The sequence below is a fragment of the Myotis daubentonii genome, chromosome 2 (genome assembly GCF_963259705.1).
Source record: "Myotis daubentonii chromosome 2, mMyoDau2.1, whole genome shotgun sequence".
Taxonomy (NCBI): Eukaryota; Metazoa; Chordata; class Mammalia; order Chiroptera; family Vespertilionidae; genus Myotis; species Myotis daubentonii.
Window position 1 is genome coordinate 131,904,493 of NC_081841.1, and position 72,089 is coordinate 131,976,581.

Consider the following 72,089-nt stretch of genomic DNA (forward strand, 5'->3'; position numbering starts at 1 on the left):
GGGTTACAAAAATATCCACCCCCGACAGAGACTGAGGAAAAGAAAAACTTTTTTTTGTAGAGTGTACTCTTCCCCTCTCCTAAGAGATAGATTTTTACTCTATTTAACAGAATACTTTACATTAGTGTTGGAATCTTTTAGTTGCACACACACATAAAGGATTCCTCACATTTCAAAAGAATTATAAGCATCCTTTAAGTAGTGTTTGTCCATTTAATACCTAGCAGGATGAGTAACTAAACACTGAAATTACAAACCCCTAATGATTAAAAAAAACAACAACAGTCAAAATGTATGAAAAAGTATATCTGAATAATGAATTTTTTAAAACAGGTATTTACTGCATTTTTATACACCAAAACCTAAAATCCCACACTGCCGGGTTCAATGCAGGACACCTGTCAACACTGTTTGTCAGTGTTTCACTCAGCTTTCTGCAAAGCCAACACCCAACCCTCTTTGGCAGCCTTGGCCTGTCCTCATTTCCCCCTGGAAAACTGTTTTAAACTTAGTGCAGATAACATTCTGCCTCTATTACAATTAGCAGCTTCTCTCAATCGAGTCACCTGGTTTGGCGAGTGCTTGTGTGAGGTAACTTGGTATCTTCTTTCAAAGCCTCCAGATGTGACCTCCAGGTAGCATGTGAAAAACTGCCTGTGGGGAATTTAGGGGCTGCTATGGGCCCGGGACTTTCCTGCTAGCATCTTCTTCCGCCTCACCAGATCTCCCTAACTACTGGTGATCTGGCCTCTCCCAACCATTCTTCTTCTCAGCCCACACTGGAAGGTCAGTGAGGGCTTCTTGAATCTGTGATTCCTTTCCTTCTTTGCCCCATAATTGAACTCCTCCTTAAATACTTTTACTACCTGGGAACCTGCAAAGGCAACCTTGAATTTGAATGGCAGCTGGAAGGATTTCCTCCCAAAGTACATGCCCTGTGGTTGAGTGTCTGCTCCATGACCTGCAGTGCTCAGCTTTCTCTCTTCTGACATTTTGAAGAGACCCCGACTTCTGAAAGTGGGGTAGAGGGACCAGCATCCTCACCAGGGTAAAATGCAGAATCAGAGGCAATATCCTGAATCTGTTGAATTAGAATGAGGTTTAACAAGGTCTCCAGGTGTTTTCCATGCATCTGCAAGTCTGAGAAGCATGAGTGCTCAGGCCCCTCGCTTCCGTTGGCTAGAGACAATTCTTATAACATGTCCTGTCTAAGTAAGCTCCAGCCTAGTTCACTGTCAGTCACTTTCCAAAGGATCCTGGGCCACGGCCTTCAGACAGCCTCCTGCCTTGTTCCCTCAGCCGGCGCCTCGTCTATGAGCGCCTTTCCCTTGTAGGAGACATCCTCCCACTCCGCTGCTCAGGTGAAGCTTCTGGGCATTTCCTCAAAGGCTGCTTTTCTCTTTTCTCCTAAGGAGGGTCTGTAACACCAACCCAAGTGCTGCCTCTGCTGCATCTCTTAGAGCTCTGACCTCTCCAGTGATGACCCCTGGAAGCTGGATCCCACTGCCATTGACCCTGATCCTCAGCCGGGATCTGAGTTGCTTTTCACAGGGCCCCGGACTCCCGTTTCCCACACTAAGCCTGAAGTGGAGAGTGGATGTACTATTGTCATTCCTCTTTCCTGCCAGCCATGCCCTACAGCCCCACCCGAGGAGCAGAGTACAAGCCATGGCTGCCTTCAAATGGAGACACCCAGGGAAGCGGGGAGGCGATGCTGATTAAGAACCAGCCTGGGTGCCGAAACCGGTTTGGCTCAGTGGATAGAGCGTCGGCTTGCGGACTGAAAGGTCCCAGGTTCGATTCCGGTCAAGGGCATGTACCTGGGTTGCAGGCACATCCCCAGTAGGAGATGTGCAGGAGGCAGCTGATCGGTGTTTCTCTCTCATCGATGTTTCTAACTCTCTATCTCTCTCCCTTCCTCTCTGTAAAAAATCAATAAAATATATTTAAAAAAAAAAAAAAAAAAAAAGAACCAGCCTGGGAGAGAGGGTCATGGTTCCTCTGAAACAAGAGTGCAGGAGAGCGGGTAGTGTTAAATGTTCCAAACACCTGCTTCGTTGAAGGTTTGTGAATTTGACTTTGGGTTGCTGTTTTTACACTTTCCAAAATGAGGGGGAAAAGTCAAATAACTTTTCTGGAAGGTGGAAACCAGAGCCTCACCTGGAATCATAATGGTAGGCTTTTTGGCTCTCCATCTGGTGGTCAAGTTCATTAACCACACCTTATTTCTCATGCCTTTGTAATATATTACACAATTGATTTTCCCCAAGAGAGATATATTAAAAGCTCACTTCCAACCCTTTAAAAAGTACCCTTGAAATGTTATTCTTTTTCATTGTTAAAATAGCATCTTTCCAAATTTTTATGTATTTTATTTATTACATTATATAATCACTAGAGGCCCAGTGCATGAAATCGCGTGAGAGCCCAGACCCGCCAGGCTGCCATGGGGGCAGGATCCCAGACCCACTGTGCAGCTGCAGGTGTGGGACCCCAGACCCACCATGCCGCCTCAGGACCCGGCCTGCCGCGCCGCGAGACCCATCAATGCACCTCCTGGTGAGTCCGGTCATTGGTCATTACAGCATTATGGCCACAGGCCTTTTATAATATAGACTAGTGGCCCAGTGCATGGAATTCGTGCACGGGAGGGAGAGTGTCCCTCAGCCCGGCCTGCACCCTCTCCAATCTGGGACCCCTTGGGGGACATCCCTCTCACAATCCAGGACTGCTGGCTCCTAACCACTCACCTGCCTGCCTGCCTGATCACCCCTAACCACTCTGCCTGTCGGCCTGCTCATCCCCAACTGCCCCCCCCCCTTGCTGGACGGCTCGCCCCCAACTGCCCCCTGGACGGCCTGTTTGCCCCTAACGGCCCCCACCTGCCAGCCAGCCTGATCACCCCAACTGCCCCCCTGCCAGCCTTATTGCCCCATCTGCCCCCCCCTGCTGGCCTTCTTGCCTCCAACTGCTCTCCCCGCCAGCCTGATTGCCCCCCTGCCCCCCTGACAGCCTGCAAGCCCCCAAATGCCCCCCCGCTGGCCTGCTTGCATCCAACTGCCCCCATCAGCCTGACTGCCCTACCTGCTCGCCCTGCTGCCCTGCTCACCCCCACCTGCCCCCCCTGCTGGCATGGTTGCCCCCAACTGCCCCACCCCCACCCCCCGCCAGCCTGATCGACCCTAACCACCTCTGCCTTGGCCCCACCACATGGCTTTGCCTGGAAGGATGTCCGGAAGGTCTCCCAGTCTAATTAGCAGATTACTCTTTTATTAGTATAGATTATAGTGCCTTTAATATACCAAGCACTGCTCTAACTGCGTTATAAATGTTAACTAATTGAATCCTTAAAATATTCTAATGAAACAGGTACTGTTAAGAACCTCATTTATAGATGAGGATATATAGAGAGTTTAAGTAACTTGCTCAGGGTTACATAACTAATAAGTGACAGAACTAGAATTCAAACCCAGACAGCCTGGGTGGTCCATATGTTGAACCAGTAGACTATGCTGCCTCTCTACGCTGGAAAAATAAATATATATTTTTATATATAGCATACTTATTATATATAAATATTACATGTTTTATGTATGTACATTATATACATATGTAAATATGTATGCGAGACTATGGGAGATACAAGGATTCTAGGTGCAATTTTTCCAAATGGTCATCTTTCCACATGTTTTCAACATGTGCCTAAAACCAAAGTTTGAGAAACGTGTATACTTTTCTGTAGCTATATCGTCTTGAAGAGTCCAGAGGACTGGTTTCATGAACCTTAGCTCCCTCGTCTAAGAAATGAGGCAGTTGGATTAGGTAAACTAGTTCTTCAAGTGAGTGTAAGGAGCTTTCCAACTTTGAAATTATTAAAATATCCTGAAAGACTGACCAGGTAACTTTTCTTCTTTAGCTTTGTGTCAGTCGGAGCTGTCACGGTTTAGTATTCTTTAACTAATTCTGGACTGTTTTTGTGCCTTTTGGACTAAACGTAACATGGGTTTCTTCTGTACAACTAACCGGTGATGTCCTAATGCTTGTACAGGCTTACATTTAAATTTCTAGCCTCAGGCCTTCAGGTTCACGGAAAAAGTAATGCCCAAAGTAAACAAGGTGGGGGGCGGGGGAAGAAACCAGTCCAGTCTGCTGATGCAAGCCGCCCTCTGCCGGCCCGTGAAAAAAAATCCACCCTCATTAAGGGGCCTCTTCTGTGCCGGCCCGGGGTACAGCACAAACTTTTGTCCCTCCCCTCCTCCTGCAGCATTCTGAGCAATATCTGTTTAACATGAACCCTGAGCTAAGCACAAGTGTGCTTATGGCTGGGGATCAAAAATAAAGAAAAGCATGGCAGCCTTAAAGGATCTCACAGTCCATTGGGGCACACGCTGATCAGATCATTATAGCACAGCTTGAGAGGCGTGTCGCTCACTGGAGCTGTGCCTCGTGTCCCATAAGTTTGCAACCACAAGTTGTACACAAGAGCCCAAATCAAACAATACAGCACAATGCCCTTTTGTTAGGAGAGGAGGACTATGACTCACTTTGTTCTGTGCACAGAGATGACCTGAATAGGAGCAACCTGACTAATTAGTGCTTCCCTGGAGACAGGCTACCTGGCAGTGGTCCTGACAGCCAGCACTCTAGAGTGGGCACAGAAGGGGCTGCAGAGGTAGGTCAGGATTTAACAGGGAAAGGGGGAAGATTAAGAACAGGGCCAGGAAGATGTCTTTGCATTTTTATGTTAAATTAATAAGTAATAAGTGCATTTAAAATATACAACCAAGATTTCTGATACCTTTAGTAACAACTAGCCTATATTCCTAACTAGATTTTGTTGGATCTTATTTTTTAATAGAATATTATTTGGTCATGTTTTTCAATTTTTAAAATACAAATCTTTCTGCTCTTCTTAAATCTAATCAGATTCTAGATACACCCAGCAACTAGTGTGCCTTTTAGTTAATTCTTTTTCTTTCCTTTTTAAAAAAAATTTATCTTGCACCCCGTATTCCTCCCCCAACCTGCCTTCACCGCGCTATTGTCTGTGTCCATGGGTTATGTATATATGCATATATGTTCTTTAGTTGATCTCTTGCTATCCCCTCACCTCTACTTCTGAGATCTGTCAGTCTTTGCATGCTTCTATGTCTCTGGATCTATTTTGTTCATCAGTTTAGTTTATTCATTAGATTCCACATATAAGTGAGATACTTGTCTTTCTCTGACTGGCTTGTTTTGTTTAGCATAATACTCTCCAGGTCCCTCCATGCTGTCTCAAAGGTAAGAGATCCTTCTTTTTTAACTGCTGCATACTAATGATTTCCTTTCACTTTAGAGAAAGTTTTGCTGGTAAAAAAAAAATACCAAAACTGCTATACAAGCCAGGAGGAAAAAAAACCTGAAGAAGGAGGAAGAGCACATGTTTTAGTTTCTTTTCAAAATATGTGAGGGGAGAGATATAAGAAGTGAAGAAATATGCCACTCAGTGCAGTAGTCATTCTAGACAAATTTCTTGGAACCATGGCCTAAAGGAACAGCCATCATAGCAACCAAAGGTGGATATAATTACAAGTGAGAACCTTTGACAAATCTCTAAAACAGTACCTATAGAGGGTGTAGGCTCAGAAAACTATGCAAAGGAAGAAGAAAGAAAGGAAAGACAAAACTGGAACTTCATGAAAGTAGAGAAAAAGCAAAAGCTGAGAAAGAAAGAAGTGTGGGGAAACAGAGGAAAAGAATTGAGTATGGGTTGCCATGCAGCAGCGGCAGCACCATAGTGAACATCTTATATTTAAGTTAAAATTAAGAAATGCATGTCTTAAGAAATGCAGGCGGAAGAAAGTAGAACTTCAGTGTTTTTACCCCCCTCCAAAAAATAAATATGTCAAAATTCAGGCCATATGGAAGTGCATACGGTAAATAGTGAAAGCCTCTACCCCCAGCCCCACCCTCACAAATACATACCCACTAACAAGTGAGAGAGGTGCAGGTGAGGGTGCACTTAATAGATACAACACACTTTATTTAAAATAGGATTTCCTGGGGGAGCAATAAAATCAAGAATGTCACATAATTTAGTGAACCATTAGGCATAATTACCAACCAATAAAAGTAAAACATTTCATAATGCTCTCATTTTCATTACATATTGATTCATAAGGCATTGTTCTATTGTTGGCTTTGGTTAAAACAAAGTCTTTAAAATTAATATCCCATATCTTTCAGTATGTACTAGATGGAAATCTTAATAATCATGGAATTTTATGTGCAAAAAGCTGTCTAGGTACCAGCCAGGTGTGCCGTGAGCACAAGACACGGGAGCATCATTGTGACTCAAGGGCCCTAAGAACTGGTTGACTGGGCTTGACTCAAAGGGCCCTGAAATAACATAACTAAAGGTAGAGACACAGAAGCCAAGGTCTCACCTGGTAAGACGGACCTTGCTTAGGGTCAGAGAACAAGTAAAGTCAACAGTGGGAGGACACTTTCAGTGCATTAGAACCTGAAAGTTGAAAAAATATAAAGCAAGGCTTCATGAACCCTAAATTAACTAGAACAGTTCAAAACTAAAGCTGTGGATGACAAAATGTGTCAGAATATTCTTGTGGTGAGAGAAGACATCCTTGCATTGTTCCTGATCTTATTAGGAAAGCTTCCAGTTTCTCATCATTAAGTATGATGCTAGATTTAGGATTGGAAGACTTAATATTGTTAAAATGTCCATGCTACCCAAACTAATCTACAGATTCAATACAATTCCCTTCAAAATCTGAATTCCACTTTTTTTCAGAAATAGAAAAAAAACATCCGAAAATCCATATATAGACCCTCAAAGGGTCCCAAATAGTCAAAGCAATCCTAGTAAATAAAATGAAAACTGGAGGCCTCATACTTTCTAATTTCAAAATATACTACAAAGAACACAGTATCAATAGGATGCCAAATGACATACTAGAAGAAAACATAGAGGAAAAGTGTCATTACAGTGGATTTCGCAGTACTTTACTGACTAGGACACCAAAAACACAACCACCAAAAGCAAGAATAGACAAATGGGACTATATCAAAATTGAAAACCTCTGTATAGCAAAGAAAACCATCAATAGAATGACAAGGCAACTATGGAGTATGAGAAAATATTTGCAAACCATATACCTGACAAGGGGTTAATATCCTGAGTATATAAAGAACTCCCACAACGTAACAAAAACAAAACCCAATTAAAATATGGGCAAAGGACTTGGACAGTTCTCTGAAGAAAATATACAAATGGCCAACAAACATATGAAAAGATACTTAACATCACTAATCATGAGGGGATTGCAAATTAAACAACGAGATATCGACTTAGATCCATTAAAATGACCACTATCAAAGACAGAAAATAGCAAGTGCTGGTGAGGATGCAGAAAAATTGGAAAACTTGTGCATTGTTAGTGGAATGTAAAAGGGTGCAGCTACTATAGAAAACAATATGGAGATGCCTCAAAAAAATTAAAAATAGTATTGCCATATGATCCAGCAATCCCACTTCTGGGTATATATCCAAAATAACTAAAGCAGGATCTCAAAGAGATATTTGCACATTCATGTTCCTTAAAGCATTATTCACAACAGCCAAGAGGTAAAAGCAACCTAAATGTCCATCAATAGATGAATGGATAAAAAAAAAAATGTGGTGTGTGTGTGTGTGTGTGTGTGTAGGAATATATTCAGCCTAAAAAAGGAAGGAAATCCTGTCATATTCTACAACATGGATGAACCTTGAAGAAATTACACTAAATGAAATAAACCAGTCACAAAAAGACAAATAATACATCCACTTATATGAGGTATCTAAAGCAGTCACACTCTTGGAAACAGAAAGTGGAATGGTGATTGTCAGAGGCTGGGGGAGGGGAAAAGGGAAGGTGTTGTTCAATGGATATAGAGTTTCAGTTGTGCGTGATGAAAAAGTTTCAGAGATGTGTTGCAAAGTGCAGTTAACACTAAGCTGTACATTTAAGAATGTTTAAGATGATAAATTTTCCATTATGTGTTTTTACATATGGTGGTACCTAGGAACTGGGTTTGGACAGAAGTGGTTACTTGGAGGATGCTTAAGGTACAAATTTATCAAAACATATTTTGTACGAATTTCATGCACTGGAGTGGGGGGTGGTCCCTCAGCCCGGCCTGCACCCTCTTGCAATCTGGGATCCCTCACAATCTGGGACTGCTGGCTCCTAACTGCTCACCTGCCTGACTGCCCCTAATCACTCGCCTGCCTGCCTGATCACCCCTAACCACTTGCCTACCTGCCTCATCGCCCCTAACCGCCTCTGCCTGCCCCTGCCTGCCCCTGCCTGCCTCATCACCCCAAAACACTCAACTGCCTGCCTGCCTCGCCCCTAACAGCCTCTGCCTCAGTCCCTGTTGCGGAGGACATCCGGAATGACATCCGGCAGGTTGTTCGGCTGTCTGGTCTAATTAGCATATTATGCTTTTATTATTATAGATAAACAGATGAAGTCACTAGGCAAAAGTGTTTTAACCTGAAAGCCTTATGACTAAGAGAAGACTCCTGAAGAGTACTGCTATGAAGCAGTTGTCATAATTCCTCACTCAATATCCCAAAAGCATAGTATTTCTACCATGACTCAGTGCATCTTTGGGGACTGTAAAACAAATGATCTCTCACATGTATATGAGAAATGAGAGGCACTGAGATGAGGTTCTGGGAGCTACAAGCCTGCCACTTCCACTCTCTAGCTGTTTGACCTTAGACAGCCACTGAAATCCATCTGTAAATGGAGATACTGGTATCTCCCTTTACAGAATTGGTGGGAAAAGGGGGACAAGGCCTATGGAGCCCTCAGCACTGTGCTTAGCAGTCCTCAAAAAAAAAAAAATGGTGATAGTGATTTGCCTCTTCAATCTCCAGGCCACTTGCAACACACTCAATCTTGTATATGACTTGAACAGCTTAGTCCAACTGGTTTGGGATAGAGAATTTTTCTTTCCTAATTCCATTACATTACTTAGGCATCAGGAGCCTCCATTCCCAGCCTCCATTGAATGAATTAATTTGTGCACTAAAACAACCTGATGAATAAAGTGGAGCAAGATGACTCTCCTTTTATTTCTTTCAGGAAGTGTCCCTGTTTTCCCATGAGAGATTGTTAAAATAATGAGACGACAAATGGCACCAAGTTAATAAAAAGTAGGTAGAATGAACCGTGACCTATTTTCACTCCATTGTGCTTGAGGAACGCAGAGGTTAGCTGCCAACAAACCAAATAAATAAGTAAACAATCATATGCTTCTCCTGAAGCCCAAGAGGTTTTGGTTAAACCACATGGTGATCGAGACTGTAACTACGTGGCGACACTGCCTGTGTGGCCTAACCAAGGAAATGGGGATCCCAACCAAGTTGGACAACAAATCTCAAAGCGGAGTGACCCGTGCTCCTCAGGTTATATTTTGTATGTGGGAAAGTGTGGGCCACGCAGTCTCTCTTTGTTGGGGATGGGGTTGCTTTATGGCCCAACGATTGCACTCTGTAGATCAGCATGTTAGTCTGAACTCCCTTGTGTGGGTCTTAGTGGATTATAGCTTTGTTTTGGACCTTATCTTGGCGGTCTGAAATTAGATCTATGGAACCCCTTTGGGACTTATTCATAGATAGCTGAGTCTGTGCCCTTGGCAAGGAGGGGTATGATTGAGGTAGATTGCAAGGTGACCTCATCCTGCTGCTTGGAGTCCAGTTGATACTAGATTTGATTAAATGCTAATGAGACTAATTAAATGAATTTTCTCCCAGTCTCTGTAGTCAGATTAATCAGAGTGGCTAATCAGAGTGGCGTACTCCTATAAAAACCCAAGTTCAGCCAAGAATGTGTTATTGTGGGCTGAGGGACGGATTGTTGAGAGAGGCAGTCTGCCATGGGTGCTGAGTGTGCCTGCATGTTCCTTCTGGGTATGCCATGAATGCAAAGCTCTGGCCATTCTTTACCGGGGCCATTTCTCAGGGCTGCGTTTGTAGCAAGCAATCTTGAAGAATGGGGTAATGTCTCCCCCAGACAAAGGGCGGGCTGGCTTTCACTTACTATACAAACAATGAATCTCTCAAGTCCGTGTTTCTTTCATTTAGTGCAGCCCACTGCATCCCCAGGTATCCATCATGGACCCTTTGTGTCACCTTCAGGGGGTTTGTGAGGTATGGGGAGCCAACACAAAGGAACATGAAGCTCTGAACGCTACTTTCTGTGAGCAATAAAGTCCTTTGTCTCTGACTCAGAAATGTGGTGTCTTCTGCCAGTATCCACAAAAAGGAACAGGCTAACTTACTAGCTTGTAAGCAGGGTGAAATGCCAGGCTTTGCACAGACCTTGACAACCCTACATCTGGATTTGGCTGATTGTGCTCTAATTAAATAATTTCACTTGTTCTCTGTGTCTTTATTTTCTATAAACTGGAAACCTAACCTAGAAGTTTCATCAGATTCAGGTTTGGCTTTTAAGGTGGAAAGACTTTGCATTGGTCCTGTGTTCTTCCTATTGCATAATGTCAGGCCTCCCAGTTTTAGTGATACTAAGTTTATTCAGTGCATTCAGTTGGTTTCAGTAATTATAAAGTTCCCATCAACATTTTACCTAATAGGTTTAGCATTCATTGATGATCATTGCCTAGATCTCTTATTTCATTAATGGTTTTCTTAAAGGGACAATTTCAAAATCATGCATTTATCTACTGCAATTCTTTGGTAAAGGAGAACTTTCTATCATCAACTATTTGTTTGCCCTAAAATCAGTTTAACCTTTGACCCAGACAGCAATGGCTTCTTCTCTGGGCCTCTTGTTTCAGGGGCCCCCACATTTAAGAGTGCCTTCTCCAAAATTTTCTAAGTCTGTCTCTGGCACTTGAAACCAGGCAGGGTAGCAGGGCTCCAAGCCCAGGATAAAGTTAAACTTCATATATGCAAATTTGGGTTCATTTGTTTCAGTTTTATGTTTGGCTTTATTTTGTTTTAGGGCAGTGATGGCAAACCTTTTGAGCTTGGCATGTCAAAATTTTGAAAAACCCTAACTTAACTCTGGTGCCGTATCACATATAGAAATAGTCATAATTTTTTTTTTATATTTGCAACCATAGTAAAAAAAAGATTTATATTTTTGATATTTATTTTATATATTTAAATGCCATTTAACAAAGAAAAATCAACCAAAAAATACGTATAAAATGAACAAAAACAGAAAAACAATGTACATTTAGGAAAAAATAATAATAAAAACAATGATAATCAAATGGTAAGAAAACTAGAAATTAGTGACTTTTTTGGTGCTGAAGTTTGTCTGCTAATTCTTTGATTGCAGGTTCATACTTGGTGCACTTCAAGGCCAAGCAAGCGCCACTAACTTCATCTGTTAGCCGGTTTCTCTTGTTCGTTTTAATATTATTTAATGCTGAGAACAAAGTCTCACAAAAATATGTTGATGAAAGAATTGTTAGCAAAGCCATCGCTAGATTTTTTATGTCGCTAAAAGTGTCAGGTACTCTGTTCCAAGCACTCAAAATTTCTTGTTCATAGTTGCACTCTTCATTATTCAAACGATTTCGTTCCAGATTTTCAAGTTTTGACCTTAAGTTGACAAACACATGAGTCCAAATGCTACCTTGAAAATCTGCAAGTTGCATCTCTAAATCGTCAATTTGCATGCATTAGAAATCCTTTAATTCCAAAGTACTGTAAACAACTACATCCAGATATTTGATTATTTTAATGGTCTGTTCTAGGCTTCTAAATTGGTTGAATCTTTCGTTGAACTGTTCAAATAACAAGTTTACTATATTCTGGTACATAAGTGTGGACTCCATTACACTCGTTGTAGTGGCCTTCTCGAAATACTTTATCATCCGAGGAAAATACTTATAAGTTTTAGTTTCAATATCTCGCTTGAAAATTTTAAGTTTACTTTCAAAAGATTTGATGTATCCAAACATAACGTCAATAGTTTTGCCAAAACCTTGTAATTTTAAGTTCAGTTCATTCATATGAACAGAAAGACCTGTAAAAAACATCAAATTGCTGACCCACTTTTGATCATTGATCTGAGGAAAGTTTGCCCGATCCTTATTCTCAATAAATACCATAATTTCTTCAAAGCACTCCATAAATCGCTCAAGTACTTTACCTAGACTCAGCCATCTCACATTATTGAACATCAGTAGTCCACTGTAGGTTGAATCAACTTCCTGTAAAAGTGCAGAAAATTCTCGCTTGTGAAGGGGTCGAGAAGCTATAAAATTCACAATTTTTGTTACAACTGATATTAAATCATTCAATTCTGAGAATCCCGATTTGGCACACAACACCTCCTGATGGATAATGCAATGAAAAGGTACAAGTGGATGTCTGATAGCTTCCATAAACAATTTCAGGAATCCCACATTTTTCCCCACCATATTTGGTGCCCCTCTATCATGAATGACACAATTTTAGAGATATCAATGTTTAGGTCACTGAATGTTTTTACAACAACCTTACATATTTTGTTTCCTGATGTACTTATTGGCACTGATTCTAACTTTATCAACTCTTCTCTCATTGTGAGACCATCAGAATATCTAGCAATAATGGCCAACCAAGCATTTGATGTGACATCAGTAGTTTCATCAAGAGAAATCGAAAAATATTTACAACTATTTAAGTCTTTTTTTTAATTGATGTTGTACATTTTTGTTAAGATCTATTATTCTGTCTTTGATAGTATTTCTACTGAGTGGTAACTCAGAAATTCTTTTAATAATATCATCTTTATTTTTCATATCGTGAAATAGAGCTGGTGCACATCTTAGAAATGTTTCCTTAATAAATTCTCCGTCACTGAGGGCTTTTCCATGCTGAGCTATGGAGTGAGCAATACAGTAACTTGCTGGTGTTAAATTTGTAGAGCATCTTACAAATTTAATGATGGAATTTGATTGACTTTTATAGAGATGTAGCTGCCTAAAAATGTATTCCTTCCTTTCATCGATACTTTTTTTCTTTCAAGAGCTGACAATGATTAGTTTCAAAATGTCTCTTTACATTCCACGTTCTGCTTACTACTGTTTCATTACACAGTATGCACAATGATCTGTTGTTTCTGTCGACAATCCCGTACATCTCGGTCCATATGTCTTGAAAGGGTCGGCTACTGCAACTTCCACTTCCTTTATCATTCAATCTTGTCTTTTAATATTTTTGATTCTCCATCACAAGGCTGCAAAAATAAATAAATATAAATCACGGCGTTTTTTATAAAAGGTTGATAGGTTTCTTACCTATTAACTTTTTGCAGTGTTGTTGCACTGACTCCTGGTGAAAAACAATTCAAAGATAGTATGTATAACCAACAAATACATGGTGCTGTAATCAATTATCCGACACGCAGAATGTCTCGTCAAGCACTGTTGCACTGTATATCTTTTCCTTCTAACCCTCCTGTTCCTGTCTCCTAACAATCATGGCGATAAAGTGCGTCCATTTGCTGAATGCGCCCGAACGCACGGGAAGCTTACCCGAGGCACATGTTGACAATAATGAGGCCGTTTCCAGAACTGGGCATTTTGTCACTTGAGTAAAAATAAAATCTCATGAGTAAAGATTAATCTCTTTATAGTGCAATTCTTAACCGTTTTATATTAATGTCAATATTGGAACAATGTATCTTGGATGTTTTCACTATGTATCTTTGCTACGCAACACCGATGTACATGTTTACATCCGGTTTTAGAATTGCATTATTGATCATGAGTAACGTGAGTAATAATATTACTCGAGTGATGCCCAACTCTGGCCGTTGCAAGAGACAAATATTTGAATTATGCATTTTTTTTGTCTCTGTCAATGCATGTCATCCAAAATGAGTTCCCGTGTCACCTCTGACACGCATGTCATAGGTTCGCTATCACTGACCTAAAGCAACTAATAAAAAAGGAACAAAGAAAACCCATAGCATGCAGAAGGAAGAAAATAATAAAAATTAAATTAGAGCGGGAGTAAATAAAAAGGAAACAATAGAAAAGATCAATGAAACTAAGAGATAGTTCTCTGAGAGGATAAAATTGACAAGCCTCTAGCAAGACTCATTAAGCAGAAAAGAGAGAGAACACAAGTAGAATCAGAAATGAAAGAGGAAAGGTTACAACAGACACCACAGAATTACAAGGGATCATTAAAGAATACTATGAACAATTATATGCTAACAAATTTGACAATTTAGAAGAAATGGGTAAATTTTAGAAACATACATAATTCCAAGACTAAACCAGGAAGAAACAGAGAATATGAACAGACCAATTACTAGCAATGAAATTGAAGCAGTAATGAAAAAACAAAACTCTCACCAAACAAAAGTCCAGGACCAGATGGCTTCATAGTTGAATTCCATCAAACATTTAAAGAAGAATTAGTACTATCCTCAAACTATTCAAAAAAAATTGAAAAGGAAGGAACATTTTCAATTCATTCTATGAGGCAAAACCAAACAAAGACACTTCAAAGAGGGAAAGGCCAATATCCCTGATGAACATAGATGCCAAAGTTCTCAACAAAATACTAGAATACTACATTAAAAGAATTCAACAGTACATGAAAAGAATTATACACCATGATCAAGTGGGATTTATATGAGGGATGTAAGGGTGTTCAACATCTACAAAACAATTAATGTGATCATCACATTAACAAACCAAGAATAAAAATCATATGATTATCTCAATAGATGCAGCAAAAGCATTTGACAAAATTCAATGTTCATTTAGAATAAAAACTCTCAACAAAGTGGGTATAGCGGAAACTTACTCAATTTGATAAAGGCTATCTATGACAAGCCCATAGCTAATGTCATATGGAATGGTAAAAAGCTGAAATATTTTTCTCTAAGGTCAGGAAGAAGACAAGGATGTCCACTCTCACCACTTTTATTCAACACTAGAGGTCCAGTACACGGATTTGTGCACATTGAAAGGAAATTAATTAGAAGAAATATTTTAGAGGCCAGGGAGGGGCCACTGGAGGGCTCCAGGGTGTGTCTGGCCCCTCTCACCCATTCCCGATAGGGCCAGACCCCAGCAGCAAGCTAACCTACCGGTCGGAGCGTCTGCCCCCTGGTGGTCAGTGCGCATCATAGCAACTGGTCAAATGAACAGTCGGACACTCAGCATATTAGGCTTTTATTACATAGGATAGTACTTGAAGTCCTCCTCAAAGCAATCAGATAAGAAATAAAAGGTACCCAAATTTTTAAAAAAAGTAAAGTTGTCACTATTTGCAGATGGCATACTATATTTAGAAAATCCTACATAATTCACCAAAAAATGAATCTATTTAATAAAAGAATTCAGTAAAGTAGCAGTACACAAAATTAATATACAGATATGTTGCATTCCTAAAAATAAATAACCATAAGGAGAAATGAAAAAAAAATCTCATTCACAATTGCATAAAAAAGAATAAAATACCTCAGAATAAACTTAATCCAATGAGGTTAAATACGTGTACACTGAAAACTATAATACATAGAATAAAGAAAGTGAAGAAAATACAAATAAATGATTTAAAGCATATACGGTGCTCATGGATTGGAAGGATTAATATTGTTAAAATGACCATACTACCCAGAGCAATTTATAGATTAAATGTTAATTTCTATCAAAATAGCAATGTAATTCTTTTCAGAAGTAGAACAAATAATCCTAAATCTTATATGAAATGACAAAAAATTCCAAATTGCAAAAAATTCTTGAGAAAGAAGAACAATGGAGATTTCAAAACAGTATGGTACTGGCACAAAAACAGACACACAGATCAATGGAAAAGAATAGAGAGTCCAGAAATAAACCCTCATTTATATGGTCAATGTATCGATGACAAAGGTGGTAGAAATAAGCACTGGAGTAACAACAGTTTCTTCAACAAGTGGTGTTGATAACACCGGACAGGGACATGCAAAAGAATGAAACTGGACCACTCTCTTATACCATTTACAAAAATCAACTCAAAATGGTTAAATATTTAAATTAAGGCCTGAAACCATAAAACTCCTAGAAGAAAACAAAGGAGGAAAATTACTTGACATCAGTCTGAGCAATATCTTTTTAAAAACATCCCTTGAGCAAGGGAAACAAAAGCAAAAATAAACAAATGGCACTACAGCAAACTAAAAAGCTTCTGTACAATGAGGAAAAACTTAAACAAAACCAAATGGCAACCCACTGAATGGGAGAATATAATTAACAAATGATATATCCAAAATATCTAAGGAACTCATACAACTCAATAAGAAAAAAATAACCAATCCAATCGAAAAATGGCCAGAGAACATGAAAAAATATTTCTCCAAAGAATGGATATAGATGGTCAACCAACATATGAAAAATGCTCAACATCACTAATCATCAGGGAAATGCAAATGAAAACCACAATGAGATATCACCTCATACCAGTCAGATAAAAGAATTGACAATAAAAAAAGAATGAAACCTTGCCATTTCTGAAAACATGGAGGGATGCATGTAGAGGGTATTATGCTAAGTGAAAAAAGTCAGACAGAGAAAGACAAATACCATATGATTTCACTTATATGTGGAATCTAAAAACCAAAAAAATAAAAACAGATAAGGGATGGTTACCAAAGGGATAGAGACCAAAGGGATGGTTACCCGAAGGAAAAGAGTAGGGGAGATTGGTGAAAGGGGAAGGTAATACAGTCAATAATATTGTGATAAGTTTGCACAGTGACAGATGATTACTAGAATTAGTGGGGTGATCACTAATTATTAAAGTTATTAAAATGTCAAATCACTATATTATACACCTAAAACTAATATAGCCAGTATAAGATTTTATACCAACTATACTTACATACAACAATAAATTTTTAAAAATAAATAAAGAAGAACCCATGTGGAGACTGCTAGGAGGAGGTGGAGCCTAGAAACAAGCTGGTCCCACACCCAGACATAGCATTTGAGATTCTGGATATCTCAGTGTGGAGGTCCCCACAGGGGCAAGGCATCCCAGCCCCACACCAGGCTTCCAGTGGTGGGAAGAGGAGTCCCCATAATATCTGGATGTGAAAATCAGCGGGGTTTCAGTCTGGGTGAGATGAAAGGCAGCTGGAAACCAAGGTGTCCTCTTAAAGGGTCTGTGTGCAGACTCACTCACGAACGCTCAACCGAAGCTCCAGCAAAGGGACGGCAGTTCGAAAGGTGCCAGGGACATACAGGGAGAAACGGGATTGTGTGGCTTCAGGAGTAGGGTTAGAGGGGCAGCCACTACTGTTCCTATGTTGAGCCCTCCTCCCACACAGCCTATAAACACAGGTGGGCACCAGGTCTGAATCTGCATTAATCAGGTGAACATGGCTCGCCTTATCTTGGTGACTCCCTGAGCCTCTTTCAGTAGCTGTTCCTGACAGGCAGCTGGCCTCAGCCAGTGTTGCACACTTTCCTGAAAGCTTTCACAGGACTGTGGCTGGCCTCTTGATGCTCTGTGCCTCTTGCTGAAAGGCCCAGGTCTGGCGCTAATGGCAGGCAGCCTTGGTTCACAGCGTGGCCTTTCCCACTTGTCTCGTCTAGACCAAGCACAGGCAGCTACCAAGCATGGATTGCTTTATAGCTCCTACCAGGTGACTCCGGGGCCAAGCACAGGCAGCGGCTGACCTTTGCCTGAAAAAGCCCATCCCAAGAGGCCCCAGAACCAACATACCCCATAGCCACCTTCAGACCACACCAGAGTACCACCCAAATAGCTCCATCAACAACATACCCAAAGGGTTGGAGGTATCATGCTACCAAACATCAAACTATACTATAGGCTAGAGTAATCAAAACAGCCTGAGACTGGCATAAAATCAGACACATAGATCATTGGAACAGAATAGAGAGTCCAGAAATAAAGTCACACCTATATATGGTCAATTAATAAATGACAGAGGAGGCAAGAATATACTATGGGGGGGGGGACATCCAGAAGGCCCAGAGACATATGAAAACATGCTCAAAGTCACTAATCATCCAAGAGATGCAAATCAAAACAATGAGATACCATCTCATACCTGTCAGAACGGCTATCATCAACAAACGACAAGTGCTGGCGAGGATGTGGAGAAAAAGGAACCCTCCTGCACTGCTGGTGGGAATGCAGATTGGTGCAGCTACTGTGGAAGACAGTATAGAGTTTCCTCCAAAAGTTAAAAATGGAACTCCCATTTGACTCAGTAATTCCACTTCTAGGACTATATCCCAAGAAACCAGAAACACTAATCAGAAAGGATATATGCACCTCTATGTTCATAGCAGTACAATTTAAAATACCTAAGATTTGGAAACAACCCAAGTGCCCATCAGCAGATGAGTGGATTAAAAAATGGTAGTACATCTACACAATGGAACACTATGCTGCTATAAAAAAGAAGGAACTTTTACCACTTACAACAGCATGGATGGAACTGGAGAGTATTATGCTAAGTGAAATAAGCCAGTCAGAGAAAGATAAATATCACATGATCTCACTCATATGTGGGATATAATGATCAGCATAATTTGATGAACAAGAATAGATCCAGAGACAAATGGCAGAGGAGGGGGGGTTGTAGAGAAACCAAAGGACTTGTATGCATGTATATTAGCATAACCAATGGACAGAGCCACTAGGGCGGTGGGGGCTTACTCAGGATGGGAATGGCTGGTGGCTGGGGCAGGGGACAATTGGGGAAAAGGGAGATATATGTAAAACTTTAGACAATAATAATAATAATAAAGAATATACTATGGGGTAAAGACAGTCTATTCAGTCAATGATGTTGGGAAAACTGTACAAATACATGCAAAAAACTGAAACTAGAATACTTTCTTATACCATATGCAAAAATAAACTCAAAATGGATTAAAGACTTAAATGTAAGACCAGAAACCATAAAACGCCTAAAAGAAAACACAGACAATAAACTCTTTGACACTGCTTTTAGTATAATATCCTATATAATAAAAGCCTAATATGCTAAGTGTCCAGTTGGCTAATCGGCCATTCAACCAATCAAATTGTAATATGCTAATGATATGTTAAGGCTGCTCAACTGCTTGCTATGATGTGCACTGACCATCAGAGGGCAGACACTCCAATTGGTAGGTTAGCTTCCTGCTGAGGTCTGGCCGATTGGAACTGAGCCAGATGGGCCAGACATGCCCGTGGTCCCTCCTCAGCTGGCCAACCTCCTGCATCCCTCCCCAACCCCGATCGTGCACTGGTGGGGTCCCTCAGCCTGGCCTGTGCCCTCTTGGAATCCAGGACCTCTCAGGGGATGTCAGAGAGCCGGTTTCAGCCCAATCCCACACGTCAGGCCAAGAGACCCCACTGGTGCATGAATTCGTGCACCGGGCCTCTAGTGTATATATATATAAAACAAAAGGACAACCTACCTGAATGGGAGAAGATATTCACCAATAATGCATCAATGATAAGGGGTTAATATCCAAAATATATAAAGAATCAATACAACTTAACACCAAAAAAACAATCTAATTACAAAATGAGCAGAGGACTTCTCCAAAGAGGGCATACAAATGGCCAATAGACATATGAAAAGATGCTCAACAACATCACTAATCATCAGAGAAATGCAAATTAAAACCACAATGAGACATCACCTCACACCTGTCAGAATGACTATCATTAATAAATCAACAAACAAGTATTGGTGAGGGTGTGGAGAAAAGGAAGCCACTGTGCACTGTTGGTGGAATGCAGATTAGTGCACCCACTGTGGAAAGCAGTATGAAGTTTCCCCAAAAATTAAGTTTCCTCCATACTGTTTTCCATTGTGGCTGTACCAGTTTGCATTCTCACCAGCAACAACAACATGGATGGATCTTGAGACTATCATGCTAAGTGAAATAAGTCAGACAGAAAAAGTTAAGAACCATATGACTTCACTCATGTGGGATATAAAACTGAAAGCAACAAATGAACAAACAGGACAAACAAACAAAAACTCATAGACACAGACAACAGGATGGTGGTTACCAGAGGGAAGGGGGGATAGAGAATATTAAAGGGAAAGAAAAAAAGTAATAAATAAATACAAAAAATATTGACTCAGCAATTCCACTTGTGGGTATTTATCTGAAGAAATCCAAAACACTAATATGAAAAGATATATGCATTCCTATGTTCATTGCAACATTATTTACAATAGTCAAGATACGGAAGCAATCTAAGGTTCCATCAAAGAATTACTGGATAAAGAAAAAGTGGTACATTATAAAATGGAATATTGCTCTGCTATAAAAAAGAAATCCTACCATTTGCAACAACATGAATGGATCTATATGGTAATAGTGAAATAAGTCAGATAGAGAAAGACAAATACCATATGGTTTTCACCTATATGGACTCTAAAAAGCATAATAAATGAAGAAACAAAACAGAAACAGACTCTAGATACAGAGAACAAACTGGTAGTTGCCAGTTGGGAGGGGTTTTGGGGACTAGGTGAAAAAGGTGACAGGATTAAATAGTACAAATTGGCAGTTACAAAATAGTCACCAGAATGTAAAGTAGAGCACAGGGAATATAGTTAATAATGTTATTAATAACTATGAATGGTACCAGGTGGGTATTAGACTTATCAGGTGGATCACTTTGTAAGTTATATAAATGTCTAACCACTATACTGTATACCTGAAACTAATATAATATTGAAAAATATTGTCAACTATAATTGAAAATTTTTTTTGACTTTTGTTTTCTTGTTAAATTTATTGGGGTGACATTGGTTAATAAAATTATATAGGTAAAAGTATATAGGGTACAATTCTATAATACATCATCTGTATATTGTATTGTGTGTTTATCACCCCAAGCCAAGTCTTCTGTCACCATTTATCCCCCCTTTACTTTCTCCTAACTCTCTTTCCCCACTGCCCTTTCAAAAATATATATATATATATATTTTTTTACATATTACTCTTTTATTAGCTAGTATTGTCATTGATTTTAGAAAGAGGGGGAGGGGGGAGAAAGAGAGAGAGAGTGAGAGAGACATCAATGTGAGAGAAAAACATCGATTGACTGGCTCTGCATGCACCCTGACTGGGACTTGAATTAGACACTTTCTGGTGTATGGGATGACACTCCAACCAACTGAGCCAAGCTATAGTTAAATATCACAACAGAGCTCATCATATAGATGCTCAATAAACATTTGGTAAGGAAGGCGGGGCAGCTATCAACTAGAAAGATTTTACCTGAACATTGCTTTCAAGTTTATTTTATAACTAGAGGCCCGTTGCATGAAGATTTGTTGGGGTCCAACCCCAGCAGGTCCAGCAGTTCTCAAAGGTGTGGACGGAGTTGGCGAAGAAGGAATGACACGGAGACAGCGTTCAGTTGATCAGCAGCTTAGCCAGGTTCTCTAGCCAGGATCTCCAGCCAGGTTCTGTCCAAAAATATTTTTAAATTCAAAAATAAAAATAGCCCTAGCTGATTTTGCTCAGTGGATAGAGCAGTGGTTCTCAACCTTCCTAATGCCCCAACCCTTTAATATAGTTCCTCATGTTGTGGTGACCCCCAATTTCATTGTTACAAATTGAACATAATTAAAGCATAGTGATTAATCACAAAAACAATATGCAATTATATATGTGTTTTCCGATGGTCTTAGGCGACCCCTGTGAAAGGGTCGTTCGACCCCCAAAGGGGTCGCGACCCACAGGTTGAGAACCGCTGGGATAGAGCATCAGTCTGCGGACTGAAGTGGACCGGGTTCGATTCCAGTCAAGAGCACATGCCAGGGTTGTGGGCTTGATCCCAGTAGGGGGCGTGCAGGAGGCAGCTGATCAATGATTTTCTCATCATTGATGTTTCTATCTCTCCCTCTGCCTTTCCTCTCTAAAATCAAATTTAAAAATATAAAAATAAATAAATAAAAAATAAAATCCTAACATGACGTTACACTCAACTTGGAAATACATGCTTTACATTACTGTCCCATCAGTTGTAGAGTTCCTAGCATATGTTGTTGAAGCAAATAGACTTTTAAAAAAAAAATAGTAATTCTCTGTAATTGCTTTTGACTTAGATAAACAACCTTCTAACTATTGGAAAACTTTTTGTAGGCTTTATTTGTGGTTGTCATTTAAAGTGATAACTGTAAAAGACTGTCAAAAAATCTTTAGCACTGTGCTTTTCAAAAAGAAAGGATAATTCCTTTGAAAAGAATAATGAAAGAATAATAGAATCCCACCAGATATAAGAAGCAGTAAGGTCTGCGAGTCCTGGATGGCATTCATCTGCCAAGACAGGTAAGTCCGTTTTAGGAGCTAATGGGTTTTGCTGGCTTCATATGCTGAGTACACTTGAATTGCTACAATGGGGGCAAAGTGCACTGGGCAATGCTCCAGCCGATTATTTTTCTAGCCAGGAAAGACTATGGCAATTCTGCCTGTATAGTAATGGTCAATTCACAGTCATCTAAGAGCTGGCTTTCATTGAAGATGTGACTAACTTAAATGACCTGAATGTTTATTATATATTTAATACATGTACTACTTTAAATAATATTTCTTTTTAAAAATGTATTTTTTATTGATTTCAGAGAGAAAGGGAGAGGAAGAGAGACATAGAAACATCAATGATGAAAGAGAATCATTGATCGGCTGCCTCCTGCATGCCCCCCACTGGGGAATCAAGCCCAAAACCCGGGCATGTGCCCTGACCAAGAATGGAACCATGACTCCTCGGTTCATAGGTCGATGTTCAACCACTGAGACATGCCAACTGGGCAAGAAATACTATACTTTAAAAATGGTAAATTGAACCTGGCTGGTGTGTCTCAGTGGTTGAGGGTCGACCCATGAATCAGGAAGTCACGGTTCTATTCCTGGTCAGGGAACATGCCCCAATAGGGGGCTCACAGGAGGTAGCCAATTAATGATTCTCTCTCATCATTGATGTTGCTTTTTTTCTTTTTTAAAAATTCTCTATTGTTGAAAGTATTACATATGTCCTCTTTTTCCCCCCTTTGACTCTTCCAGCCTACCCCCGCCCCCTGCCCCAGGTCCTCAGCACCCTATTTTCTGTGTCCAAAGGTTATGCATTAAATACTATTTCTGAACAAATATTGTACCTTATAAAAACTAATTTTATTTTATTGTCTATATAAGTTATGAAAGTTTGTAGCCAATATGGAGATTAATGAGCCATACAAAAATAAATTGCAAATCTTCATTTTGCTGAGAGGACATTTTTAGAGGATTGTAGCATTCATTACAAGATAAATTCAGAATTTGAGAAGCAGCATGATCTGGTGGAGCAAACACAAGCTTAGGAGTCATACTGATGTCTTTGAATCCTACCTTGTTTATTTCCTAGTCATCTGAAGCTACACAAATTATTTAATCCCTCTAAGTCTATTTCTTCATCTATAAAATGGGGGTGGGAGGAACAATATCCACCCTGAAACCTTCTAAGAATCCAATTAGATATATATGTGAAAGAGTGCTTACCTCACAGACAGGCAGAAAAAATTTCTCTACAACATTCTATATCAACTTTCCCTTCCTTCCCAGTGGAAAGAAAAGCAGAACACTAACACTTCTCCGGATAATAGTCAAGGATTTCAGTAAGAGAAACTTCCATGTGTAAAATGATTACCAAGACACTACTTTACAGCAGTGAGGGAGGTCTACTGTGAACCAGTTCAATAATCGCCTTGATTATTAATTCTATGTTTACTAAATCTCAAAGTACAAAACAGTATTTGTAGACAGCAAAGAGACCCTGAAGAAATTCTCTTATTCCGCAGAGAAATATCCTTCATAAAGAATAAGTACTCAAGTCACTAAAAATTTACATACAGGAACCCATTACATATTAAATGGGCATTTTATGTCTGGTTTTCCAAGACTTGAAGCCTGGGAAAGCCTTCAGGATGAAAACCTTATTTAGGAACAGAGGTTTGAGCTAGGTTAATTCTCGAGTTTGTCCATTTTAGACGCCAGGTGGTATCTGAAGATGTTAAATTGACCAGGGACGGATGACAAAACAGGCAAGAAGATGACAGGTGACCGCCACGTGAGCCTTTTAGTGGAAGCAGAAAGGAATAGGCAGAGAGAACCGAGGGCTTCCTTTGGGGGTCCGGCAGCTTTCAGGGTTCCCTTCCCACTCCTCGGAACCCTCAGTTCACGAAGAGGATGCACTTGGAAGCGGCAGGTCAAGAATCACCCTCCCGCCACGCCCCGATCGGTGTCTCCCCTCCCCCCCCCACCCCCCCCCCACCCCCCCCCCCACCCCCCCGCCCCGTGCACCCCTGAGTGGCCTCCAGCGCGCTCCTGACAGCAGGCATCAAGGGCCAAGAAATGCGTTATCTCTGCACCTAAAATGCAGCAGGGCCGACTCGGGTGCTCATCCAGGTGCAATTACTCTAGGGGCCTGTGCGTCTGTTCAGGATTTGAGGAAATTCTTCAGAAACCAGCCTTGGTGGGGGGACCGAGGCTCTCTATGGAGGCAAAATTCTCTCAGCCCTGGGCGCGCGGAGTGGTTACCTCCGGGCTCTCATCAACTCCCACTCCCTCAGCCTGATTTGCCTTTGTCAATTTATCTTTAAAGATAATGTCGACGTGGGAGGTGCAGTTTTAAAAGCACAGCATCGATGACTCCTCGGTGTTCAGAGGACGCAGACACTCTCGCGCACCCGAAGAACTGGTTTGCACTCGCGAGGCCGCCCCAAGGGAGAAAACCTCGTGCGCAGGCGCCAGCCGTGCCCTTCCCGCCGCCTGACGTTCACGCCCTCTGTCCCGGCCAGCCCCGCCCTCCCCGGCCAGCCCCGCCCTCCCCGCCCTCCCCGCCCTCCCCGGCCAGCCCCGCCCTCCCCGGCCAGCCCCGCCCTCTCCGGCGAGCCCCGCCCTCCCCGGCCAGCCCCGCCCTGACTCTAGCCCCGCCCTCCCCGGCCAGCACCGCCCTCCCCGGCCAGCACCGCCCTCCCCGGCCAGCACCGCCCTGACTCTAGCCCCGCCCTCCCCTGCCAGCCCCGCCCTGACTCTAGCCCCGCCCGCCCCGCCTGCATTCCTGGCTCTTCCGCCTACTAGGCCTTCACCTCAGCCTGCGCTGCGCCCTCCCAGCCAGGGGCGTCGCTGTCTGGGCCTCCGCGCTCCACACCGACACCTCCGGCTCTCGGGCGGGGCGCGAGGCAGAGAGGAGGGGTGAGGGAGGGGTCGCCGCGGTCTAAGAGCGACAAGCAGCCGAGGAGTCAGTGGTCCCTGCGTGATGGCCGCCTCGGTGTTCTGCTGCCTGCGGTGCTGCAGAGACGGCGGAACGGGGCACATTCCTCTGAAGGAGATGCCGGCCGTGCAGTTGGACACGCAGCACATGGGTAAGGACCCTCCCTTCGCCAGACCCAACGGCCCACTCGGGGTCGGGCGCCGCTGACAGGTCCGGAGCGTGCGGGGTCGGAAGGACCACCTTCGGCCCAGCCCCGCCGGGCGCCGCCCCCGCTCCTCCCCCGGCGACGTCGCCCCGACCCGGTTTGGTGTCTCGGACCTCCTCCCTCCGCAGCTCCTGTCATCGGGAGGTGGGTGCGTGGACCTACCCATTTTCACTGGGATTTCACAGGAACCTCCTGGAGCTGCCGCCTGGAGGCTCTCCGGAGGTCCCCTGGCGAGGGCGCGGAGAGCGGCGTGGGCTGCTGCAGCGCCCTGCTGCCGAGCTCCAGTCAAAACCCGGACGTTTTCAGGGTGCTCTAGGTCTCACCCCGCTCCGGCCCTGACTTCTCTTCAGCCGTCATTTATAGGTTGGAGCTTGATCTCTTGGAAGTGATTTTCCTTTCATCTAAAGTCAAAACGAGGCAAATTGCCGGAGCCTGACCGCATCTGGGGTCACACTCTGCCATTTCAGCCAACACCTCTCTTACCTGGCTCCTTAGTCACGGTTCAAGGTGGTGTAATCTCACCAGACTGGCCTGCTCCCAACAGGTCAGGCTGTTGCAAAATAAAATAGCACTTTGCTCCTTTGCATCTATGTGTTTTCCTCCCAATTTCAAATGGGCATATAACTTCTTATCTAATACTAGGGGCCTGGTGCACGAAATTCGTGCACTGGGTGTGTGTGTGTGGGGGGGGGGAGTGTCCCTCAGCCCAGCCTGCCCCCTCTCACATAATGGGAGCCCTCAGGCGTTGACCCCCATCACCCTTCAATTGCAGGATCGGCCCCTTGCCCAGGCCTGACGCCTCCGCCAGAGGTGTCAGGCTTGGACAGGGGACCCCCAAACCCCCCCCCATCACTGGCTCTGGCCCCCGCCCAGGCCTGAGGCCTCTGGCCCCCGCCCAGGCCTGAGGCCTCTGGCCCAGGAATCATGCCTGGGCAGGGGACCCCCATCTCCCTCTGATCGCTTGCTCCACCCCCGCCCAAGCCTGACGCCTCTGACCCAGGCTTCAGGCCTGGGCAAGGGGACCATCATATCCCCCCAATCCCCGGCTCCGCCCCCCGCCCAGGCCTGATGCCTCGGCCAGAGGAGTTGACCCTCATCACCCTCCGATCACCAATCACCAGGATTGGCCCCTTGACCAGGCCTGAGGCCTCCGGCAGAGGTGTCAGGCCTGGGTAGGCTGGGTAGGGGACCCCCAGCTCCCCACGGTTTCAGGCTCCGCCCCTGCCCAGGCCTAACGCCTCTGGCTGAGGCATCCGGCCCGGGCAGCGGGGACCCACAGCTGCAGCGGCCCCGCGATCGTGGGCTCCGCTTTAGGCCCAGGCAAGGGACCCCTAGCTCCTGGGACTGCCAGCTTCGACCTTGCCCAGCTCTCATCGCTGGCTCCACCCCTACTTCCTGCTATCACTGGCCAGGGCGGCAAAGGCGCCTGATTCTCTGATCATGGCTGGGGGGCAGTCCCCCAGGGCCACCTTTGCCCTGCCCCCCAGCTCTTAGCTCCCCCCTGGGTTTCCGATCACTGTCAGTGGCAGGGGGCTTCTTCCTGCTTTCCCTTTCGCCTCCCTGCATTGTGCCTACATATGCAAATTAACCGCCATCTTGTTGGCAGTTAACTGCCAATCTTAGTTGGCAGTTAATTTGCATATAGCCCTGATTAGCCAATGAAAAGGGTAGCGTCGTATGCCGATTACCATTTTTCTCTTTTATTAGTGTAGATTCTTCCTCTCCCTCCACATTATTTCTGTCCTTGGACTTTTCCCACACAGTTCATGCTTCTGGAGTTGGGTTCTAGAAGCAGGTATTTCCCACTATAATTATTTCAGAGTAGTGTCTTTTTGTGTATTATTGTATTCCAAGTGTACTTACGCACTTTCTATTTTCCCCACATCTCTCATTGGCTAAAGGACATTGCATTGACATAACAAAGGTGATTCTTAGGTGCTGGGAACACAGTAAAGGATAACCATATGTAGTTCCTGGAACTTAGGATCAATCAGCTTTAGCTCTTTTTATCTACTGCTAAACTCCTGATTTACTGCAGTTTGCTCCTGGGAGCATTCCTTTTCTCTGGTCTCTTCTCTATGAAGAGCTGGTCAGTTATACTCATTCCACTGACCTTTTCAACATCTGCCCAGCAATTTCAGTAGATTAATGTCATCCCCAAATTTTCTACCTGCATGGAGATTTTCTGTTAACCTTTCTTCCATTAGGTTCAAATTCTTCAATCACAAAAGACATTGGATTTTAGAAACTGAATAACATGAAAGAGAGGAAAGGCACGCTGTGTTAAGAGTACATTTCAAGCATAAATTCATCTTCCATTGAAAATATGAGAAGCACACTGAGCAAGTATGAGTGTATTTGGGTATGTGAAAGGTTGTATTAGATAACCTGAAGAAGATGATTGCTTTTTTTTTCTTTAACAAAATAGCCTGTATATTTCACATCCAAATGAATGTTTTCTCTTTCAAAGTTGTCACTTATTTTGGTGATATTGCATTGCTTAAAGCCATTTTGAATTCCTCTATTGGAATTTTCTGTGGCATAGTTTTTGTAAATGTTTGCATTTTTTTGCCATGTCTTTTGCATTAATTGTGAATTGACTTTTTAGTAAGAACTGTTTTCTAAGGTATCTAAGGTAGCTACTTTGAAAAAGATGCCATATATTTGAAAATGTTCCATGTTTCTTAAAACATACTCTCTTTAAAAAATCTTTATTATTGAGAATATTACAGATGTTCCCTTGTTATTCCCCTATAGCCTTCCTCCACCCAGTCCCCAACCTGCCCCAGGCTTTCACCATCCTATTGTCTGTGTTCATGTGCAATGCATATCTATACTAATAAAAGGATAATATGCTAATTAGAGCAGACGTCTTCTGGATGACCTTTTGGATGTCCTTCCAGACAAAGCTGCAGCTGCCATGAGGGCCAAGGTGAGGCTGCAAAGGGCCCAGGCTCAGGCTGGCAGTGGCAGCAGCTGCGGGGTAATGAGGTTGATGCCTTCCCCTGATCCACCAGGTCGCCTCCTGCAGAGGGAGACCAGACTGTGGCTTAGGCTGGGGGCTGAGGCAGAGGTGGTTTGGGGCGATTAGGCTGGCAGGGGGGGCAAGTTAGGGTTGGTCAGGCCGGCAGGGAGGCAAGGTAGGGGCAATCAGGCAGGCAGAGGGGTTAGGGGCGATCAGGAAGGCAGGCAGGCAGGCAGGCAGGCAAGCGGTTAGGAGCCAGCAGTCCCGGATTCTGAGAGGGATGTCCCACAGGGATCGGGCCTAAACTGGCAACAGACATTCCCCGAGGGCTCCCAGATTGGAGAAGGTACAGGCCCGGCTGAGGGACCCCCTCCTGCATGAATTTTGTGCACTGGGCCTCTAGTATGCATATAAGTTCTTTGGTTAACCTCTCCCTCCCTCCCCATTTCCTCTGAGATTTGTCAGTCTGTTCCATGTTTCCATGCCTCTGGTTCTTTTATTATTATTATTATTATTATTATTATTATTATTATTATATGTAGCTGTAGTTTTGGGGTTGTTTTTTTAAAATTAAATCTTTATTGTTCAGATTATTACAGTTGTTCCTCTATTTTCCCCTCATAGCTCTCCTCCACCCACTTCCCACCCCACCCTCCACCCTTACCCCTCCCACTGTCCTCATCCATAGGTGTACGATTTTTGTCCAGTCTCCTCCTGCACCCCCACACCCTTTTCCCCCCAAGATTTGTCAGTCCACTCCCTTTCCATGCCCCTGGTTCTATTATATTCACCAGTTTACTCTGTTCATCAGATTTTTTATTCACTTGATTTTTAGATTCACTTGTTGATAGATGTGTATTTGCTGTTCATAATTTTTATCTTTACCTTTTTCTTCTTCCTCTTCTTAAAGAATACCTTTCAGCATTTCATATAATGCTGGTTTGGTGGTGATGAACTCCTTTAGCTTTTTCTTATCTGTGAAGCTCTTTATCTGACCTTCAATTCTGAATGATAGCTTTGCTGGATAAAGTAATCTTGGTTGTAGGTTCTTGGTATTCATCACTTTGAATATTTCTTGCCACTCTCTTCTGGCCTGCATAGTTTCTGTTGAGAAATCAGCTGACAGTCGTATGGGTACTCCCTTGTAGGTAACTGACTTTTTTCTCTTGCTGCTTTTAAGATTCTCTCTTTGTCTTTTGCTCTTGACATTTTAATTATGATGTGTCTTGGAGTAGTCCTCTTTGGGTTCCTTTTGTTTGGGGTTCTCTGTGCTTCCTGGACTTGTAAGTCTATTTCTTTCACTAGGTAGGGGAAGTTTTCTGTCATTATTTCTTCAAATAGGTTTTCAATATCTTGTTCTCTCTCTTCTTCTGGCACCCCTATAATTCGGATGTTGGTACGCTTGAAGTTGTCCCAGAGGCTCCTTACACTATCTTCATACTTTTGGATTCTTTTTTCATTTTGCTTTTCCGGTTGGGTATTTTTTGTTTCTTTGTATTTCAAATCTTTGACTTGATTCTTGGGATTATCTTGTCTGCTCTTGGATCTCTGTATATTCTTTATTTCAGTCAGTGTATGCTTAATTTCTAGTTGGTCTTTTTTCACATCCTCGAGGGTCTCACTAAATTTATCAGCGGTTTCTAGAAAATTCTTGAAAAACCTTATAACCATGGTTTTGAACTCTATATCCAATCGTTTGCTTTCCTCCATTTCTGTCATTTGTGACCTGTTTCTTTGTTTCCGCATTTTTTATGCTTCCCTGTGTTGATAGAATGGCTTTCTGTGCTAGGTGTCCTATAGGGCCCAGTGGCTCAGCCTCCCCAATTACCTGAGGTGGACACTCTTGGTGCACCCCTTTGTGGGCTTTGTGCACAGTGTTGTTGTAGTTAAGCCTTGATTGTTGTAGGTATCACTGTGAGGAATTGACCTCCAGGCCAATTGCCTGTGAGAATCAGCTGTGTCTGCAGTGGGAGAACTTCTGTGCTGAAGACACCCTTCTGGGGCAAGACTTGCTTCAGTGAGGCTTTGGTGCTCACTGAGTCTGCCCCCTGAGTGTGTCCCTTATGGATCTGAGGAGTTGTAATCTGGATGGTCCCACTCTGACCACTGGGTACACTGGCTCTTGGATCTCGAAGGAGGTGCTAATTTAGCCTCTTTCTAAGGCTACTCAGCAGAGCTACAAAGAGATCTGAAGATTCCCCTTTCTTTTTGGGGGGTTTGGAGGTGCCCAGATGAGGCCCAGCTGTGAAGCAATCAGGCTGCTGTGGGGCCTTGGGCCTTCTCTTGGAAGTTCTGGGTCTCTCTGGCCCAGCTGTAATTTGTTAGGTAATTTTCAGATTGCAAAGGGCCAGGGCATTCATATGCAAAAGCCTCTGCTGCAGCCTGGGTGGGGCGGGGTCTCAGGGAATCAACAGGGCAGAGCAAGCAGCTATGGCTGATCCTCAGCCCTGCCCTAAGAGGCCCCATATCTCAGTGTCCCGGTAATTGTTGCAAGCACCTCTGAGGGAAAGCCGCCCTCAAGTTCTGAGTTCTGCCTGCTGCCAGACAGTCCAGTTTCTCCCTGTATGAGTCTGGGTCCCCAGAGACTTCCCGGAACTGGAGTTCAGAGCAGTCGGGAGCTTGTGACTCCCTCCCAATTCAAAAAGACAGCCACGTCCTCAGGTGCCAGCCCCTTTCCGCCCGCGCTCGAGCCTCCATACCTCTGCACTTTATTTCTGCAGCTCCTCTGAATCTCATTGTGCTTTTTTCTTTCCTTCTAGTTGTAGAATTTCCACTCAGCCAGCCTTCCTGTAGTTCTGGATGATGTACATTTTGTCTTTTCGTTGTATTTTTGAAGTTGTTGTGGGAGGCAGCACTTTCCGGTGTTTACCTATGCCACCATCTTGGTTTCTCCCCTCTGGTTCTATTTTATTCATCAGTTTATTTTGTTCATAACATTCCACATATAAGTGAGATCATGTGATATTTATCTTTCTCTGACTGGTTTATTTCGCTTAGCATAATAATCTACAGGTCCCTCCGTGCTGTCTTAAGGGTAATAGACCCTTCTTTTTTTATAACTGCATAGTATTCCATTGAATAAAGGTTCCACAGCTTTTTTATCCACTCATCTATTGATGGACACTTGAGCTGTTTCCAGATCTTAGTATTGTGAATAACACTGCCATGAACATAGGGGTGCATATATTCTTTCTGGTTGGTGTTTTGGGATTCTAAGGATATATTCCTAGAAGTTGAATCACTGGGTCAAATGGCAGTTCCATTTTTAATTTTGTAAGGAAACTCCACACTGTTTTCCATAGTGGCTGTACCAGTCTGCATTTCCACCAGCAGTGTTCTAGGGTTCCTTTTTCTCCATATCCTCACCAGCACTTGTTTGTTGATTTATTGATGCCTTATTCTGGCAGGTGTGAGGTGATACCTCATTGTCACTTTAATTTGTATCTCTCTGATGATTAGTGATGTTGAGCATTTTTAATAAGTCTCTTTATTAAGAACCATTTTTATGTCCTCTTTGGAGAAGTATCTATTCAGGTCCTCTACCCATTTTTAATTGGATTGTTTGCTTCCTTTTGTTGAGTTGTATGAGTATGTTATTTACTTTGGAAATTAACCCCTTATCAGATGTATCATTGGCAAATATGTTCTTATATACAGTGGGTTTCCTTTTCATTTTAATGTTGGTTTCTTTTGCTGTGCAGAAGCTTTTTAGTTTGAGTAAATTTGTTTATTTATTTTTCCTTTATTTCTCTTGTCCTCCTAGATAATGTGTCAATGAAAATTCTGTTATGTGAGATGTCTGAGAATTTGCTGCAAATTTTTGGAGTATTTGTTCTAGATCTGTGAAATATGCCTTTGGTATTTTAATAGGGATTGCATTGAATCTATGGATTGCTTTGGATAGTGTGAACATTTTAATCATGTTAATTCTACCAATACATGAACACGGTATATACTTCCACTTTTTTGTATTCCTCTATCTCTTTTTTAACATCTTGTAGTTTTCTAAGTACAGGCTTTTTATTTTACCTCCCTGGTTAAGTTTTTTTGTTGCAATAGTATTGCTGTCGATCTCTCCCTTCAGAGTTCTCCAGAAGTTTATTTTATATATTTAGGTGCTCCTATATTGGGTGCATATATGTTTACCAGGTTTATATCCTCTTGTTGGATCAATCCCTTTATTATATAGTATCCTCCTTTGTCTCTTGCTATGACCTTTGTTTTAAAGTCTATTTTGTCAGATATGAGCATTGCTACCCCTGCTTTTTTATTTACTTGTTTCTATTTGCATGGAAATTTTTTTCCTATCCCTTCACTTTCATCCTGTGTGAGTCTTTTGTTCTAGGTGGGCTCTTGTAGACAGCATATATATGGGTCATGTTTTCGTATTCATTCAGCTACCTATGTCTTTCCATTGGAGCATTTAATCCATTTACATTTAAGGTTATTCTGGATAGGTACTTATTTATTACCATTTTTATTCTTTATACCTATGTTCCTCTGTTTCTTTCTATTTCTTCTTCTTTTTCTCCCAGCAGTCCTGTTAGCATTTCTTGATGTGCTGGTGTGATGGTACTAAACTCCTTTTAGCCTTTTATTGTCTGGGAAGCTCCTGATTTCCCCTTCAATTTTGAATGATAGCCTTGCTGGATAGAGTAGTCTTGGTTTCAGATTTTTGCTTTTCATTACTTTGAAGTATTCATGTCATTTCCTTCTGGTCTATAGTGTTTCTGTTGAGAAATCAGCTGACAGTCTCATGGGAACTGCCTTTTCTGTAACTGTCTCTCTCTTGTTGCCCTTAAAATTCTTTCTTTGTCTTTAATATTTGCCATTTTAATTATGATGTGTTTTGCTGTGGTTCTCTTTGTGTTCATTTTAATTGGGATGCTCTGTGCTTCCTGAACTTGTATAACTTTTATCTTTGCCAGGTTAAGGAAGTTTTCTGTCAATATTTCTTCAAATAGGTTCTCAATCCCATGCTTACTTTCTTCTCCTTCTGATACCCTTATGATACAGATGTTCCTCCATTTCATGTTGTCCCACAGTTCCCTTACACTGTTATCATGCATTTTAAGTAATTTTTCCTTTTGCTGCTCTGTGGGTTTTTTTTTTCTACCTTGTCTTCTAATTCACTGATTTGATCCTCAGCTTCTTCTAATCTGTTGATTCTTTCCAGGGTAGTCTTTATTTTAGCTATGTCATTTTTCATTTTCAGTTGGGGTCTTATTCATGATGTCTATATCTGTTTTCATGCTCATATAGATCTCATTAAGTTGCTTGTAGTTCTCACTAAATTGTTTGAATATCTTTATAACCATTACTTTGAACTCTATCTGATAAATTGCTTGCTGCTGTTTTACTTAGCTGTTTTTATGGCAATTCCTCCTGTTCTTTTATTTGGGACCTATTTCTTTGTTTCCCCATTTTTGCCATTTCTTTGTGTGTGTTTTCTATGTATCTGATAAGAGTGCTATGTCTCCCTGTCTTGGTGGGGTGGCCTTCTTGTGGGACCCAGTGATGTACTAGGTGTACCAGTTAATAATGTGGATTTTTTTCAATAGATGGAGTTACACATATGTTGATATGTATGCAATTTGATATGTATACTATTTGGTTGTATTGACAGCAAGCTTCAAAAAACTTCATATGTCAAATTTGCTGAAGGTGTTAACATCATAGATATTTTATGCTTAAATATGTCTAATTTTGTGCCCCCCCAAAAAAAGAGCATTTGCTGGAAGTTTAAATTCATTACTTTATTTTGAAGAAAAAGTTACTGTATACTTTGGGAAGCTTTATGTGCTCCATCTCCAGATACTTGTGAATGCTGGTTTAAACGCTTTTAAAGTGATGACTTCAATGTGAAAGACAAAGAATGTCCAGGTCAACCAAAAAATTTGAAGACCAACAATTACAAGCATTATTGGATAAAGATGGGTGTCAAACTCAAAAACAACTTGCAGAAAGATTAAACGTTGTTCAGCAAACAATTTCTGATTGTTTACAAGCAATGGGAAAGATTTTAAAGGAAGGAAAATGGGTGCCACATCAACTGAACGAATGACAAATGGAAAACCGAAAAGTCAACAGTAAAATGTTGCTTCAACAGCGTGAAAGAAAGTCTTTTTTGCATCGAATTGTGACTGGTGATGAAAAGTGGATTTATTTTGAGAATCCCAAATGCACAAAATCATGGGTTGATCCAGGTCAACCATCAACATCGACTACAAGGCCAAATCCTTCAGAAAGAAGACAATGCTCTGTGTTTGGTGGGATCAGGAAAGTGTGGTGTGTTATGAGCTTCTAAAACCAGGTGAAACGGTTAATACTTATTGCTACTGACAACAAATAATCAATTTGAACCACGCTTTGATCGTGAAATGACCAGAATGTGCCAGAAGACACGGCAAAGTAATTTTGCTTCATGATGACGCACCATCACACACTTCAAAACCAGTTAAAGACACGTTAAAAGATCTTGCCTTGGAAGTATTAACCCACCCGCTATATTTACCAGACCTTGCTCCTTCAGATTACCACTTATTCTGATCGATGGCACACACACTTTCTGAGCAGCACTTCAAAACATACAAAGAAGTGGAAAATTGGGTCTCTGAATAGTTTGCCTCAAAACAAGAAAAGTTCTTTTGGGATGGTATCTCCTAAAAGATGGGGGAAATGTGTAGCTAACGATGGACATTATTTGAATAAAGCACTTTTGATGTTTCTCTTGAAATTATCGTGTTTTCTTTGATTACAAAATCTGCCATTATTAACCAGTACACCTAGTATTCTCTTTGATCTTCTGAGCTGGGTGCTCTAGGAATGACCCTTGTATGGATTATGTGGGCTATCCTGTGGAATTTGGGTCTTGATTGTTGTTGTTGTCCCATTTGTTGGTGGGCCCAGCCCTCAGGTTTGTTGACTGTAAGTCTCAACCCAGCTACATCATGCCAACTGTTATACAGGTGCTAAAACAAGACAAAACAAAAAAGACAAAACCAGAGCTAGCCAAAAACAACATGAAAACAAACAGCCCCAACAAAAAGTCTAAAAAACAAACAATAAACACACACACACACACACACACACACACACACACACACACACACACACGAAAGGATATCAGAAGACAAGACACAGGACCAAAAAAATCAGAGGAGAAACTAAAACAAAAAAGAGAATATGAAAGCAAAGAAGGAAGAGACCAGAAATAGGATAAGTAGAAACAATAAAAGATAGGAAAAAAATGAATGAAATAATAATTTTGGAAAGTAATAATACTGAACAAAATAAAATATAGACTAGGAAAAGAAAAATGGGAAAAGAAAAAACTGAATTAAAAATAAAGATTAAAAAAATAAAGAGAGTGAGAAAAATAGATTAAAATGAAAGCTAGCAATAAGAGAATATAGAAGAAGAAAAAAAAAAAGAGGAGAAAGAGAAAACCAAACCAAACAAAAACGTTTGGATCTGCTACTTGTGGAGCTTGCTGGATTTTGCTCCAATATTGTTGGATCTAATCCTTTGGTGTGTAGGTGCCAGGCCTCCAGGGCAGTTCTCTGGTGCAGGCCCATGTGAGTTGCTGTCCCAGCCTGGCCCTGAGCAACCTGCCTGGGCAGATCCCCAAATAGTCTGGTGGACAGGGCCTCTCTAACCCAGAAGTTGCTTCTGCTTTGGGACTTGGCCCTTGAATAGTACTTTCTGAGCTGCTTTTCCTTTCCCCACAGAACTGGGCTCTGTGGGGGTATCCAGTCACGGTCTGGATGGTTAGACAGATTTGCATTTGGGGCGATGCCTGTAGCTTGTAGAAGGGGCGGGCAGGTGCTTCCTCTGCTTCCAATCCCTCAGCTCTGCCTGGGTCTCCGGTGTCCCTTGTTGCCACCCCAAGCAGGAGGGAATAAAAAAAAAAACAGGAACCAGCCCTGCTTATCTCTGATCTTTCAGCATGGCTGGCTCAGTGCTCTTGCTGGGCAGGGCTTCTGCCCAGGCTTCCACCAGTCCAGATATCCAAGTCCCCTGCGCCACCAGGCCCAGCCACATGGGTGCATATTTCCAGCCCAGAGCTGTTCCACAGGTGGGGGAAGGAGCTCCTCTTTGCTGGAGGTGTGGAGGATTACACCTCTTTCCCAGAGTACTCTTACTGGCCCTTGTCCTGCTCTCTGCTGAAAGTTCTTTCAGAGAATAATCAGCCCCTCAAATTCACTGCTGAGTGATGGGCTCAGACCCCTCTGCCAGTCATAGTTCTGCTGAGTGGCCCCTTCCGTGGACACAGATTAGGGCGAGCTCTCCTGGCTGGTGGTGTAACCAAGCACTCGCTTTTTGCCTGGGACAGTGCTGTCTGAGTCCTCCCCACCCAGCCACCTCCAGGTGGATCACATCACCACTGATTCCCACTGTCGGATGCTACGTGTGCTCCCCTTCCCTTCTCTGTTGCTCTGGTTTGGGGATCCCTGTGTGGGTCTGAGACACCATGCTCCCAGTGGCCAGGAGCTGTGCTGCCACACCTTCCCTCCAGCTTCCCAGCTGTACTGCACAGCTGCACAAGTTGGCTCACCCACTCATCTTCTGTCCCCTCTCTGCACTCCCCACTCACAGTATTTCAGATCAGCTACTTTTCAGCTGGCTTTTCAAGTTGAACATTCTGCATTTTAGCTACAAGTCTGGTCCAGTGCTCAAAGCAAGCAGATGGAACTTCCTTAGACTGCAGCCTTCTTGACCTCCCTCCTTAAAACATACTCTGATTATGTTTTTACGTGCTCTGACTGTATTCAAATTGGCCTTGACTTTCTAATTAATAAAACTGTACAAATTACATAGATCCTAATCTTTGTACTAAAAGAAATGGAATACATCTAAAATATAATTCCCTAATTATTCACAACACTCCAGTGTGTTCCTTGAATATATTTATCTTTTTATATAAAATATCTCAGTACCTAGCAGAATGCCTTGGAGATAAATGATATTGAAGTTAGAGAATAATACCATGTTCAGAGTTGGTTCTGTAGTTCTGACAGTAGACTATATTGTATTGAGGGTCTTCTGATATTTCTATTAACTTAGCACCTTAGGATGATATACAAGACAGTAAGCTATCTCCTAGAGGAGCTTGATATTAGATGATTGTAGTATGTATGGGAACCACAGAGCATTGCTGGTTAAGAAAAAATGCCATTCATTCACATAATTCTTTGAAATGTGTTTTACTTAAAATGCTTTTAGTTACAAGTAGTAAAAATTATAACTCAGAGTTGTTTAAACAATCAAGGAAATTTATTGGTACATGTAACTGAAAAAAGTACAAAGGCAGCACAAGCTTCAGGAAAGACTGTTGCCAAGGACTGGGTTTCTTTTCTCCTCTTCTGGAGGGCGGCTTCCATGATAACTTGCAGCAGTTCCCTGGGCTTCCTCATTTAGGTCCAGCAAGAATGAGAGAGTGTCTTTATCCCTTTGTTTTCTGCAGAAGTCCTGAGACTATCTTTGATTTTACTGGCTTAGGTCATATAACCATTTTTCACTTAATCACTGTGGCCAAGAAATATGGAATGCATTGATTGACTTAACCTAGGTCAAAGCTGTACCCCTGAAGCCAGAGATTGAGTCAGCTTCCTTGGAACTGTTTTGAACTCCAGAGGGAAGGCTGTTAGGAAAGGGAAAACAGATGCTACATGTCCACCGCAAAGTGCTTAGCAGAGCATATTTATTCATTCATTTCTATATTAGTTATTTGCTGAGCATCTGCTAGATGCCAAGCACTAAATGGTCTCTACATCAAGGAGAAGCTGGGTCCTGGGTGCTCTCCAGTTGAAATTGCTGGTGGTATATTTTGCAGCCAGATGTAAATTATTTATAAAGTTACTCAGAATTTGGAGTTTAACATTCATGATTAGAAACAAACGGATGCTAGTGAATTTTTAATAATCATATAATAGGATCTTAGTTTTACCTAATTTAGGAGAGTGTCTGAAAATTTAGAATTGTGATTGAGGTTGAAAATTTTGCATTTCTATTACGTATTTATCTCAAATAATTTTTGTTTAAACATGAATCCAATAGTGAGTTAATGTGATCATTGCCACCCTGCTAATACCTCTTGTTACTATGCCCTAGTTTTATTTAATGCCCTTAGAAAGAGTCCTATATAATTCCAATAGTCAAATCTTCTTGGCTTTTACACTTACTACTGGCCACAGAACTTGGGAGTCACATGCCTCAGTGCTATAGTATATTTCTTACATATTAGAATTAAATTAAGTCTCTTCATGTTCTCTTATATACATTCTTAATTGAGATTTGGAAAAGAATTGGTATTGAGGTCACACTGCAGTTTTTTTCTCACCGTCTCATCTATCAAATGTTATTTGAGCTAAACTAAAAATTTCCATGAAAATAAAGTGCTTTTAATGATGTTAAAACCTTTATTACATATTTGCAATATGATTTATAGTAGCTATCTTATAAACATTTTTAAAATCCTAAAGTTAGCATTTTTCAGTGTTACCTATTTCAAGAACAAAGATGTATGTTTCTTTCCATATTCCATGTACTCTTCAGTTCTTCCTTGACTAATGCACTAGCATAGTACTTTGTACTTAGTAGATATTCAGCCAGCTGTTAGTAGATTGTTTTAATTCATCTGGATTGAATTGAAAATTATACTAATTTACCAGTTTCTAGGTGTTTATGCTTTTATTTAAATTAAGAGATTTAAGAAATCAAATTGATTTGTTGGCTAAAAATGAAAGAAAGTTAGTTTTTTTATTTTTATTTAAAGTATTTTAAATATTCAGCATAATTCAGGGTTTGGACCTGCCTAATTAAACAAGATTTGTAGCTACAAATGAATATTAAATATAAATGTTCTCTCAGGAAAAAAATAGTGAATTAAATATTTACATTATTTCCATATCTTAAAGTATATATAGTGTACTTTTTTGTTGTTGACCAAGAGCTAAAAGTGAAACAGAAATTAACCTTGATTGTTGGATAAGAAAATACAAAACTTTACACATTGTCTGCATTTTTTATTTAGGAACAGATGTTGTTATTGTAAAAAATGGAAGAAGAATATGTGGAACAGGAGGTTGTTTAGCCAGTGCACCTTTACATCAAAACAAAAGCTACTTTGAATTCAAAATCCAGTCCACAGGTTGGTATAATGGTACTTTACTAGTATAGTCCTAATTGTTTTAAATATTAGGAGTAATTTTCAATATATGAAAAAGATTAATGAGGTAGTAAAAAAGCTCTAAACTCTTACTTAGAAGACATTTTCTTCCATCTCTTCTTTGTGATTCTGGTTTAATTAGTTAATTTAGTTTAATTAGATTTAGTTTTCACCTCTATAAAATGGGATTAATGGAGCTGCCCTTCCTTTCCTTCTTTACATGAGCTAGAAAGTGTTTTTTTATTGATTTTTTAGAGAGAGAGGAAGGGAGAGGGGTAGAGAGATAGAAACATTGATGAGAGAGAAACATCATCGATTGGCTGCCTCCTGCATGCCCTCCCCCTCCCCCAGGGGATCGAGCCCACAACTCAGGCATATGCCCTGACCGGGAATCCAACCAGTGGCCTCTTGGTTCCTGGGTTAATGCTCAACCACTGAGCTACACAGGGTGGGCTATGAAAGTGTTTTAACAACAGGACATACTAGATCATTGTGAGGCACTAGCATTATTATTAATATAATTAATTATTAATTTGCAGCTAGGTGCACCATTTCCTTTGGTCAAGCATATAAGGTATAGATATAGACTCTTACTGTTTATTTTAGGATAAAATCAATCTTATGATCCTGAGTTTTTCTCTTAACTCCTATTAAGATACCCTGATTCAGTATTATCTGAAGCAATCAGATAGAGAATTCTGATAGAAGTCTAAAGTCTATGCTTTCTTTAAAAATTTATAGTTTCTTGAATTGTATAACAATTTTACATGAGTATTATAATAGTCAGCCTAAGCCCAAAAAGTTTTTAATTCACTGATTTAAGTATTGGATAACAAAATGATTTTATACTTTATGAATAATTTTCTCTCCATGATATTGACTGAGTCATATGTTATTTGTCACATATTACTATATATAGATGAAAAAATGAAAGATAGTAATTTCCTACTTCTCAGAGATAGTGCTAGAAATAGAACACCCAAGCCCTTTAAATTCAATGTGTAGCTTCTTAAAAAAATCATTTTAGAGAAGAAGAATGAAAATAGCTCATATATTTTTTAATATTTACTCTGTGCTTTACTTACACATTATTTTAGTGTGTAAGTGGGCCTAAACCAGCAGTCAGACATCCCCCGAGGGGTCCTGGATTGTGAGAGGGCGCAGGCTGAGCTGAGGGACCCCACCCCCACCCCCATGCATGAATTTCGTGCATTGGGCCTCTATTATCTTATAATACCTTTGTGAGGTAAGTACTGTTGGGATCCATAATTCACAAGTGAGTAAGCAGAGAGAGGTTAAGCAACTTACCTAAGATGACATAGCTACATCAGGATTTAAACCTAGGTACAACTCCAAGGCCCACTCTTATCTCCTAGGCTATGCTATGTCTGCAGAACCTACTATAACTTGCAAACTACTTTTAAAAGATTTTTTTTTAAATAAAGATTCAAAACAATAGTTCATTATATTTTTAGGAATATCATTATATTTTTAGGAATCTGGGGTATTGGTGTTGCAACTCAGAAAGTTAATTTGAATCAGATTCCTCTCGGCCGAGATGTGCACAGTCTGGTGATGAGAAATGATGGAGCTCTATACCACAACAACGAGGAGAAAAACAGGCTGCCAGCCAACAGCCTTCCACAGGAGGGAGACGTGGTGGTGAGTTTTCTTGAGGAGTTGTCTTCCACTGTATATTATTAAACTTGAACTGCTTTTAGTATATGTACTTTGCCTGGGAGTTTGTGGTTTGAATTCCAAAGCACAGGGATACATCTAATGAGGTGGCACATTTTCCAAAAAGAGCACTTGGTGAAGATGCTGCCGCCTTACCAAACTGTCTGCTTTCTACAGCTGTTGCTGGTGAAGGATATCAGTGAGCCCTTATTTCCATTCAGGAGAGTTAATGACTGACTGGCTGCTGATCAACATTTCCTGCTTCTCTAACATCAGAGAAATCTTGGCCCACAATTTTAAAAGTTCACTCACCTGGAGTAGGCATTTTGCAGCTGGAGATCTCAGAGAAAATTTTGACATTTATTACTTAACTAGAGGCCTGTTACACGAAGAGATTCGTGCAATAGGCCTTCCCTTCCCTTGACTGCTGGCACGGGTTTGCCTCTGGCACCCGGGACCCAGGTCTTCACTCTGGCCGTACGGCTTCGCTGCTCTGACCCCGGGGCCGTCTGGCTTCGCTCCACCGCTTGGAGCCTACGTATGCAAATTAACCACCATCTTTGTTAGGTTAATTTGCATACTCTCCTGATTGGCTGGTTAGCGTAGCAAAGGTACAGTCAATTTACATGTTTGTCTATTAGGTAAGATTTGTTATGAATTTCTGTTAAAGAATAACAACATTTTATCAGGAGTGCTGGTCTTCATTAAACTAAATCTTATTAAACTTACTTCACTTTCAGAACCTTCAAAGAAATGGGCTTGAAATCCTAAGGCTTTACTGAAGCTTCCCTATTGAAAATATTATCCAAAGATCCCTTCCTGTCTTTTTCAGATACTTCCTCTCAGATGGTGTTATCCGAGAACCTTGTACACTGAGTTCAGGCTGTTAGCTCTTGATTGAGAACAGAATTCTTAGTTCTCCTTTACCAAAAGTGCCCTTATACACAGAACTGTGAGTTCCTGGCTCTGGTACCAAGTTGAAAGGAATCTGTAAATAATTAGGGAAAGTTTCTAATAATAAAATGACACAGACAAGGTAAATTCAGGTTATTGAATTAAAGAAATACACAGTATTTTGGAGAGGATGAAGAAAGATGTGGAAAGATTTTTAATTATGGTCTGATCTCTTTTCTGCAATTCAAAAAATACAAAGAACACTTGGTTTTTAAATAGGTAAATTGGTAAAGTGTTTTCCCCTTGAGATTGACTAAAGAAAAAAGAAGATGAAAGACAAACTTTTAAAAAAAATCTGCTTTTCTCTCTTGAATAGTTGGTTCTGTATTAGTAGTCACTGCCAGGTGTTCATAATATGGAATACTGTTATTCAAATTGTTATTTCTTGAAAGAGAATCTCCAAGTCAAGTTGATGCTGCCAACCTGTTTACACTAAAAGATGAAATTCAAACATGAGAAAGGATAATCAGTAAAAAATGTTTTTCTTTGTTAATGTACTGAACTTCTGTGTGTTATTCTTGCCTTCCTATTTCATTCATTGAGATGACTGATACCACAAATTGACAGATTTAAGAATGCCATTTTTTCTGTCAGCATTATTAAAACTAGACATTGATTTTCATGCCCATTTGAGAAAAGGACTAAAAATGATGAAATATATGCAGAATCAAGAAAATAAGACATTACCCTGCCACATTAATTTTATCTTCCTAGTTCAAACTCTTGAGAACAAATTTCATCAAATTGCTCACAATGGCATAGGAAAAGTAGAATAGATTATAAGCAGGAAAAACATTCTCATATATGTAGAATTTCAGGTTATACTATTCTCTGAGGAGAAATCAAGAAAATAAGCTTTCAACATTTAACCAATGATTATATTCATGCAATAATCACACAGTAACAATAGCGTACTACAGCACTGGGAAGGCATGCCTGAAACAGTTTATGACTATTTTTTCCTTTTATAAATAGTTTTGAAAAATGTAAACTAAATTCTAAAATTGCATTTTTTAGTTTAATTTTAGAGAAGTTGGGTAAAAATTCTGTGCAATAATAAGAGCAAATACTTATCTAGCATTTATTATGAGATTGGAGCCTACGTATGCAAATTAACCACCATCTTTGTTAGATTAATTTGCATACTCTCCTGATTGGCTGGTTAGCGTAGCAAAGGTACAGTCAATTTACATGTTTGTCTATTAGGTAAGATTTGTTATGAATTTCTGTTAAAGAATAATTATGAGACAGTTACTGTTTTAAGTGCCTGTCAGGGATTAAATTGTTTAATCCTCATAATGATCCTATGAAATAGGTGGTATTGTTATCACCATTTTGCAGATTAGGAGAAGTTAAGTAACTTCTTGTACAAGGTGATTCCAAGGTTATAATACAGAAGACAGTTTAATGTGAGTCTGTTTGCTAAACCTGCAAACAATTATTGATAAATGCACCATTATGTCAAAATCAAACCTAATTTCTAGATCATGTAAAAGGACAGGTTAAGTTTGAAAATATTTGAACCAAATGCTGCTGATGAGGTGTGGGGTTCTCACTTGCTGCTTCACTTCTTTCTTTGGTATTGGTATGTATTGAGATTTTGCCCTTATGCTATAGGTTATGCTGCCACCAGGTGGTGAAGGGTGCCTGGATTACCACCTGATCTGAATTGCTAAATTTCCTGTAGTCCTCTAAATCAAGCATGTCAAACTCAAAGGCTAACACGGGCCAAATAAACAAGGTTTAAGTTTATGTGGGCCGCAAAAAAACAAAAGCTTCAATTTTCATAGACACATAGGTTTATTTCGATAGAGACATGCTGAATACAAAGGGCTGAGATAAATGAGTAATCATTAACATAAAATAATAGAACATCTTAATAAAAATTAATATTTTTTCTTAAACATTAACTTACCAGACACTGAATAACTGCACAAATAAATGTAACACAAATAAACCTATTTTTCTTGTTCTCTGAAAGTGAAATATTTCCTGTTGCGCACACCAAACAAGTCAGTCCAAGATTGATGACGTGGCAATCGGCTGCTAAAATATTCACTGCTAGTATTAGTGGAGAGAAATGGTGCACCTGTGAGTAAGGTGCATAAGAGAAATGAATGCAACACAGTTATAGTAATCAGTCATTAGCAAACATTATAGTTTCTTATTAATAATTATGTATAATAGGATTTTGTGAAAATTAAGTTATAAAATCTTTATTAAAACATTTCTTACATACTGTTATATTGGCTGGGCCACAGACATATTCCTTGTGGGCTGTATGCAGCCCATGGGCCACAAGTTTGACATGCTTGCTCTAAAGAGAGTTACTGCTTTTTATGTAATTTCTGGAGGCCCCGTGCACTAGGGTCCCTAGCGGCTGCCAGCTGCCGGCCTGGTATGCCCTCCCTCCCCCTGGCCAGCCACGCCCCCTGGTCGAACTCCCGGTCGAGGGGACAATTTGCATACTATGCTTTTATTGTATAGGATTTTTTTTAAAAAGTGAAAACAGACCTTTTCATTAAAAATGCTAATTCCAATTATCAATTTGCTTTATTATTATTATTATTATTATTATTATTATTTAAACTAGAGGCCTGGTGCACAAAAATTAGTACCCTGGGGGGAGGGGTTCCCTCAGCCCAGCCTGCACTCTCTCACAGTCCAGGACTCCTCAAGAGATGTCCACCTGCCAGCTTAGGCCTGCTCCCCAGAAGATTGGGCCTAAGCTGGCAGTCAGACATCCCTCTGGCAGCCGGGGAGCCCTCGGGGGATTTCTGACTAATGGCTTAGTGCTGCCGCAGACGTGGGAGAGGCTCCCGCCACCGCCACTGCGCTGGCCAGCCATGAGCTGGCTTCTGGCTGAGCGGCGCTCCCCCTGTGGAAGCGCACTGACCACCAGGGGGCAGCTCCTGTGTTGAGCATCTACCCCCTGGTGGGCAATGTGCGTCACAGTGACCAGTCATTCCACCATTAGGGTCAATTTCCATAATACCCTTTTATTATATAGGACTAGGGGCCCAGTGCATGAAATTCGTGCACTGGGGGGGTTGTCCTTCAGCCCAGCCTGCCCCCTCTCACATACTGGGAGCCCTCAGCAGATGTCCTAGTGATGGCTTAGGCCAGCTCCCTGCTCCCCTTGGGGAGCGGCCCTAAGCCGCAGTCTGGCCTCCCTTTGTGGGAGGCAACTGGGCTGATCAGGGGAAGGCACCAGCCCCATCACCCCGCTGCTGCAGCCACTGCCAGTCACCGCAGCCACCAAGGTTTTTTCATCAACATGGACTCCAGTCATTTCACCATGAAAAAATGACAACTTTCTTTAGGCATTTTCAAGATGTGTCTTTCATAGGATATGACATTTCTTTATTACTTTTTTTTTATCCTCACCTGAGGATATGTTTCCATTGATTTTTAGAGAATGTGGAAGAGAAAGGGAAAGACAGAGAGAAACATCAAAGTGAGAGGAACACTTTGATTGGTTGCCTCCTGCATGAGCCCTGACCTGGGCCCCGGCCAGGGAGAAGCCTGCAACCTAGGTACATGCCCTTGATCAGAATTGAACCCAGGCCCTGCAGTAGGCAGGCCAAGGCATTATCCACTGAGCCAAACTGGCTAGGGCAGGATATGACATTTCTTAGTCCTCCAGCAGCAGACCTTCGTTTTTTTTGCCAGGAGTGTGGTGAAAAACCCTAGATCACCTTTTTGGATTCTTATTACCCAAGTTACTAAGAATATTACCAGTGGCGTACAGGGAGCTTAGCCAATGAGCGATCAGAAAATGTGTTTCCCCTGTAGTTCACACCAATCTCCGGCTTGGCCCCCCACCCAGGCCTGACGCCTCAGCCAGAGGCATCGACCCCCATCACCCTCTGATCGCCAGATCGGCCCCTTGCCCAGGACTGACATCTCCACTAGAGGTGTCAGGCCTGGGCAGAGGACCCCCATCTTCCCCAGATCACCGGCTCCACCCCCAGCCCAGGCCTGATGCCTGGGTAGGGGACCTCCAGACCCCTCCAATTGCCGACTCTGCCCCCCGCCCAGGCCTGATGTCTCTGGCCCAGGCGTCAGGCCTGGGAAGGGGACCCCCAGACCCGTCTGATTGTTGGCTCTGCCCCCTGCCCAGGCCTGATGCCTCGGCCAGGGGTGCCAGGCCTGGGCAGGGGACCCCCATCTCCCCTGATCACCGGCTTCTGGGGCTTCTGGGGCCGGCCTGAGGCCAGGGATGGCGGCTTGCGCTGGCGGCTGCTCTGTCCCGCCCTGCCTGCAGTATGCAAATTAGCCGCCATCTATGTTGGTTAATTTGCATATCACGCTGATTAGCCAATGGGAGGCGTAGTGAAGGTACGGTCAATTACATGTTTGTCTATTATTAGATAGGATACCTAAACTGGAATGAAACAAAGGTAGCTTGTTTATCTTTCTCAATATTCCTTAACTTTTAATAAATCATTGTTTAACCTTGGTTTTGCGAAGATTTGAAGAAAATATTTCATAGCCTTTAACACCATGACTTATCTGAGCCTTTGCTGTCTTAACTGGAAAGTGAGGGAGTAAAGACTACATCATCTATGAGATCTTTTTCTACCTCTAAGAAGCTTTTAAATTGGTACAATTTATCCACAGTCAGAAGTGGTTGCTTCTTGGTCTGTAATGATTTCTCTGTTGAAGAATCTCTGCTGTCTATTCTTAATTCTTCCAAAGAAAGCTCTTTCTGTCATCAGTCAGTAACTACTGTGCAAAGTTTTAAAGAGTGTTTTAAAAGTTTAAATTATATGCACATTAAAAATAAGTAATGCAAAACCATTCTGCATAGGTTTAAATCTCATCTCTTCTACTTTCCAGCTGTGCAGCCTTAGGTAAATTATTTAAACTTGGTGTGCTTTAGCTACTTCATCTGTAACATGGAGATGATAATAATACCTATCTTGTTGTGAGAATTAAATGAGTAAATATGAAGTGCCTAGAATAGTGCTTGGTATCTAAGTGTTTTCCAGCATTTTAATAATAATTGTTAATAATTGTGATTTATATTTTTACCATTTTTAATATTTTCTTTTGTTCCTAGGGTATTACATATGACCATGTAGAATTAAATGTATATTTGAATGGAAAAAACATGCATTGTCCAGCATCAGGTATACGAGGGACAGTGTATCCAGTTGTTTATGGTAAGCTAAAATATTTCTAAATATTATTAGATATATGTTAACTTTTGCTAAGGGCTTTTTATAGGAAATGTATTCAGTAGGCTAAGGAAGGTTTTCCTGTATAAGTATTATAGTTTCTATATAAGTGTGTCCTGCAAGAATTGGGGTACTTAAGAGATAACCCTATACCACTTAATTACTTTAATTTTTATAATGGAAAATATTAAACATGTTTGGAAATAAAGAGAATAATATAATGAACCCTCATGTACCCACCACCTATCTTCAAACAATTATTGTAGCCAATTAGATTTCATCTAACCCCAACACCTATTGTTTTTCATCTCTCTCTCTTCATTATTTTGAGACAAATGCCAAAAAAATAAGGTATCTCTCTTTTTAAAAAAAAAACAAACCAGAATGCTTTTATCATTCTATTCTGCTTTATTTTTTTATATTAACAACTTTAAAATCAACAGGTGCATGGTTTTAGTAGACCTAAAAGTATTTTATCATTTAACTACCTTACTTAAGTTCTTAGAATTGAGCCATAATGAAAACTAATTATTAACTTTTTGCAGTAATTTCCTAGAAAATTAACAATGTTTGGATGTCAGAAAAATAATAACAAATATAAATATTTAACAATCTGGTAATAACTATCAGAGCCTGTGCTTTACTTTTTAATTAAGTTTTTTATTAGTCTTCTTTTCTCTAATTATTTTTCAGTGATTTTACCTTCTGTATCTTTGCATGTAAAAGTGTGGTGTTTTGGTTTTTTTTAATTCTCACCTAAGGATATGTTTATTGATTTTAGAGAGAAGGGAGAGAGAGAAAAACATTGATGTGAGAAAAACATCTATTGGTTGTCTCCAGGGGTCCTGACTGGGAATTGATCCCACAACCTTTTAGTGTATGGGTTGACATTCCAACTGAGCCACCCAGCCAGGGCAAAGGTATACTTTTAAACTCTATGTAGGTTAGTTTTCTTTCTATATTGGGTACACCTAAAAGCAATTCCTTCATTTACTTAAATAAATGGAAATGTAGCTTAATATTAAAAATCATTTAGCCTGAGAAATGAAATAAATATCACTAGAATGACTGAATTATATAAACGAGTAGCAAATAAAATTATTACTGTAAATTGTTTCTGTGATTTAGCATTATTTTTTTTAAAATATATTTTATTGATTTTTTTACAGAGAGGAAGGGAGAGGGATAGAGAGTCAGAAACATCGATGAGAGAGAAAAATCGACCAGCTGCCTCCTGCACACCTCCCACTGGGGTTGTGCTCACAACCAAGGTACATGCCCTTGACCAGAATCGAACCCGGGACCTTTCAGTCCGCAGGCCAACGCTCTATCCACTGAGCCAAACCGATTTGGCTCAGCATTATTTTTAATATAATAAAGTTGTAGATAATAAATTATATATAGATAATAATTATATATATTAAGGTATCTAATCTAATAAGAGACAAACATGCAAATTGACCGTTCCTTTGCTAAGCCTTAAGCCACGCCCACCAGCCAGTCAGAGCGACTATATGCAAATTAACCCAACCAAGATGGTGGCTGGTAGCCACAGAGCTGGAGTGAGCAGGAGGCTTGGTTGCTTCAGTGATGGAGGAAGCCAAGCTTCCCGCCTGCCACGGCCGGCTCTGAGCTCCACTGAAGGCAACAAAGTTTCAATTATAGAAGGTAAATAAATCTCAGAATAAAAAAAAAGAAAAAAAGGAGAGGCTGGGAGCTTCTGTCGCCGGGGGGGCTTCGCCAGCCTGAAAACGGCCCTTAGCCCCTCACCCAGACTGGCCAGGCAACCCAGTGGGTACTCCCCCACCCTAAAGGGGGTGTAGCCAGCCTGAAAACAGCCATCAGCCCCTCACCCAGGCTGGCCAAACCTCCATGGGGTGAGGGTCCCCACTGGGGTGGGGCTTGACCAGCCTTCAAACACCCATCAGCCCCTCACCCAGGCTGGCCAGGCACCCAAGCGGGACCCCCACCCTGATCCAGGACACCCTTCAGGTCAAACCAGCTGGCCTCCACCCATGCACCAGGCCTCTATCCTATATAGTAAAAGGGTAATATGCAAACTGACCCTAACAGCAGAATGACTGGGAATGACTGGTCACTATGACACAAACTGACCACCAGGGGGCAGACGCTCAATGCAGGAGCTGCCCCCTTGTGGTCATTGCGCTCCCACAGGGGGAACTCTGCTCAGCCACAAGCCAGGCTGATGGCTGCCAGCACAGCAGTGGTGGTGGGAGCCTCTCCCGCCTCCTCAGCAGCACTAAGGATGTCAGACTGCAGCTTTGGCCTGCTCCCCGCTGGCAAGTGGACATCCCCTGATGGCTCCTGGGCTGCCAGAGGGATGTCTGATTGCCATCTTAAGCCCAATTCCCCGGGGAGCAGGCCTAAGCCAGCAGGTGGTCATCCCCCAAGGGGTCCCAGACTGAGAGAGGGCACAGGCCAGGCTGAGGGACCTCCCCACCAAGTGCACAAATATTTGTGCACTGGGCCTCTAGTGTTTTATAAATTGGAATTGATAAATCAGTGCAATTAAATATTTTAGTAGTCTGATACTATCACATATAAATGTAAAACTTAAGTTTCCTTACCCTTTGTCCTCCATCCCATTCCTAATTCTAGATCAGTCCAGCCATTCATTTCATCTGTTCTTACATTCAATCATTGGGGAGAGAAAAATTGTATAACACTGAACAAAAGTGTCATTGCAAAGTTGACTTCCAGTGTAATCTAAGCTCTCAATATTTGTGGCAGTTCCTTTACATCTCTAAACATCCCAGACCTTCACTATTTTTCTTAAATTTCCTACTCAGTTCTCTGCAGATGACCTTACCCTATCCTATCTAATAATAGACAATCAGGGTAATTGACCGTACCTTCACTACACCTCCCATTGGCTAATCAGCACAATAATGCAAATTATCTGCCAACAAAGATGGCGGTTAATTTGCATACATAGGTTCCAAGCGGCGGAGCAAAGACTGAAGGCGAGCCGGAGCAGTGAAGATGGAAGACGGAAGGTGGCTCGGCCGGGGCCACGAAGACAGAGGACAGAAGGCGGCTCTGGCTGGGGCCACGAAGACGGAAAACGGAAGGCAGCTCCGGCCAGAGCAAAGGCCTGGATTCCGAGTGCTGGAGGAAAACCTGTGCCCGCAGCCAGGAGAAGGGAAGGCCTATTGCACGAATCTCTTCGTGCAACAGGCCTCTGGTACTTTATAAAGAAACAGGCTATCAAGAGTTCCACCTTCCCTCCCTACCCTCCTGAAGCTTTTCTGGATCGACTCCAATCTTGCCTCCTTTCATCCCTTCTCAGAGGAAGTGGTGCCCTTCATGTTCGGAAAACTCATTCTGTAATCTAGACTTAAAACTCCCCAACTCTGGGACTTCACTTTTTCAGCTCTTCATCTGTATCTCATGTCATCAACCACTCTCTTCAATGCCTATAAGCATTCTGAATCATTGTCATCTGAACAACTCTTTCTTAAACTCTACCCCCCAACTAGTCCTATGTTTATCCTTCCCGACATGGCTGCATTTTTTATAGAATAGTCCAGTGGTCAGCATACTCATTAGTCAACAGAGCCAAATATCAACAGTACTTCTTCAAAATAGACTCGCCCAGGCCAAAAACTGACTTCTGCGCATGGGCCACAAACTTTCAATCGCACTGTACATGCGCACCCGTACATGGTATTTTGTGGAAGAGCCACACTCAAGGGGCCAAAGATCCGCATGTGCTCACAAGCCGCAGCTTGCCGACCACTGGATAGCCTATACCACTGTCTTTATTGTATCACTCATTTGTTGTTCAATCCAGTTTGGCTGCCTTTACCACCACTTCACTGAAACCACCCTTGTTAAAATCACTTATGACTTCAAGAATGTCAAATCCAGTACTTACCTTTTCTTCAGCATTTATTATGAAATATAAAATATTTAGTAATGTTTATTAAATATATCGGTGCAATTTGACAAGAGCTATAAAGTGATCATCCATGTCATTACCATAGTCAAGGTAGCCAACATATTTATCACCCTTAAAAATTTCCTCCTGCTCCCGTATAATCCTTTGCTTCTCCCCATCACAGCCCCAACCAGGTAACCGTTGATCTGCTTTCCGTCACTGTAGATTATCTTGCATTTTTAGAGTATTATATAAACAGAATTATTCAATTTTTATTATTATTTTGTCTGGCTTCTTTCACTCAGCATAATTATTTTATGATTGATTCGTGTTATAGCATTAATAATTCTGCTTTGTTTATTTATTTACTAGAGGCCTGGTGCACAAAAATTTGTGCACGTGGGGGTGGGGGGTCCCTCAGCCCAGCCTGTGCCCTCTCACAGTCTGGGAACCCTCGGGGGATGACCACCTGCTGGCTTAGGCCTGCTCCCCCGGGGATTGGGCCTAAGATGGCAATCAGACATCCCTCTGGCAGCCTGGCAGCCCTCGGGGGATGTCCACTTGCCAGCGGGGAGCAGGCCAAAGCTGCAGTCTGACATCCTTAGCGCTGCTGAGGAGGCAGGAGAGGCTCCCACCACCACCGCTGTACTGGCAGCCATCAGCCTGGCTTGTGGCTGAGCAGAGCTCCTCCCATGTGGGAGTGCCCTGACCACCAGAGTGCAGCTCCTGCATTGAGCGTCTGCCCCTCCCTGGTGGTCAGTGTGTGTCGTAGTGACCAGTCATTCCCAGTCTTTCTGCTGTTACGGTCAGTTTGCATATTACCCTTTTACTATATAGGATAGAGGCCTGGTGCATGGGTGGAGGCCAGCTGGTTTGACCTGAAGGGTGTCCCGGATCAGGGTGGGGGTCCCGCTTGGGTGCCTGGCCAGCCTGGGTGAGGGGCTGATGGGTGTTTGCATCTGGTCACACCCCCTTCAGGGTGGGGGTCCCTACTCGGGTACCTGGTCAATCTGGGTGAGCGGCTGAGGGCCGTTTTCAGGCTGGGCAGCGACTGAAGCTCCCAGGCTCTCCTTTTTTTCTTTCTTTTTTTATTCTGAGATTTATTTACCTTCTATAATTGAAACATTGTTGCCGTCACTGGTGCTCCCAGCTCTGAGGCCGCAGCCGGCTGAAAGCAGGTATCTGGGGTTTGTTTATCTTCTATAATTGAAACTTTGTTGCTTTCGGAGCTCAGAGCCGGGCCGCAGCAGGCGGGGAACCTTGGCTTCCTCCATCACTGGAGCAAGCAAACCTCCTGCTCACTTCAGCTGTGTGGCTGCCGGCCGCCATCTTGGTTGGCAGTTACTTTGCATATCGCCCTGATTAGCCAATGGGAAATGTGTTGGAGGTATGGTTAATTACCCTTTTTGTCTTTTATTAGGTAGGATTTATTTTTTGCCAAATAGTATATAGTTCATTATGTGGAAGTATCACAATTTGTATTTCCTTTCATCTGTTAATGGATATTTAGGTTATTTGTAGTTTTGGCTATTAAAAATAAAAGCTGTTACTGCCCTGGCCAGTGTGGTTGCAGGTTCAATTTCTCAGTCAGAGCACACACCTAGGATGTGGGTTCGATCCCCAGTCAGGTTACATACAGGTGGCAACCCATGGATGTCTCTCCCTCTTTCCATCTCTCTCTCTCCCTCTCTTCTTCTCTCCTTCTCTCTTTCTCTCCCTCTCTTCGTTCCCTTCTCTTTGAAATGAATGAGCATGTTCTCAGGTGAGGGTTGAAAAAATAAAATAAAGCTGTTACAAACATTCATGTATAAGTCTTTATATGGCTATATGCATTCATTTATTTTGGGTAAATGTTGGTAAAAACATGTACATGCTAAATAAGGCCTGGAGACTAGTTAACAGTATTTTATCAATGTCAGTTTTCTAGATTTAATATTGTACTGTAGTTATGTAAGATGTTTCCCCTGAGGACTTTATATTATTTTTGCAATTTCCTGTGAACCTATAATTTTTTTCAAAATGAAATTTTAAAACAATGTTAATTGTAGAAAGTTTAGAAAATACATGTTGGAAAATAAGGAAAAATTAAAATTACCCCCAGTCTGCCCTGGCCAGTATGGCTCAGTTGGTTGGGAGTCATCCTGTTCACCAAGAGGTTGCCAGTTCAATTCAGTCAGGGCACGTGCCTAGGTTGTAGATTTGATCCCTGGTAGACAGCCAATCAATGTTTCTCTCTCACACCAATGTTTCTCTCTCTTCTTCTTTCCTCTCTCTCTAAAAAAAAAAAAATCAATAAAAAATATTTTTTAAAAAATTACCATAATCACACCCTTTAGAGATAATTATTAATAATATTTTGATGTATAGCCTTTCAGTGTTTTTGATAGATTTTGCTTTTTGTTGTGGCTATTTTTACCCAATAGGATCATGTTTTGTAACCTGAACAGTAGATGTGTTTATTCTTTTTGCCTGTTGATATTATGGTATTCTGGAAACAGTTTATTTTATAATTATGTATTCACACAAATTAAGGTGTTTGCTTCTAATTTATTTTGTCTTTTTCTATCTCTAGTTGATGACAGTGCAATTTTGGATTGCCAGTTCAGTGAATTTTATCATACTCCTCCACCTGGTTTTGAAAAAATACTATTTGAACAGCAGATCTTCTGAATGTATTTGTTTTTGAAACTTGTACTTCTGCACTGTTAAAAGTGTTTACCATTTAATAAAGCTTTACCTGACTTATAGATGAAAATATATTATTAAAAATATGCTTGTTAATATTGTTTCAGGAACCAATGTATTCAATATATCACCCCAAAATTGTGATTTAAAGTACTTACATTTTGTGATATGAAGTCAGCATTTTGGGCAGTTTATTTAATTCTTATTTAAGTAAATGTAACTATGGGTATGATTAACAGTATTAAGTTGAAATATGTATATATATTTAAAAGGGAATCTGTCTTATATAAATTATTTGTTTTGGTAGGGTTGGGTGGGTTTTTGTCATTCTGAAGTTTAGATCTCATTAACTATTTTAAGTTTGCAGTCCAATGATTTTGTGTCTCATGTTCTTTTTTATAGAGCATAACAAGTGACAGAGATTTATATTATTGGCAACTTCACTTTTCGCAATTTATTTACTGTGAGATGTATCATTTTCTTAAAATTTAAATTGCCTTGTTTGTTTGTATGTCTTTGCTTTTAATTTGCTTTGTGAAAAGAGATAAGTGTTCTAGTATTGAAGACCATTATGCTGTGTTACTTCAATTCCAGAGTAAGTAGTGGTGATTAGTGATAGAGTACACACTGGCAGACACTTAGAATAGGGATGCTTTAAACTTAAATGTAAATGAGATTATTCTTTTAGGGACTTTTATTTAAATGTATTTTTTTCTGTAAGGAATAATAAAATAATAGTAATTAATGAATATTCAGTACTATATTAAATACATTTTATTCTGCTCTGTTAATGATACAGTAAATTCACGTCACCCTTAATTATTTCAGAACTTTAAAGATAAATGAATCCTCTTCATGACCCTAAGCCTTTACATAATTTTCAGCAAGAATCTTTGAGTTTATAGCCTACTAACCCAAAGTAATCACTGTACACATCTCGGTAGAGTTTCCTTTTCAAATGAACATGGCAAGGATGCATGCATTTCACTCCTTCGATAACAAGGGATCCGTATGTTGTACTAGAAAAACATGGGCATTAGAATCCAAGCTCTGAATTGTAGTTTTACCTCCTAATTCCATTATCTCCTCAGGCGAGTTTTTCAGTCTCTCTGAGCCAAGATACCCCATTTACGAAAGGGATAATCATATTTTTTATAACATTTTATAACTAGTTAAATAAGGTAATATATGTAAAACACCTTAATCATCATAGGCACTTAATGAATGTAGCTTGCTTGTTGACTCCAACACAGTTGTTTTCATAGTGTGGTCATCAGCATCACCTGGGAACTTGTAGGAAATGCACATTCTCAGGCTCCACTCACTGAATCCAAAACTACTGGGGATAGTGCCCAGGAACCTGTGTTTGAACAGCCCTTCAGGGGATTTTAATACACACTAAAGTTTGAGAACCACGGCTCAAGAGAGAATTCTTTGAGAATGATTGTCTACTATAAATTTTCTAAGGATTTAAGACAAACTATTTTTGACCTGTAGATAAGAGAATCCTGTACAGTATTTATTTTTTTGCTTATTTGGTAGACAAACACATGATATTGTGCTTTGAAAACATTGATATACTTGATTAACATTTATTAACATAAATCCCAAATTTTACCTCTGAAGGTTGTTCATATTGAAAATATTGCAATAATTAATAAATAATAATACAAGAATAAACTGTTTCATGTACCCACAGCTGTAAACCTACTTTTGCCCAACCCTGTATATAGAACCAAACTAACTATAATATTTATGCATTTTTGTCTAACTTTCTTAGTAATTTTAATTAATAGAGAATATGCTTACTTAAGAAAGTAAACCGAAATGACTGTTTGCTGTCTTTATAATGTTATCTACCTCTTAGTTATTTTTTAAAGCATACCTTTTTTTATCATCATATTCTTTTCTCAAGACTATCTTTTCTGCCTCTGATCATACAGAATAGTCACAGTACCAAAAATGATACATCAGTTATGTCAATGGAACAGTTTGAGGAAGACTGTTGTGTTTTTAAACTCTAGGTATCTAGGAAAATTACCTCCCAAAACCCTAACCTCAGTCTAAACTTGAGAAAAACATCATACACATTCCAGGGAGATCTTACAAAATACTTGAACAATATCCCCCCGAACTGTCGAGGTCACACAAAAAAAGGGAACTGGAGAGTATTATGCCAAGTCATATAAGCCAGTCAGAAAAAGACAAGTATCACATGACCTCACTTATATGTGGAATCTAATGAACAAAATAAGCTGATGAACAAATAGATGCAGAGATATGGGAGCATGCAACAGACTAAGGATTCTCAGAGGAAGAATGTGTGGGGAGGAGATTAACCAAAGAACTTGTATGCATATATGCCTAACCTATGGACACAGACAATAGGGTGGTGAAGGCCTGGGGGGGGGGGGGGGGATTGGAGCAGGGTGGAGGAGGTAAGGGGCGGGGGGCGGGGGGTAGCGGGGAAACTGGGGATATCTGTAATACTTTCAACAATAAAAAATAAAAACAGCAAGGAAAAGTCAGAAAAACTGTCACTCCCAAGGAGGAGCCTAAGGGGACATGACAAGTAAATGTAATGTGGGATCCGGGAACAGAAAAACGATATTAAGTAAAAACTAAGGAAATTTTAAACTATGGATTTTAGTTAATAATGTATCAATATTCATTTATTAATTGTAGCAAATGTATCACACTAATGTAAGATGTTAATAGCAGGAGAGGATATATGGGAATTCTGTAACAACCTCAATTTTTCTGTAAATCTAAACTAAAAAATAAAGTCTATTAAAAAAATTACATTGAACTAGGAGAAATTTAAAATGAAGCCAATAGAATATTAGTACGGTTTATATGCATAGCTTAAATATTTAATAATAGCTAAATATAGATGTAGATAGGGCATAAAGCATTCTTGTATTTTAACACACAAAGACCTTCATTTGTTTCTGGCTGAAGAGAACACTGCCCACTGTCTTGATTTTGTATATTGCAAAATCCATTTATTCATACTAGTGCACTTACTCAGACTGCAAATAATTTACCCATGTTATTATTTAAGTGGCTTAAACATTGCAAAGTATTTGTAATGTTAAATATGTGAAAATTTTATAAATCATCAGTTTACATATTAAAAACTAGAGGAAGAGAATTTGGCTTTTAACTGCCTTTGGCTTATCACTTAAGATTATTTGAATATATTTTCAACTTGGATTCTGAACTATTCTAAATTCATTTAAGAATAATATAAAATATAATTTGAATTAAGGCTTTTCTAAATCATTAACAAAAACAGGCACATGCATAATATTGTTGCTCAGATCTCTTTTTACTTTATGTTTACTTCTTATTTCAAGTCTAGATAAGGACAGCAAAAGCATAGCTAAAAATGTTAGTGAAATCTTTGACAAATCTTGATAAAACACATTAAATCAAAACTTCTTTTAAATAATGCAAAACATTAGATATGATTATGAGAAGAAAATCTGTAATCCAAACTGGAATTTGTGGTACATAGTCATAAATGGTATATCATCAATTACCACATCTATCAATTTGCATTATTTATGCAACTGGCTGGGAACTACCTTTGGGAGCTAACTGGGCTGTTAATGTGAATGAATGGAAACAGAATAGTAGAACCAGTTGACTATTGTTCTTCCATTTAATGGATATGTGACTCCCCTTAAACTTGCTCTTTTAAAATAACTGGGATCAAATTATTTAAATAGGTATAAACACAGCAATGTTAGGTGTCATTAGAAATATAAATAAAAGCACACCATCCAGGAATTCTATAAAAATTTAAAGGAAAAATTATTCCAGCATTAGCTGAAATGTATAGTCTGTAGTCATGTAGGAACCATTATAATGTAGTCATTCAACAATTGAATCATATATGTGTTTCATAAATACTTAAACAAGATAGTCACTGACCTCAAAGAACTCTGCTGCTAATTATAACTTATTTGTAAGTATGGCTCTCCAAGATATATTGATAAATGAAAAAAGGAAGTTGCTAAACATTTGTATATATAACTAGAGGCCTGGTGCATGAAATTCGTGCACTGGGGGGGGGGGAGGGGGGCCTGTGCCCTCTCAGCTCACTGGTCCTCAGTGCTGCCATGGAGGCAGGAGAGGCTCCCATCACCACTGCTGCACTCACTAGCCATGAGCCTGACTTCTGATTGAGCGGCACTCCCCCTGTGGGAGCACACTGACCACCAGGGGGCAGCTCCTGTGTTGAGCATCTGTCCCCTGGTGGTCAGTGCACATCATAGCCACTGGTCACTCTGGTTGTTCCACTGTAACTGTTGCTTAGGCTTTTATTATATAGGTATGATCCATTAAAAACAAAAACTAGACCCATATGTATAGGGGGAAAAAGTATGAAGTGATATACACCAAAATATTATATCTATCTTGGGAATAAGATTACAGTTTTATATTTACCTAATAAATTTCACATAATAAGCGTATTGTTTGGAGAATAAAAAATAATTTAAAAAATAAGAGGAAAGACTAATTCTGGAGGAAGCTCTGTACACTAGAGAATGGTGAATTTTAAATTCATAGCTAAAATAATCTAAAAAGCTGCAGTAGAATCACATTCAATCAGTTAATTATAGGATGCATGTGTTTCATGGTAATTTAATTTTAAAAATTCAGAAACTTTAGTTGATGCCATGCCAGTCACCAATATACACCTGGCCCTGACCCAGGGAAGTAATAGTGCTAGTAAGCCACATGGGGAAGAAAGTTCTAGTAGACACTTTAAAAAGGACACTGATAAACCAGCAAAGGCTACCAGGCCGTTGAGGGTCTGCTTAATCCATGAATGAATGAATGAATGAATGATCCATAAGGACACTGGGATTATTACAAGAAAATATTCAATCCACTGAGATATTAAAGCCAAAATGATTTGTGAAATGCTAATCATTATAAGAAAGAGACTAGTAATTTAAAAAAACACAAATCTATAGATTCATGTGTGATTCTCACAAATGCCTTTCAGGAAAGACAATCATCGATGTGTTTCAAATATCTGATTGTTCATCACTTGAAAATTCTCGGTTGCTCTGGAGGCAGAATTATTGGAAGGTACAGGAAAGCAGATTTCAGTTTAAGATAGGAAGAAACTTTCCTGTTATTAGTTCACTGATAAAATTGCCACCTTACAAAGAAATGAACCTCTGGTCCCTGGAATTCTTCTAACAGGGGTTTTAAAATATATGTTTTATTATTGTTCAGGTATGGTGAGCCAGCATATCAGGAGACAACTGCCACTGAAAAAGATCAGAGTTCATAAGAGGAGAGGGCATCTCATGCCACACGGGAATCCACTGACAAGCATTGGGGTCGGTCAGGAGCCAAAAGGAGCAAGGGGAAAGCATGGGCATGCGCCTTTATTGTAGTTTCCACGTGCAAGGCAGGGTAAGCATACTTGGGATTGGCTAGTTTGAATAATTTTAGCAGACTCTGAAGTACAGTGGGGCCTTGACTTACAAGTTTAATTCGTTCCGTGACGGAGCTTGTAACTCAAATTACTCGTATGTCAAATCAATTTTCACCATTATAATGACACGTGATGCTGGGCTAATGTTGTGGCGTTCACTGTGACTTTCGCTGTGCCAACTAGCGGTGGGGTATCTGAAGCTGGCTCATAACCCGAATTTTAGCTCGCAGTTCAAAGCAAAAAATCGGCCGAGAGACGGCTCGTATCTTGAAAAACTCGTTAGTCAGGACACGCGTAAGTCAAGGCCCCACTGTATAGGGGCTGTCCCCAATTGTTTGGTACTTTGCTCTGAGGTGATTAGGATAGGGGAATATTGACTTGGAGTTTGAGAGCCTGAGAGAGGAAGTTGGGGCTCTGAATTGGTTGGTTTGCAAATAAAAGGCAGACTCCTGAAGCAAGTCGTTTGCTGTCTCTAGGAATTAGCTAACTCTACGTGGGGCAGCCCCTCCCCTATTGGTAAGGCCCCAGATGCCAGAGCATCAAGAATACAGAAAATAAGAAAATAGAATTGATACACAGGCTAGATGAGTATCCCAGAGATCTTGTAAATATGGTTTCTGCTTGGATAGAGGCTGAACTAGATGCTTTCTAAAACTCTGTGATTCTGATTCATTCAGACTGTTGCCAATTCTCTAAACAACTTAAATTGAAAACAAGGAAATGGAGGATGCAGGATCTCCAGGGATCTAGACTAGATTTGTCATATTAAAATTGGTGTTAATTCTGGAAAGGGGAGGTTACATTCAAGTAAAGTAGAAATATAGTGCTAGCTCAACAGGGTAAACTGGAGTTCTCACAGTGTTGTGAGTAGACAGAAGTGACTTATAGGTAATGAACAAGAAACTGTGAGGTTTTGGGAATAATGGCCTCTTGTCAGCACTTTTGTCTGGCAGAAAGCTAGTTGTAGGACTTCCATTCAACTAGATTTCAGGCAGTTTGAAATGATGGTTGTTCTGAAGTTTAGTTGTAATTTGATTTGGTCGTGTGAAGATTTAAGTATCGTGTTTACCTACAACGCCATCTTGACTGGAAGGCCCAGTAATCATTTTTAAACAATCAATATATGAAGAAAAGTGAAGCAGTTACCCTATTTAAATAATTAAAGCAAAGGTAGAGTTTTTGCAATCATTTCTCAAGCAATTGTGTTTATATAAAGCCTTTATGGGCTTTAAATCTTCATTTTTCACATTTTTTATGGCATAAAGACTTCATTGTTCTAAAAATTTAATTCTGCAGAAAGAATGAAAGAACTCTTCAAATTATATATATAGTTTTAAAAACCAGCGGGGATTGTGGCTGAGTGACACGGTGGCTGCTGGAGTTCCTTGGTTCACAGCTTGGAGTCCCTCTTAAAGGGCCCATGCATGGACTCATTCAGACTCACTCCCTCTGAACTCCAGTGCTTGGTCAACAATTGGAAAGGAACCAGGGACATATGGGGAGGAACTAAATTGTTGGACATCAGGACAAGAGCTGGGGGAATAGCTTTCTGCCAGACAAAAGTGCTGACAAGAGGCCATCATTCCTCTGCTTTAGACCTCCCCCCACAGAGCTGATAGATGGGTGCCATAACTGAGTACCCATCAACTTGACTCATACTGTTTTCCCCACCCTTGTGAATCCCTGAGACCCCATCCCCCCAACTTGTAGGCTTATCGAAACCATTTCCAGTGCCTTTTTCATACAACTAGCCTCTCTCGCCTCAGGCTTTGAACTTTTCTAAAATCTCTCAAACAAGCATCATCTGACCTCTGCATACCATAAAGTGGCCATAGGCCTGGCACTAGTGACAGCCCACCTTGGTTCACAAGTTGGCCTCTTATGGGTGCCTCCAAACACAAGTAACATCCATCTTCAGATTGCTTTGTAGGTTGTGTCAGGTGGCCTAAGGCAGAACACAGGTAGCAGCTGACTTTGCACCTCCTGGGAGGCCCTAGGGCAAGTGCACCAGGTATATAGCTTTAGACAGCCGTGGGCAAACTACGGCCCACGGACCGGATCTGGCCCATTTGAAATGAATAAAACTAAAAAAAAAAAGACCGTACCCTTTTATGTAATGATGTTTACGTTGAATTTATATTAGTTCACACAAACACTCCATCCATGCTTTTGTTCCTGCCCTCTGGTCCAGTTTAAGAACCCATTGTGGCCCTCGAGTCAAAAAGTTTGCACACCCCTGCTTTAGACCATGCTAGATTACAACACTATCCCCTCCATGAGCAACACACTCAAGGGACCAACTAATTGAGCATCAAAGCCCAATTGAAGCAAGGATCAGCTCCTAGCGTCTGCTCCTGCACAGCAGCTTATCCACTCTAGTCACAGCTGGTCCTCACAGCCAATTGGCCTGGGAGTCAATCACTTCCAGTGATGCCAACAGCAACCAAGACTCAACTACAACAGGGCAATGTACAGAGGCCACACAAGGGTGCACCTGGAGTGTGTATTTCAGGTGACTGGGCCTTATAGGACGTCAACTACACATGGCTACTCTACCAAGTCTGGGAGATATAGCAGCTCAACCTAATACATAGAAACAAACACAGGAAGTAGCCAAAATGCGGAGATAAAGAAACATGTCCCAAATGAAAGAAAAGGAGAAATCTCCAGAAAAATAACTAAATAAAATGGAGGCAAGCAAACTACCAGATACAGAGTTCAAAACAATGTTTATAAGGATGAGCAAGTAACTTAGTAAGAACTTCAACAACATGAAATAAGACATAAGAAACAAATAAAAAGAGTCAGGATTGAAATATACACTAATTGAAATAATAATTTACAGGGAACCAATAGTAGAGTAGACAACACTGAGAATCAAATCAGTGATTTGGAATAGGAAGAAGCAAAAAACACCCAATGAGAACAGCAAATAGAGAAAAAGAATGCAAAAATATTAAAATAGTGAAAGGAGCCTCTGCAAAATTTCAAGCGTATCAACATTTGCATCATGGAGGGGGCCAGAAGGAGGAGAGGGAGCAAGAATTTGAAAACTTATTTGAAAATAATGACAGAAAACTTCCCTTACCTGGTGAAAAAAAATAGGCATGTAAGTCCAGGAAGTGCAAAGAGTCCCAAACAAGATGAACCCAAAGAGGCTCACACTAAGATATCATAATAAAATATCAAAGGTTAAAGACAAAGAATCTTTTTAAAATATGTATATATTAGAGGTCCAGTGCATGAAATTCATGCACTGGTAGGGTCCCTAGCAGCTGGCAGTGACCAGCTGAATACTCCTTTCCTTTCCCTGGCCAGCCCCACCCCTTGGTTGAACTCCCGGTCCAGGGGATAATTTGCATACTATGCTTTTATTATATAGGATTTTAAATTGTTGCTAGTATTACAGATGTCTCCCACCTCTCCCCACCCCTCACCATTTACTCTCCTCCTCCCAATCCCCATCCCAGGTCTTCACCACACTATAACCTGTGTCCAGGGACTATGCATATAATTATATAAGTTCTTTGGTCTATCTCTTCTTGTCCCCCCATATCCTCATCAAGGTATGTTAGTCTGTTCATACCTCCATGCTGTGGGTCTTATTTTGTTGGTCAATTCATTTTGTTCATTAAATTCCACAAATAAGTGAGATGATTTGATATTTGTCTTTCTCATATTCGCTTATTTTACTTAGCATAATATTTTCCAGGTTCATCCATGCTGTCCCAAAGGTAAAGAGATCCCTCTTTTTAATAGCTGCATAGTATTCCCTTGTATAAATGTCCCACAGCTTTTGTTATCCATTTATCTACTGATGGTCACTTGGATATTTCCAAATCTTAGCTATTGTAAATAATGCTGCAATGAACATAGGGATGCATATATTCTTTATGATTGGTGTTTCAAGGTTTTTAGGATGTATTCCCAGAAGTAGGATCTCTGGATCAAATGGAAATTCCATTTTTAATTTTTTGTGGAAACTCCGTAGTGGCTGCACCAATCTGCATTCTCACTAGCAGTGAACCAGTGTTCCCTTTTCTCCACATCTGCTCCAGCACTTGTTTGTTGATTTTTTTATGGTAGCCATTCTGACAGGTGTGAGGTGATATTTCATGTGGTTTTAGTTCGCATTTCTCTGATTAGTGACTTTGAGCATTTTTTCATATGTCTCTTGGCCATTTGTATATCCACAAAGGGAGAATCTTAAAAGCAGCAAGAGAAAAACAGTTAGTTACCTACAAGGGACCTCCCATAAGACTGTGAGCTGATTTCTTATCAGAAACTATGAAAGCCAGTAGGGAGTGGCAAGAAATATTCAAAGTGACAAAAGCAAAGACCTACAACCAAAATTACCCAGCAAAGCTATCATTTAGAATTCAAAGTCAGGTAAAGAGCTTCCTAGACAAGGAAAAGCTAAAGGAGTTCATCACCACCAAACCAGTATTATATGAAACGTTTAAAGGTCTTTTTTAAAAAGAAAGGGAGGGGAGATTAACAATGAGCAATAAAGTGAGAATAAATACAGATCTATCAACAATTGAATCTAAAAATGAAAATAAGAGGAAGAAACCAAGATGGCAGCATAGGTAAACACTGGAAATTGCTGCCTCACACACCACTTCAAAAATACAACTAAAAAATAAAATGGACATCATCCAGAACGACAGGAAGGCTGGCTGAGTGGAAATTCTACAACTAGAAGGAAAGAGAAAAGCACACTGCGACTCAGAGGAGGCATGGAAGTAAAGTGCAGAGGTATGGAGGCGTGCGCGGAAAGGGTTGGCAACTGAGGACACTGTTGTCTTTTTCAATTGGGAGGGAGACACAAGCTCCCGACGACTCTGAACTCCAGTTCCAGGCGAGTCTCTAGGGAGAAACTGGACTGTCTGGCAGCGGGCAGCCTCTGCCTGAGGCCACCCAGCAGGAGCTATGGAGAGATCTGTAGATTCCTCTTCTTTGGGGTTTGGAGGTGCCCAGATGAGGCCCAGCTGTGAAGCAATGCAAGCTGCTGTGGGGCCTTGGGCCTTTTTTGGGTGTTCTGGGTCTCTCTGACCAGCCTCAGTTTGTTAGGTAATTTTAAATTGCAAAGGGCCTGGCCATTCGTATGCAAAAGCCTCTGCTAGCAGCTTGGGTGGGGTGGGGTCTCAGGGAATCAACAGCTGTTTTCTCCGCCCTGTTGATTCCCTGAGACCCGGGACCTCAGATCCATAACGGACACACTCAGGGAGCAGACTCAGTGAGCACCAAAGCCCCACTGAAGCAAGTCTTGCCCCAGAAGGGTGTCTCCAACACAGAAGTTCTACCACCGTAGACATAGCTGATTCTCACAGGCAATTGGCCTGGAGGTCAATTCCTCACAGTGATACCTACAACAATCAAGGCTTAACTACAACAACACTGTGCACAAAGCCCACAAAGGGGTGCACCAAGAGTGTCCACCTCAGGTAACTAGGGAGGCTGAGCCACTGGGCTCTATCGGACACCTAGCACACAAAGCCACTCTATCAACACAGGGAAGCAGCCAAAATGCGGAGACAAAGATACAGGTCACAAATGACAGAAATGGAGGAAACCAAACCACTGGATATAGAGTTCAAAACCAAACTTATAATGTTTTTCAAGAATTTTCTAGAAACCGCCGATAAATTTATTGAGACCCTCAAGAAATCTAGTGAGACCCTTGAGGATATGAAAAAGGACCAATTAGAAATTAAGCATACACTGACTGAAATAAAGAATATTATACAGAGATCCAACAGCAGACTAGAGTATGAACATCATCCCATACACCACGAGGTTACTGGTTTGATTCCTGGTCAGGGCACATGCCTGGGTTATGGGCTTGATCCACAGTAGAAGGTGTGAAGGAGACAGCCAGTCAATGTTTCTCTGTCATTGATGTTTCTATCTCTCTCTCCCTCTCCCTTCCTCTCTGTCTAAAAATCAATAAAAACATATTTTAAATAAAAAATAATGTAATAAACAAATAAGCAGAACAGAAACAGACTCATAGATACAGAGAACATTTTGATGGTTGCCAGGTGGGAGAGAGGTTAGGGGGATGGATGAAAAAGGTGAAGAGATTTAGAAGTACAAATTAGTAGTTATATAATAATCATGGGAATGTAAAATACAGCATAGGGAATAAATATTCTAGATTCCAAGATGGCAACTGATTAACTGGATGCTACCTTGACATTCTTTAGGATCAAACTGGAATTAGAACTTAAATATAGAAAAATCATTCTGAACAACCAACTGAAGGCTAGCTGAAGAGAATCTTTATAACCAAGTATGTAAAGAGGAGGCCCTATCAAGACTGGTAGGAAGTGCAGAGGCACAAGAGGGCTTGCCAGGCTCCCACAGGCAGCAGCTGAAGTTCCAGACAGATATCTCAGCTGCAGGGGGTTCCCCCTGAGAAGTCTGGGGTCTAAACCCCAAACCGGGTTTCCCACCCCAAGCACCAGGATTGGGAAAGGTGGCAACATAACATCTGGCTGTGAAACACCAGCAGGGTTTCTGTCCACAGGGAGAGATGGCTGGAAATGCAGATACCCCCTTAAATTCCATGAATAGCCACTTACTTTGGACTCTGACAGAGGGAGGGCAGAATACACTAGAGCTGTGTGAGAAAAATCTGGGGATAGAGCTCAGAGGACAGCAGCCTGGCACCCTGTGTTGTCATTCTCCCATACTACAGAGGAAATCTTCCTCAGCAGACCTTTACCATCCAGGCGGCTTTAGCCTGGGGCAGGGAGCAATTGTCCCACCTGTTGGAAAATTTCTTGCTCCACCCTGCAGAGTTTACACTTGCTATGGTCTATAGCCTGAGGCTCATTAAGGAACTGAGAATAACAATCAGCCTCCAGGCAGATGCAGATTTCATGATGCTTTGAGTCTTTGCCTGACCTACTTCTGGACCTGCAGCTGGGAAAACAGACCTTGATGCTCTTGGTCCTTTCCAAATGTACCCAACCCCAGCAGAGGGAGCCACAGCTGTGCATCACTGATAGCTCCAAACAGGATACTCTGGGCCAATCAAAAATAGTGTCTGACATTGGCCTCCACCAGAGACCCTAGAAAAAGACTGGAAGTCATAGCAGATCTACCTAATACATAGAAATAAACCTAACGAGGCAGCCAAAATGGGGAGGCAAAAAAACAAGGTCCAAACGAAAGAACAAGAGAATTCTCTAGAAGAGCTAAGTGAAATGGAGATAAGAAATTTATCAGATATAGAGTTCAGAGTAATGATTATAAGGACATATAACATCATGAAAAGAGATATAGAGATGATGAAAAGCAATCAGTAAGAAATAAAGAATGACATAACAGAAATAAAGAATACACTAGAAGGCATAAACTGAAGATTAGAGGAAGCTGAGGATTGGATTGGTGAATTAAAAGACATGGTAGAAAAAAATCACTGAATCAGAGAAACAAAAAGAAAAAAAACATTTTCAAAACAGGAGGACAATTTAAGGGAGCGGTGGGACAACATAAAACATAACAATATCTGGATCATAGGCGTGCCAGAAGGGGAAGGAAGTGACCAGGGATCGAGAACCTATTTGAAAAAAGAATGGCAGAAAACTTCCCTAACCTGGTGAAGGAAAAAAGTCACATAAGTTGAGGAAGCACAGGGAATCCCAATCAAAATGAACACAAAGAGAACTACAGCAAGACACATCATAATTAAGATGCCAAAATTAAAGACAAAGAATCTTAAAAGCAGCAAGAGAAAAGCAATTTGTTCCCTACAAATGAGCTACATAAGGTTGCCAGCTAATTTTTCAACAAAAACTCTACCGGCCAGAAGTTCCTGTAATGGCATGAAATATTCAAGGTAATGAAAAATAAGGATCTAAAACCAAGACTACTATATCCAGCATGGCTATCATTCAAAATTGAAGGTAAAATCAAGAGCTTTCCAGACCAAAAAATAAATAAATAAATAAAATAAAAAGAAAAAAAAGGAAAAGCTAAAGGAGTGTATTATCATCAAACCTACTTTGCAAAAAATGTTAGAGGGACTGCTATAATAATAAGGAGAGAAAGAGAAAGAGAGAGACAGAGAGAGACAGAGAGACAGAGAGAGAGAGAGAGAGAGAGAGAGAGAGAGAGAGAGAGGAGCATAGGCATAAAGAATCAAGATGGCAATAATAACCTTTCAATAATAACCTTAAATATAAATGGATTAAATGCTCCAGTCAAAAGACATAGGGTAGCTGAAGGATAAGAAAACATGACCCAGCACCTCAAAACTTCTCTCAGGAGAGAAAATAGCAGCTGAATAGGCAGACTTTTCTTGCATCTCCCCCCAGAGCCATACAGAAAATCAAACATAATTACCAACTGAGATCCAGCTGAAGAGGAGAACTGTACCAAGGAAGGACAGAAAACACCTAGAGACTGGTAGGAAGGAAAAGGTCACCAGAGGAGCTGCCCCACCTTCCAGGGGTGGCAGGCAGAGAGTGAGGAGGGAGTATTGAACTACAGGAGGTTCTGTTCCCTCAGAAGAAAGAGGCCTGGAACCCAGGCTGGGCTCCAAAGCATGGAGTACCAGAGATGAGACCCATGGCCCGTGTAACATCCAGCTGTGAAAGGTGGCAGGTCTACTGGCCTCAGCGGAGTCTGGAGCTGGTAGAATGGAGCTGGTTGGACAGAAAGCCACAGTTTCTGTTTTAGTGTGTGTGTGTGCGTGTGTGTGTGTGTGTGTGTGTGTGTGTGTGTGTGTGTGTTTAAACCCAAAGCACAGGAGTTTTCATTTGCAGCTACTCACCAGAGGCTTTGGTGCAGGGATGGACACTCAGATTTGAGGTGCCTAAGGAGAGGCTGGCGTGGGAAGCATTGAGGAAAGATGTAGAAAATCAGCAGGCAGGAGTCCTGCATTTGGTCTGAGGCCCCCAAACTGAAAAGGCTATCTTTCCTGAGAGAAGCTAGCCGCTCCCAGTAGCCTCAGGGCAGGAAAAGAAAAAACCCCGCCCTAGGTGATAAAGCCTGTCCCCCCCCACACACACAGGAGTCCTGCCCACCACACCCTGCACTTTGACCTTTTCAGAAGAGATAAAAGTAAGGGGTTTGAACAGTCTCAGGGAGCATAGGTGACTGGAAGGGGGAGAGACCGTCTGTTCCACTATCCCAGGAACCAGACTGGTGCTTCCTCCACACGGTAGAGCTGATAGAAACTCCAGGTTTCTGGCCGATGCCACTGGACTGCATACAAGGATCTCTGCCGATCTGAGGGCAGAGTAATACTTCGGGCCACTTGTGGAGGAGTAGCTCTGGGAACCACACCAATCACATTTCCTGAAATCTGCACAGCACCTCCCCCAGCTAAAACCCTTTCAGAAACAGATTTTTGAGTGATTAAGATTGACAGCTGACTAGCAGGCACAGGCAGGCCCGGGCAGAGCGGGGGACCCAGGGGAAGTGTGCTGACCCTGCCCTGGGCCCCAAGCTGCTAACAAACCTGCTTTAGAGGGCAGATTGGCTCCTCCTGCTTGCAGCCAAGTCCTGTGGAGACAGATACAAACTGTGGATTGCTTGGAGCTTCAAACAAGTTGTTGAAAGCCAAAGGACAGTGTTGACGGTGGTTAGCACCTAAGTACTTCACAGGAAGCCCAGATTTGGCAAACAGAACAGTCAGCCACAGTCATCAGGAAAGTAGGATCCAAAGGGAGCTCCCATGGGGAACTAAACTCTGCTGAAATGAGCACCACTTCACGTTTTTCTCTTTTTTTTTCTTCTCTTTGTCTTTTAAAATTGTTTCTCTTTCCTTTATTTTTCGCCTTTTTAAATGTATCTTCTTTATCTATCTGCTTTATTGATTTGTTATTATTCCACTCTCTATTGTTTCATTCACATATCCAATTTTCCTCTTCCCTTTTCCTACTCAATTTTTTTCTTTATCTATTTTCTTTTACTAGTATCCTGCTTTCTCATCTTTCCCCCCCCTTTATCCCATTTTTATTGTGGGTCTACCTGCTTTTGCTTCTATTTTCCTTTCCAATTTTTTGTTTTCTTTTCTTACTCCTTTATTTTAAACCGTTTTCTTCCCCCACACTCCTAAATCTTCCCTCTTATTTTCTTTATTTCAGCTCCGCATCTACATATTCTTTTTATCCCCCCTTTTTGTTTTTGTTGTTTGTTTGTGTGGTTTTTTGTTTGCTTGTTTTGTTATTTTTCTCCTCATAGTTTACCTTTCTTTTCTTCTATCATTCTTGCTCTCTTTTTTTCTTTCCTAATTCTATCTTCTCTGACGATTGCTTTTGTTGTTGCTGTAGGGGTCTTGTGTATGTTTTAATTTTGTTTATTTTGTTTTGCATTTTTTGGTGTTGCATTTTGTTCTATTCTGTCATCACCTCCACAACAGCTAGCATGACACGGTCGGGGGTGAGTGACATAGTCATCAAGACTGAGAGGAGATACCATCCACAAATGGGACAATAACATTCAAAACCCAACTACAACAGGAGAACCCAAATAACTCAAGCACCCAGCTCAGGAGATCTATGAGACTGCACCACAGGGTCTCACAAAACACCTACTACATAAGGTAACCCCACAAAGTCTGGGAGGCATAGTAGTTTGTTCTAATTCATAAAAATAAATACAAAGGCACAGCAAAAATGGGGATACAGAGAAATAACCCTAAAATGAAAGAAAAGGAGGAATCACCAGAAAAAGAACTAAAGGTAATGGAAGCAAGAAATTTGTCAGGTAAAGAATTCATAGTAATGGTAATAAGGGTGCTCAAATAATTCAGTGAGAGCTACAAGCATCATAATGAGAATTATAAGGGAGTTAATGAGAGTTACACCAATATGAAAAGAAATCTTGAAACAATAAACAAGAATCAATTGAAAATGAGGATTGACCTAGCTGAAATAAAGAACACCATGGAAGGATTCAAAAGTAGACTAGAAGAAGCTGAGGACCAACTTCTTCAAATGGAAAAAAAAATTAAAAAGCAGGATACTTTAAGGAAGCTTCAGGACATCATGAAATGTAGCAACATTCACATTCTAGGGGTACCAGAAGGAGAAGAATCCAAGCAAGGAATAGAGAACTTGTTTGAAGAAATAATGGTAGAAAATTTCCCTAAACTGATGAAGGAAAAAGTCACTCAAGTTTAGGAAGCACAGAGAGTCCCAATGAAGATGAACCCCAAAAGTCCCACACCTAGGCACATATTAATTAAAATGGCAAACATTAAAGACAAAGAAAGAATCTTAAAGGCTGCAAAGGAGCTCCCATTAGACTGTCAGCTGATTTCTCAATAGAAACCCTTCAGGCAAGAAGATATTTGCTCATGATACATCTGATAAGGGGTTAATTTCCAAAATATATAAAGAATTCATACAACTTAGAAAAGGAAGACAAACAATCAAATTACAAAATGGGCAAAGGACCTAAATAGACACTTCTCCAAAGAGGATATACAGATGGCCAAGAGACATATGAAAAAATGCTCAGTCACTAATCATCAGAGAGATGCAAATTAAAATGGCAATGAAGTATTACCTCACATCTTCTAGAATGATTACCATCAATAAGTCAACAAATGACAAGTGCTGGTGAGGATGTGGAAAAAAGGGAACTCTAGTACACTATTGGTAGGAATGCAGACTGGTGCAGACACTATGGGAAACAGTATGGAGTTTCCTCAAAAAATTAAATATGGAACTGCCATTTGACCCAGTGGATATATCCTAAGAACCCTGAAATACCAGCTGAGGTGGTTTCCTGACAATTAGCAGATGTACTAATGTCACATTAAAAAAACTAAGGACTGAGTAAATAATTTTTTCTCATTCATTTTTTAAAAATTTATCTTTATTGTTGAAAGTATTACAGATGTCCCATTTTTTTCTTCCTGTTGATCCCCTCCTTCCCACTTCCATCTTTTCCCCAGGCCCTCACCACACTATTGTCTGTGTCCATGGGTTATGCATATATTCACATAAGTTCTTTGGTTAATTTCTTCCCACCCTCCCTTTGAAAATTGTCAGTCTGTTGCATGCTTCCATGTCTGTGGACCTATTGTGTTTGTCAATTTATTTTGTTCATTAGATTCCACATATAAATAGGATCATGTGGTTTTTGTCTTTCTCTGGCTTATTTTGCTTAGCATAATACTCTCCAGGTCCCTTCATGTTGTCTCAAAGGGTAAGAGATCCTTCTTTTACTGCTGCATGTATTCCATGGTGCAAGTGTACCACACTTTTTTATCCACTCATCTACTGATGGGTACTTGGGCTGTTTCCAGATCTTAGCTATTGTAAATAACACTGCTATGAACACTGATACTATCTTGGATTGAATTGTGTCCCCCCAAAAAAGACATGTTGAAATTCTAACCCCCAGTACCTCCTAAGGACTGAGTTATAAATTTAACCACCAACAACTTATATATAAAATAAAAAATGGAATAAGGAAGGAGATGAACAAAAGGGTTGGCATCTATATATATAAAAGCCAAGCGACCAGGATAACAGAATGACTGGAACAACTGGAATAATCAGTCACTATGACATGCACTGCGGCTGCCAACTGGACCGATCGGGGCCCAATCGGCCCCCCTCAACCTTCCGTGGACCCTCCCCCCAGCTGGCCCCACCTCTGATCAGCCAC

General features: G+C 41.0%; 1 protein-coding gene across 2 annotated transcripts; it reads left to right on the forward strand.

Annotated features, from left to right (window-relative positions):
• Nucleotides 1-25,151: 25,151 nt before the first annotated feature.
• On the forward strand, nt 25,152-54,738 carry SPRYD7 (SPRY domain containing 7). Of its 2 annotated transcripts, XM_059684569.1 has the most exons (5): nt 25,152-25,400; nt 39,455-39,571; nt 41,085-41,251; nt 47,286-47,388; nt 53,877-54,738. In XM_059684569.1, the coding sequence occupies exons 1-5, from the start codon at nt 25,295-25,297 to the stop codon at nt 53,972-53,974; spliced, it is 591 nt and encodes a 196-aa protein (XP_059540552.1). In that variant the 5' UTR covers nt 25,152-25,294; the 3' UTR covers nt 53,975-54,738. The 2 variants fall into 2 exon arrangements, with proteins under 2 accessions (XP_059540552.1, XP_059540554.1); XM_059684571.1 differs by lacking the exon at nt 47,286-47,388.
• The last annotated feature ends 17,351 nt before the right edge of the window (nt 54,739-72,089 follow it).

Excerpts from the sequence above, each read along its gene's own strand:
- SPRYD7 (XM_059684569.1), top strand. The coding sequence starts at position 25,295 with ATGGCCGCCTCGGTGTTCTGCTGCCTGCGGTGCTGCAGAGACGGCGGA. Across the intron at positions 25,401-39,454 it reads GTTGGACACGCAGCACATGG|GAACAGATGTTGTTATTGTA; the intron begins GTAAGGACCCTC and ends TTTTTTATTTAG. Across the intron at positions 39,572-41,084 it reads ATTCAAAATCCAGTCCACAG|GAATCTGGGGTATTGGTGTT; the intron begins GTTGGTATAATG and ends TTATATTTTTAG.